This window comes from Thalia democratica, chromosome 4, assembly GCF_965202585.1.
Source record: "Thalia democratica chromosome 4, ktThaDemo2.hap1.1, whole genome shotgun sequence".
NCBI classification, from domain to species: domain Eukaryota; kingdom Metazoa; phylum Chordata; class Thaliacea; order Salpida; family Salpidae; genus Thalia; species Thalia democratica.
The window spans coordinates 73,082,010-73,154,098 of record NC_139168.1 but is presented as its reverse complement, the minus strand read 5'-3'; the positions used below and the strand labels follow the sequence as shown (position 1 = coordinate 73,154,098).

The 72,089-nt window shown below is 26.4% G+C and overlaps 1 protein-coding gene and 1 long non-coding RNA gene across 4 annotated transcripts; one reads left to right on the top strand and one right to left on the bottom strand.

Annotated features, from left to right (window-relative positions):
* Positions 1 to 13,591: 13,591 nt before the first annotated feature.
* LOC145833788 (active breakpoint cluster region-related protein-like) lies at positions 13,592 to 57,991 on the bottom strand. Of its 3 annotated transcripts, none has more exons than XM_082940970.1 (32): positions 57,828 to 57,991; positions 57,472 to 57,617; positions 57,176 to 57,253; positions 56,390 to 56,558; positions 54,238 to 54,395; positions 52,659 to 52,856; positions 51,769 to 51,819; positions 46,277 to 46,348; positions 38,996 to 39,079; positions 37,453 to 37,561; positions 35,316 to 35,388; positions 34,530 to 34,683; positions 34,116 to 34,169; positions 33,505 to 33,648; positions 32,985 to 33,176; positions 32,249 to 32,462; positions 31,777 to 31,883; positions 29,836 to 29,976; positions 28,460 to 28,545; positions 23,079 to 23,164; positions 22,165 to 22,277; positions 21,703 to 21,818; positions 18,761 to 18,932; positions 18,453 to 18,555; positions 17,989 to 18,209; positions 17,219 to 17,468; positions 17,061 to 17,105; positions 16,791 to 16,908; positions 16,199 to 16,324; positions 15,783 to 15,885; positions 15,117 to 15,280; positions 13,592 to 14,746 (listed from the first exon to the last, which is right to left on the bottom strand). In XM_082940970.1, the coding sequence occupies exons 1-32, from the start codon at positions 57,937 to 57,939 to the stop codon at positions 14,668 to 14,670; spliced, it is 4,038 nt and encodes a 1,345-aa protein (XP_082797096.1). In that variant the 5' UTR covers positions 57,940 to 57,991; the 3' UTR covers positions 13,592 to 14,667. The 3 variants fall into 3 exon arrangements, with proteins under 3 accessions (XP_082797096.1, XP_082797097.1, XP_082797098.1); XM_082940971.1 differs by having other exon boundaries at positions 32,249 to 32,456; XM_082940972.1 differs by lacking the exon at positions 34,116 to 34,169.
* Positions 48,213 to 48,613, top strand: LOC145833697 (uncharacterized). Its single transcript, XR_014369758.1, has 3 exons — positions 48,213 to 48,244; positions 48,352 to 48,450; positions 48,585 to 48,613. It is a non-coding gene; the product is annotated as an uncharacterized LOC145833697 (long non-coding RNA).
* Positions 57,992 to 72,089: the final 14,098 nt, after the last annotated feature.

Genomic DNA, 72,089 nt, shown 5'->3' with positions numbered 1-72,089 from the left:
TTAGTGAAATAAACTGGATTGTTAGCTTATACCTTAATTTTATTTTGCTAAATTTATACCAAGTTTTAAATTATAGCAATTACCTTTAAGAATAAATTACTAGACTAAGAATTTTCTAATAAATATATACATATTCGTTAAAGAAAGTTATCATAAAAATATTTTAACAACAACTTTTAAGTGTATAATTGAATTTTTAATAACGTTTTTAAAATAAAAAGTTTTACTTGGTAAGTCATGATAAAAATTCTTAACGTAATTATCAAAAAAAAATTGAAAAGAACTATATGATTTTAAACTACTATTTAGTTAATTAATTTAAAATCTTAAATGATTGTTTTAGTAACTTAATGCACTTAGCTCAATTCTACTAAAAAATAAGTTAGTTATTTTTAAACTTATCTCTTAATTTTTAACTTGTAGCCACTTACTTAAAATTGTAATCTATACCGTTGTAAACTTAAAGGTTATTTTCACAACGACATTTATTAAACAACATAAGTTTTATTTAGGTCAGAAGCTCGTCAGGCGAAATGTTTGGAAATGTTTTATAGTCATAAAAGTTCAAACCAATATCCTTTTGTAAAAACCTTGTTAATTAAATAGAAAATACTGTTGCATGTTTTATCAGTGAACTTAATTGCATTTCTAAAAAGTTGCAACAGTTGCAAATGAATATCAAAAGCATATTGAGGCTGAAGAAGTTGATGTTTAATAATGTTTTAGTTTTGGTTTTTTTGTTTAGTTTTGTTTTCATTGAGTTTGGTTTTTGTAAACAGTTTTTTCATTATAAAAACTTGAAAGTTTAGTTTGGATTTGAACAATAAATACTGTGTTATATTAATTTTTTCTGATTTTATTTCATTAAGTACTGTAACAAAAAACTGAAACTTAAAATATTATGGATATTTAAAAAAAAAAAAATTTTTTATTAAATTAAAATGTGATTTCTTTTAGATTGTAAAATATAATAAAACCACAAAAATTTTAGATTTATTACAAGTTTAAAAAGTATTGATATTCAAGACAATCTCAGCATGTAAAAATATATTTTTTAAATAAAAAAAAACTCGTTTCTAATTCATATATTGTTGAAATTTTTAAATTTTTAACTTTTAATGTTTGGCACAGTGATATTCATGACTAAATAAACAAATAAAATTCGAAAAAATTTAATTTCATGTAAATGACTATTTTTGTTGCCTATTGTACAATCAACAATATTTCTTAATATTTTCATCTTATAATTCATTGCTTCTGAAATGGGGTTCCGCAACGCTTCTCAGGGGTTCCACAAAGCCTTTCAAAATTTAAAAAATAAATTTTAAAAATAGAAAAACATAAATCATACAACTCCAAAAAAAAAGGAACACATAAATTGGAAAACATATATAATTATAGCATTCATTGATCTGCTTAGTGTGTATCTAGCGGTAGAACTTTTAATAGGTATTCATTATAATAGGTGTCTGGTTGCGCAAATTTTTGAAAAATTTTTGAATTTATACTTTTTGTGAAGTCATGAAAATACTGGTATTATCACTAAAGCAAACAATGTAGGAGCAATCAAAACAAATTCTAAATGTTTACAAAGAAAAATTAAATAAAAAATCTTTATCAGAAACTTATTTTTGGTACATTATATTATTTCAAGTGCTGTAAAAAAATTTAAAAAAAACGTCTATTAGCTTGATTTAAAATATAACATTTAAACATTTTATGTAAAATTAAATTATGAAGTTCCGCGAAAAAGTTAATTTTTGAAAAAGGGTTCCGCCATTAAAAAAAAGGTTCAGAAGCACTGTTATAACTAATACACTTTTATAGTACTGTACTATATCTTCAGTATGTTATTACATGTCATCTAAGTTATAAGCAAAAGTTTATAAAAACCTCAATAAATAAAATATATAAAATGAAATTAGTTAAGTAAAACAACGTTATAAGCTCATTACATATTTTGTAAAATTTGCACACCAAACAACTTACTTAGCTGATCGACACAAATGAAAAATATGTAGAAATTGTGTACTATACACTTTTATGCTATAATCTCTAGGTGTAAAGTATTTAAACTGATTTTTATACTTTTTAAATGAATTTATTTTACTTCTAACCATAGTTTCCTAGTAATCAGTTAGAAGCACTACACTACAATAAAGGTTCGGCGATAAATCTAATAGTCAATTTTTAAATCTAATAGTCAATAGCAATTTAACAGTTTCTCTAATAACCGTATAAAAAATCTCTGCAAACTAAACATACAAAAAAAATAAATCATAATCGAAAACATTTATAAAAGAATTGTATTTTTACTAACTGGGTTTCAGTTTTCTGTTTTCAAAACAAATATGCATTAATGTTTAATTTAGGACAATGCAATCAATCTTTTGCTTTATAAAATTTGAAATTATAAATTATTGAAAACTATGTCAAAAACCATTTATTTATTAAAATTTTTAGCGAGTAGATAAATATTCAAAATCTATAGACTATAAACAGTGGTTTATATGGAGATAAAAAACTTCATTCTACTATTTGACAAAAAAAATTAAATTCTACATTTTTTATAATTAGTCATTCAACTACAGCTTTTTTGATAAATAAAAGTTCTTAAAATGGGTTATATTAATATTTTTAAATGTATTGACTTATTTTTAAAAAAGTAAGGTTTGAAAAATAAAATGTGAAGTTTTTATTTTGATGACAGTTTTTATAGTGGCCTCCGACACGAAAATGAAGGCGTGTGCCGATTTTACTGCTGCCGACTTACTGTTGTCGGTTATTTTATTGAACAAACATGTTAAACAAGTTAAATTTACAATTTAATGTCAATTGTAACCGTCGAATTCCAGTCAAGTTCAACTGATTATTTTTAATTTTAAAAGTTTATTTATTTTTGATTTTTAAGTATAATTTAAGTTTTTATGTCAACTAATTTTAAACTCACTTGTCTTATCAAGTTAAAGTTCAGTTCAAGGAAAAAGTTGCTTTCAGCCAAAAACTAAGCCCTGCTATATTTTTGCTTATGTGTACCTTATAAAGTTTTTTGTGTAAGTACTGAAAACTGGGTAAATATAATTATAAAAGCTTGAAGTTTGTGTTAGTCATAAACTAAAATTAAAGTAACACAAGCAAAATATACTATATTAACTATTCGAATTATTAAATTTTACTTAAACATTAAAGAAATTTTTGCTTTTCATTTTGTAAAATTTACCAGTTTTATATGTTAGTATTTTAAAAGTGTAAAGCTATTAGCAGAATAATTCCCGACTCAAGTTCACAAAACTTTGTAAACTATGTGTCTATTAATAACATTTCAATGAAACTTTTTCGTTGTACAAATTGTTATATCAAATGTTACAACTAGTTAGATATACGCATAATACTGAACTGTTATTTAAAACGTAAAAGATGTATCATTCAAATAGCGATCAGTATGTTTAACTATAACTTCAATTAAAACTAAAACTGCTTGAGTTTTTATGGTGTTTTTTGTTGTATATAGATTAGTTTAAATAATTCCATATTTTTAAACAAAACTGATATTGTATAAGTTTATTTGATTTTTGTAAAATAAAGATATTTAAAGTCGTTTTTAATAAACTTTAGAACTCTAAGACAGTTTACAATAGAATCACAGAAAGGTTCTGCAATTTAGTTTAAATTAATATATGAAACTTAAAAAAAATGTACAGCAGTTAAAACTCTACATAACTTTACGATATATGAAATAAAACGTTTTGTCAGAAGCCTTTTTGTATTCTTGAAATATCATCATCTATGTGTGAACAAAACATAAACTCGTGGCTAAAGCTAAAACTTTGTGGGTAAATGCACATTATTTATACAACTTGGCAAACGGTCCGATGAAACCTTGAACTGAATAAAGTTTGTTAAGCTTTAAAATAATATATTGAGTATTAAGGTATTGAGCGTTTTTAATGAACAAAACAAAGTGTTAGTTTAGTGAATTGTTAAATAAAAAAGTTTTTAAAAACATCTTTAAAAGCTTTTAGGTATTTATATATTAGTATTTAAATTATTAAAATAAATGTCTGATCAAAAGAAAATGCATCAATTAGAAAAATAAGATAGTATACTAAAAATTGTTATAATTAAATGGTGAAGTTTCTGTCTAGGGCCACTAAAATACTAAAACTAATCTTTTGTACTGGTAATTAATTTTTTTTTTCTTTTCTTTAAACAATATATTTTTAATAGTTTTTCAAACAAGTGTCTAGTTTTTTTATGCACTAAATGGTTTCATAACGAAGAGCTTTAATAAATAACTTACTCAACTAAATTTAAACGTATATCTAGTAAACTCACGATATGTTGTACTCTTTTATTATATGATATTTTATAGTTATAAGTAAAACTACAACTGTAACTAGATGCTGAAAAAACTAAAGCTGTAACTGTGACTAAAACTAAAACTGCGGTAAATTTTATTTTTCGTTTTCGACTACAAAATAGCCGCCAAAAATTTACACCAAAATCGCACAAAACATACTACTACTTACCATTTCAGTGAAGTTTTGATCAAAAATAAAATAAAAGATTCTTTAACGTTGTATGATATTTATTATTTAATAACAAAACTCTAAATTTTTTCAATTTTTTAGAAAAAAAGTTTTTCTTTTAAAAATCACAAACTTTATATATATTAAGTTTCTTTAAAATTATTTTCAAATGAAGTTTAACACTTTTTTAACTATTATGTTGAGTTTCACAACCAGTCAGACAAATGTATAATACTCATTGTTAACTTAGGTTATAACATTACCCTAAAATATTGAAAAACAAGACTACCAATGTATGCCAACCATTCTTTAGACTTATCTTAAAAAGTTCTGATGGTAATGAAATCATACTTTTTTGCAGTTTTTTTTTTCCTTAAGATTTTATGTACACAAGAAAATACTAATATTATAAAAACTAAATATATTTTCGTTTTATATTTTTCTGTGAAAAACGGGTACATGACAATGTAAATTTCTATATTTGAAACTATTATGAGTCTTAATTGTCGCTTAAAAACTACTGTGACTAAATTTATTAAGCATTCTTTTACTATCGAGTATTTAATAATCGGACCTAAAAAAAGCATTTATGTTTTTTATACTAGAGACTTTTTGAGACTTTGTTTTTTTTCTTAATAGAAGCTAATAAAACAAAAGAATTCTTTTTACTGTCACAATATTGTAATATATACCCAGGTCTTCTTTTTTAATTAAATTCAAATTACTTTTGATATGTGCGCCCTTTTAGAAATTGTTAATATATCGAATTGTCAATACTTTATTTGCTTTGTAACCATGGACAACTGTCTACTAAAAAATTATAGTTTTAAAAATTACTCTCAGTTAAAAACAATTAAAACTGTTTAATTTTTATGAAACAATACTTGTAAAAAACTTCTTGTTATTATGTTTAATGGTATATGTAATAGTTATTTAAAACTAACTTCTAAAAAAGTTCTAAAGAAATATACATATGTAAACTAGCACAACTTGAAAATTTTGTTTTAAAGTACCATACGGAATTCTATTAGAAAATATTTAAAAAAAAAAGTATAGTTGATTTCTCTCAAAAAAGGCTAAGTGAGCTAAAAATATTAAAACTAATTTATGTAAAAAAAATATATTAAACATAAAGATAAGGATTTTAAAAGTTAATTTTTGTTTTAATAAACAATTTAAAACTAAACGTATTTATGTGTTTTATTTATAAAATTTCAATTAGCAGACTACTTGTTTAAATTACTTATAAAAGTGTACAAAACATACATCAAAATGTTTGTTAAAGTTTGAGTTCTTCAGAATTTTTTCGTAGTTAGGTAAGCTTCAAAATCTTAATAATTTATCTATTAAAAGATTTTTTTTTGATGTGTCAGTAGCTTTTTTAACGTTAGACAAGAAATTGTAAAGGTATAAATTACTTTAAAGCTTCATGTTACAGGTGAGTAGTTTATAAAACTTTTATAATGATAAAACTCAAATTTTGTTTTGATGTCAGCTTTACCAATATTGTTCTTGGTGTAGCTGGTATATCTGTTACAGTTTGTGCATTTCAGTATTTCCTTTTAAAGAAAAGCAAGCTAAAAGGCTTTTTAAATAACGATGTTGTACAAAATAAAACAAACTCAGAGAAAGAGAGTAAAGTGTCAAACCTAGTTTCTGCAAAACCAACTATTGTGTCAAAACGTAGTAAAAACAAATCAGCTACAGATGACTTCAAAAACAACAAACCTGAAAATGACAAAGATAAGTTTTCAAATAGAAATAAAGGTTATATCAGTCCTAGTAACGAAATCTTTAGAAAGACATCAGATTGTAAAGGTGAATATAATTTAAACTTTGAAAAATCAATCTCAAAATATGATTTAAACTGTAAAGGACCAATTTCTGAAAATGAATCATGCAAAGCAAATATTACTGAAGTAAGTTCAGAGCAATTAAAAGATAAAAGCATAAAGGCTCTTGATGAGAGAGCTGGTATTAGAGCTAATCAAACAACTTCTAATGACGGTTTACAAACTGTTGAGAAAAAATCTAAAGTAGAATATAAAAAGGAGTTTCTGAATAAAGGAAGTCCAAACCAATTGAACGATGAAAGGATCGAGGTTCTTGATAAAGAAAATAGTAAAGAAGCTGGTATAAGTACTTCTATTGACGATTTGCAAAATGTTGAGGAAAAATCTAAAGTAGGTATTGAAAAGGAGCCTGTAAATGAAGGTAGTCCAGAACAATTGAATGATGAAAGAACTAAGGTTATTGACATGAAAATTAGTTCAGAAGCTGATACAAGTACTACAAGTAGTTCTAATGACGATTTGCAAAATGTTAAGGTAAAGTATAAAGTACATATTAAAAAGAAGCCTGTAAATAAAAAAAGTCCAGACCATTTGAAAGATGAAAATATAAAAGTTCTTGGCAAAGATGCTAGATTAAAAGGTAATGCAAGTACTACAAATGACGGTTTGCAAGTTGTTAAGGAGAAATCTAAAAAAAACAATCAAAAAATGTCTAAAAACAAAATTAGTAAACTTCGTAAAGATCTACTTCAGCAGCAAATTGTTTTTGAGGAGACTCTTAAATTAATAAAAGTTGAAGAAAATGAACTTTACCTAAACCTTGACCAGCTGAAAAAAGGGACATCAGCAATTTCTTTGTATGATAAAGCATACAAACGTCAAATTAAAATCCGTGAGAAGAAGACCGATAAAAATTACAATGAAAATATGAAAGCTTATTTTCTGGATCTTTGCGATTTAAATGAAAAAGTATTGAAAGAAGCGGGAAAAAAACCAATATATGCCACTACTAACTTATCAAACAAAAAACAGAAGAATCTCAAGGAAAAGTTTGAATGTATACAAAATGTGTTAGAAAAATGTGGGGGCTTAGTTGATATTGTTTTAAGAAGAATTAGATTTATGCTTGAATATTTGGAAGTAGATGAATCTAAAACAAAACTTTTCTTCGAAGTTTCTGATGATTTGTATAATGAACATATTAAATATCAAAAGGAAACTAATTTAATGTTCAGCGAATTTTTAGATAAATTCGAGAATGATGTGATATGGGAAGATTTATTTGCTATGCGGGATAATTTTAGTTGTTTGTTTCGCAAGTTTTACTGTATTCATGGAACAAGTTATGAAACTTTAGTTGAAGATGAGTATCAAAGGTTTAAAGAAAAATTAGAAGTCAATGTTTAGAAAACATTTTGTTTTGAAAATTTGTTTTTGTTTTTGTTGGTCTTGTTTTTAGTTAAGTCTGGTATTTATGTATCAATTTAAAAAAAATATTTAGTTTTAATTTCTTATGTGGAGATTAAATAGAACTATCTAAAACATCAAGAATCTTAATTTCATGTAACTTTTTTAAATACAGTTGTTCTACATCTATTAACTGAATCATATTGATTTTTATTTTTTCTAACTAAGGCATTCACTCTACCTACTTAAAAAAATTAAATGAGTAAAAAAAAAATCAAAACGAATTGTATTATAAAACAAAAAACTTAAACAAAAGTAAACTCAGGGGTCAGCAGGTAATTGTAACTCGTAGGCAAAATTTAAAGTTTCAAAATCTTCGCTGGCCTCAGTTTTATTTATAGTCACATTTTAATAATGTTTAGGTTTTAATTTTAGTTATACGAAATAGAACATTGTTTTAGTTTTGTTCAAGGCTTATTAATATTTACTTAATTAATTTAAATGACTTTTAACTATACACTGAAGACTTTTACATACTCATTAAACTAAGTTTTACTTTGACTAACATACCATAAGTCTTAATAATCTATTTCCTATTTGAAAACTTTATGGATTTAATATTAATTATCATTATAAATATTACTGAAATAAAAATAAAACAGCCTGAATCTCTCAAAAAACTTCAAACTAGTAAAGGCTAGTCTGATTATTAATAAATTAAACACAGGTCTAAGAATTATTAATATAGCAAAACTGAAAACTATCATTAAATACTAAATCTTTTAAACATTTAAACTAAATAAAATTAATGTTTACATAATGAAATAGAAAAAACTAAGAAATAATTACTAGTCTTAAAAATTGTGTTAGTTTTAATCACAAATATTACATTAAAATTTAGTGTAGCTGGTATATCTGCAACAGTTTGTGTATTTCACTGTTTCACTTCAAAGTAATATAAACTAAAAAGCTTTTCAAATGTTTATTTTACACAAAATGAAACAAATTTAGAGGAAGACAATCAACTACGAGTTTTTTTTCTACAAAACCTAACGTTGAACCCAAAATCAATGGAGAGATATCAGCCAAAAACGAGCTAAAGAACAAAAAAACTGATAACTATTTAGAATACTAGCTTACAAAAGTAAAGACGCCAGTTCAATTGAAAATGAAGAAGTCCTCAAAAAGGCATCAGTTAACAAGAGTAAGCCCATATCAAATTGTGAAGGGTAAGTATTTAAAATTGGACCTTATTTTGAAAAGTCAACCTTTAAAACTTATTTAGACATAGATGAGGCAAACCACAAAAATCAACTCAGAGTGTGAAAAGTCAATCTCAAAATCGACTTAGAGAGTGAAAAGTCAATCTTAAGATCGACTCAGAGTGTGAAAAGTCAATCTCTAAATCGACTCAAAATGTGAAATAATAATCTCAAAAATCGACTTAAACTGTTGAAAGTCAAATTGTTGGAAGTGTAATGCACACAATGAAAATATCAATGAAGGTAGTCCAGAACCATTGAAAGAAAGTATAGAAATTTTCGCAAAGGAAGTTAATTTAAGGTTACTGTCAGTAAATTTTGATTTAATTATCTTTCCTATTAACAATCCAGTTGAAGTGTGTTGATTCGTTGACACACAGAAACATATGTTGGTAGAATAAAGGAAGATTACTGTATAGTTTGTTTATATATATATATATATATATATATTTAAAACTAAAATACAAAAAGTAAAGGTTTTCTTTGGACAGCTGTTACTGCGTTTAATACGCGTCTTCAGCCAAGTTTTTATATGTGTGTTTATTAAAATCGAAAACTATAGTTTATTGTAGATTAATAATATTTATAATGCATAATGTTAATTCTTTCTGCTATATTACTGTATCACATCTATAATTTGTATTAAACAAAAAAACTAAAAAACGTTGAAACAACTGCAAAAAAGTTTAACTTTATCCAATAGGTATATATTTTGTTAATTTAAATTCAAGTACATATAAAATTGTGCATTCTTTTAAAAACTTCACTTATAATCATGATTGATGAAAATGTTTACTTTTAGGTCGGTAATAAAATAAACTAGGTATTTAAGTTTAGTTAACTTACACTTTAACTCAGAACTTATTAATTTTATAGTTTATTAGATTTTTTCTTAAAACCCTTTTTAGCTTAAGTTTATTTTTGATAGGTTTTGTGTATAAACAGTTAAAAATTTGTATTTTTTACAGATAGTTACAAAAACAAAGCTGATTAAAATATGATAAGTTTTACTTTAAATACCTTAATTAGTTACCCAAACAAACAAAAACATACTTTGAAAAATAACTTTTATATTAAGCATGAGTTAATAAAATTTTTAAATGTATTTTATACTTAAAAAATGTATTATGTTTTGCTAAATACGTTTCCAACTAAAATTTTATAAGAAAAAAGAAAATATTAAATAACATTTATTTAAGCACTGACGAGGTCTTTGACCAAAACTTGGTTTGTCTTAAAAGTATTATAATAAAGTCTTAAAGAAATAAATTCATTATTTCTTCTATAGTAGTTGAGATCTGTTTATTTGGTGTCTAAAAATCAAAACATATAATAAGAAAAAAGAATTACAAAAACATTTATAACTAAATAGAAGCTAGCTTGCCTCTTTTGGCTAAAAGTTTTGAAAAACTTAATCGTTTATTATTGTTAAGTTTTATTAAAAACAATTTGTTGATACTTTTACTTACAGGTGAGTGTTTTGTAAAACTGGTAAAATGATAAAACTCAGATTAAGTTTTGATGTCAGTTTAAGCAAAGTTATTCTGGGTGTAGCTGGTATATCTGCTACAGTTTGTGCATTTCGGTATTTCATTTAAAAGTAAAATAAACTAAACGGATTGTTAGAGAATGATTTTGTACAAAATAAAAATGTTTTGAAGAAAGGCATTAATATTTCAAAACTCTTTTCTACAAAACCTACAGTTGTGTCGAAACTTAGTAAAGATAAATTAGCTAAACATGAATTCAAAAACAGCAAATCTGAAAACGGTTTATGTTTGTTTACAAATAAAAGTAAAAGTGATGCCGCTCCAATTGTAAGTAAGGAAGTAATCCGAAAGATATCGGTAAGTAACCGTGAACTCAGTTCAAACAGTGATAAGTCTATCTCGAAAACCGATTCACACTGTGTAAAGCCAACCTCAAAAAACGACTCAAATTATGATAAGTCAATCTCAAAAATCGATTCAAATTTTGAAAAGTCAACCTCAAAAATCTACTCAAACTCTGAAAATTTAACCTCAAAAATCGACTCAAATAATGAGAAGTCAACCTCTAAAATTGACTCAAATAATGAAAAGTCAACCTCTAAAATTGACTCAAATTATGGAAAGTCAACCTCAACAATCGACTCAAACTCTGAAAAGTCAAGCTCAAAATTTGATTTAAACTGTAAAAAATCAATTCCAAAATTTGATTCAAGCTGTAAAGGGTCAAACTCCAAAAATTATTCAGACATGGCAAATACTAATGAGAAAAATCCAGACCAGTTGACAGATCAAAGTCAAGAAGTTAGTTTAGGGGTTTGTTCAGAACCAACTTCAAAAAGTACAAGCCATAATAATAAGGAAACTCAAGAACAAACGAAGGTCAAAAGTGTAGAAGCTTTTGATAACGAAGTAATTTTAGGAGCCTGTCCTTCAAATAATAAGTTACAGAGTGTTGAGAAAAAACGTAAAAAGAAAACGAGACCAAACTCTGAGAAAAAGGTTCTAAAACTTCGTAACGATTTACTTCAGCAGCAAAATGTTTTTGAGGAGACTCTCAGACTAATAAAAGTTGAAGAAAATGAACTTCAGAAAAACCTCGATCAGTTAGCAAAAGGTACATCAGCAGCAAAATTGTATGGTAAAATTTGCCCTCGACTTAATAATATACGTGAAAAGGAGACAAACCAAAAGTATAATAACTACATGCAAAATTTTTTTAAACTTGTTTGCAATCTAAAGGAAAAAATTTGGAAAGAGGCGGGAATTAAGTTAAAATATACCTCTATGAAACTATCAGACGGAAAACAAAAAGTTCTAAAGGATAAGTTTGACTGTATACAAAATATGTTGGAAAATTGTGGGGGCTTAGTTGAGTTTGTTTTGAGAAAAGTCAAATTTATGCTTGAACATATTGACGTTGATGCATCTAAAACATATATTTTCCTCGATGAATTAAAAAAGTTTAACGACGAATATACTGACAGTAAGTTGAATATTAACAGTATGTTTGTGAACTATTATTGGAACATATTCAAATATGACGACATAGGCACTGATTTTCAATTTATAGAAATAAGATTTAATAAGTTGTCAAAAGAGTTTGAAGATATTTGTGAAAATAGTTACAAAACTTTAGTTGAGGATAAATACCAAAAACTTGCTGAAAAACTTTAAGATGCTGAATAGATAAACATTTGTTTTCGAATTGATAGTAATTCTGTTTACTTTTATTTGTTTCATTGCCTTTACTTTATGTTGTATATAAACATTATTGGGGTTTTTCGTTGTTTACTGCACAATATTTACGACTCACTGTATAAATGCACATTTTTTCATTATAACAATTAAAAAGTTACGATTATCGACAGGTTAGATTTTGAAATAAATATTTTTACGAAATTTAAGATTAAATAATAAAACGCAAACAATAGCTTCTAAAATTTGAAAAGATAATGTAACTTACCTTGAAGAAGATATTGTGCACTGCTAACAGTTTTTGGCTTTTATAAACTAACTTCATTCAATGTTAAATGTATAGAATTAAGAACATGAAACTTATTCTAGCCTTATATAAAATTAGAAAACATATTTTATAAAATTTTCAGAATCAAAATTCAAATAAGGTAAGTTTTAATTATGCAATACCATGTACTGGAATTTCTATATGCCCACCATAAAGAAAACTATTTTTACATGAAAAACATAACCAAAAAAAAGCTGTTACTTGGGTCAAGCTCCGAACTACTTTATCTTAATCGTAGTACAAAATTTGAATTTATCATAATATTATAATTTTCATAAGGTCTATCTATTCCAGCGTTTTCCAAACTTTTTTTTTAATTGCTCTCTTTAAAAAATTAATAAGGCTGTTGCCCCTCCAACAAGGCTACCATTTAAAACACAAAATACCTTTTTTTATGTTTTTCATCTGCAAATCAAGAATATCTAGTGTAAGTTCGAAAATTTTAATTCGTCCAAATTTTAAAATTCCCCCCGTAGCCCCTTTACTAATTATTTCCCCCAAACTTACTAAAATCTTCCCCAAAGCGGTGGTACCGCCCATTTTGAGAAACCCTGGTCTACTCTGTATAATTTTGGTAAGTACTTATACTAAAACAAAACATTCAAGAGAGTCCAAAAGTTTCTTATTGATAAAGTAAGCTATCAGTAACTTATCGTTAAATAGTAAACTAGTTTTAATTCAAGTCTTAAATCATAATTTTTCAAACAAAAAACCTTAGACTTTTCACATTAGATAATTACATTGTTAAAACATAAAAGTAAAACTATTACTTTACCTTATATTTAAAGTTAGTTATTTTCTACTTATAGCTTATCAAAACAAAGTTTCTTTAAACATAACAGTTTATGAAACTCACTTTCACATAATAATTTACTTTATTGCTAAAACCGTTTATTGATTAATATTGAGTTTACTTTTTTATATTTTTCTTCTAAAATAAACACAATTAAATTAGTATTTAGTTTATGAACAAAAAAATCGCAGAAGTTAAAAAAATTTATTAAAGCGAAAAGCAACATGATAACAGCTTAAAAATTTTATTCTAAGCAGTTAATTAAAGTTAGAAAAAACGTAGAGTTTTGGCTTTATTTCCTCAAATAATAATTTGATTTTAAGCAAAATAAAACGTTTTTGTTGATACGAAAAAAAAGCATAAAAAGTATTAGGCTTTCAAACTTTGCATCCAAAAACTTGAATATGCAAAAGTGACGCCATAAAATAATAAAAAACAGCTTAAAAAAAAGAATCTTTTGTAAACACATTATTATGAGAACTGTCAACAATAGCTTAGAACTGCACTTGAATTAAATAAGAACAAGATTTAACTGCAAGAATAAATTAAACGTACTATAGTATGGAGTAAGAGAATGTAAAATCAAGTGTTAAGTTTTGATTAAAGAATGATTAACTAGAAAGCACTTATAAGAAATTTGTAAGGAATTTTTTAAAGGTGGTTTTTACCAAAACTATAGTAGTTCATCACTTAGTAGTGTACAACTTTGTACTAAACTCGAGTAAAAAGAAAATAGTTAAAATGCATATTTCTTTTAATAACAAGGAAATTCAAACACACAAGGTCACAATACTTTCATTAAATTTTATATGAAACCTCAATACACCATAAAAGCTTGGACAGCTTCAAAGGATAATCGAAAAGTAAGTTTGGTCAAAAAGAAAAAAAAAAGTTTTCTAATAAGTGAGACTAAAATTTTAAAAGAACTATCAACTTATCAACAAAGAAAATCGACAAAACTATAGTTTTATCAAAAACAAAAACTTATGTAACAATATGTCACATCTGTATATGACGTCATTATTATGTATGACGTCTACGTTAAGCAGTGATGACGTCATGAATGCGATTCTACTTGGAACAACATTGATGAGCTCAAAACAGCTTTAGGCTTTCTAATAAACAACCAATAAAAGAAGTTTTAAATACTTAATTATTCAACAACATGTCACTAGAAAATTACTTGGTATTTGTAAAATAAAATAGCTTAAAACTTTTTATGAAGCTAGTGATGGAACAAGAACACTCTCACACACCAAAAAGAGCTCAAAAGACGCTCACTAGCAAATCAGCAGTAGAATTAAGATTATGACGTATCACAATCTCTTTACGTCACTTTACGTATTACTGAGCATATTTTTGATGATGATTTACAAGTACTCATTGAATTTGCTCGCTGACGTCGAAGGCTCCTGGATCAGCGGCCGAATGGTTTCGTAGTCATGGCTTCTGCGAATAGTTTGTAAACTTTATCCAAATTTCGTATATATGTGTACAGTACTTATACTATTATATATTTTTAGTTTAAACAGCTCTACCGTCTTAATCAAACTTTATCAGCAAGGTTTTAAATCAATTGAAGAAAAAAAATTACAAAACTAAAATTAACAAAAAAATATTGTTACATAATAATATCAATTCTCATTTTGCCAAACAAATATTAAATAAATTTATTCTTATGAAAATGTTTATACCTCTTTTTTTTGGTTGATGACTCTTACTTAAACGATTTTCTATTTGTTCAAATTTTAAAACATAAAGCTGTACAGTTATGCATATCTATTAATTTTGTTTTGTAAAAACTCATTTATTTAAAAACCTTCTAGGATAAGGCTTCTGCAGATCCAAGTTGGGAGGCCTGACTTCTGTGGAAGATGAAACATTCTTCTGTTCCACCGAAGATATCAGCTCGTTCCTATTCTTGGACCAATCTATCTTCTCAAAGATAAACGCCAGACTCTCCTGGCAGTTTGGTAGGTTGATCTATGATGAAGATTTAAAATAAGTTATTTGATTGTTATTTTCAGCACTTTTACTTTGGCAAGTTAAACCATATTATTAATGTATTAAGTTTGAACAAACTTTTTAGTATTTTTAATTTAAAGACTGCCTGTCTGAGTATTAGTTTTTGCTTCTGTTTAATTTGAAAGTTTATACTGTGCAATATATTTGCTCAGATTGTAGAACTTTTTAAATAACAAACTTAATTTTTAGCAACTTAACAATTAAGTAGATCCGTTCTAACTTGAGATCGAGTACTTACTTGAGTGTTAAATTAGCATAAGCAACTTTTTGGGTTAGTATTATATATTTACTCGTTTAAAAAATAAAATAAAAAAATTCTAATAATTTTTCTAATAAACTCCCTAGACAATGAAATAAGGACTTAAAATTAGTTTATCATCAGATAGCACACTATAAGTAATGTATCTAGATACATCGTACAAGTTTACAGTTTGTTATTTTTCAACTTGTAAATACTAACAGTAGGGTTGAGCAGTTGTTTGGGGTCATACAGGAGAGTTGGAGCGAATACTGTGCTCAGATTCTCCATGTTCATTTTGTTGGTGTGCTGATGCTTCGACACCCTAATTGAATAAAAAACATTTTAAGTTTGAATGTAACTGTTTGTTTTGTTATACTAAAATGTGTTTGAATGATAGAAAGTATATTTTTAAATTAGCATACTTTTAATGCTAACAATCTTTTAGCAATGAACTCATCAAATACTTGTATGTCAATGCTTTTAAATGTTTATAGTAAACCACAAGTTAAAATTCAGATTAAAACTTTAGTTTTTTAAAGTATCGTTATCAATAGTTACTGTAATAGCTTTAATTTTGATATTTTTTTAACTTATAATGACACAAACAACCCAAAATAATATCAACAAAATCAAACCTAACAAGATGAAGGCTGAGAATTCTCAAAGTGCGGAAGTTTATTCGAGGAAGAGCAAATAGCAACCTCGTGTAAACATCAATCTTCTGCTCCTCATTAGTCAGCTGGCTCGCGTTCACCCACTCCCTATAAAACATTAAACATTAAATTAACTCTTATAAAAATATATATCCACAATTAATTAACTTGTAAATATTTATTGTTTTAAAATATAGCTCTTATTTAAAAAATCTATTGTATCAAAATTTAAAAGTGCTCATACAAAACAATCATATCATTTTTTACGTCACAACTATTTTATCAGTGTTTCACCCACTCCCTATAAAACATGAAATATTAAATTAACTATTTCTCTTGTAAGAATATAACTAAAACTAACTAACTTTTAAATACTTATTGTTTTAAAAAATAGTTCTTATGTTAAAAACTCTAAGTCTATAAAACTTATTAAGTTGAAACAAAATATTCAACTATCATCTTCTAAAGTCCTTCTTTTGAAAATTTACTGTATCAAAATTCAAAAGTGCTCATACAAAACAATCATTTCATTTATTACGTCACAACTATTTTATCAGTATTTCTAACAACTCACTGGTAGAACTTGGAGCAGATGAGAGGATCAGGCAGTTGACTAAAGTAATTCTTCAGGAGTGAGCACAAGGTATACAAATCGGTATCAACTATGGCTTGTTGCAATGCTTCACTACCCTCTGTTTGTTTATCAGGATTAAAAATATTTACATGAATTATAACTTTGAATTATCTTGCTTTCTGTTTAAAACTATTTAATCAGTTTATACACTTTAAAAATTCAAATAATTACAAATAATAGTTAAATCATAATTATTAAAAAATAACTTACCAGTTTTTACCAGCTCCATAAGATCTAAGACTTCCTTGTGTTGACCTGTTTAAATAGTTAAAAGCTTTATTCTTCTTCCTTTATTATAAAAATTTACATCGTGTTTGATGTTGTATGTGTGTTATGTTACTTTGTATTAACAACTAATTTTTACTCACCATTAACCCTGTAGATACCCTTCTGTGATATGTCTCGTTCTTCAATTTTATCAATCAGTATTTTCACAATGAGGGGAATACCCATTTCAACACTCCTCTCCGCAAACTCGATGTCGACCCCGAACGTGACGTAGCTGTTCTCCACTCTCCTCCTGCCACGCTCGAACGACAAGCTGACGTCACATTGCAGGTTGGACGCGCTGAAGTGGAACGTGGTGCGACGCCAAGTGTTGAAATCACCGAAAAGTTCCTGTGAGAATGTTTGTTATAAATAAAATTTTCTATCAAATTTTAGTATGACTAATAAATTTCAAAAAAAGTTTATAACGTTTAAAAAACTCCTGTGCTACGCCAGGTTTAGTAATCGCCGAGATGTTTCTGTGTTTATTATAAACTTTAAACTTGGTCACAGTAAAAATTGAATAAGCTTTCATTTATGTTTTAATTTAGCCATAAATCTACAATTTCTACATGATAAATTGAAATGATAAATTCCCTTAAAACTCGCGCATGGCTTAATTTTTTGAACTATTACGAACTTAAAACTTAAACTTATTATGTTACTCTGGTTACAAATTATTTTATATTAGCTGTTAATATAATTTTAATCTTTGTTTTGTTTTTTTTTTTGTCTTTTCTACGTAGCTGTCTAGTTAGAAAAAGATTAATTATAGAATCATTGTTCATATAGACGTGTTCCTCTTTTCAAGTATAAGTTACTAGTCTAAATAACAACTTGTTTATCTAAATAATAATACAACAAAACAAACGTTGGTCAAGTTGATCTGCTTCCTGGCAATCAACACCTCTTCCCCCTGCTCACTCATGTGGAACATAAGCAGGTTCATCTTGCTGCATCCTTCCACCATCAGTGACGTCACTCTATCCTGCCACGTCACCACGTCGTTTCGTGACGTCATCATCCTTGGTTCAGTTGCCGCGATCTGCTGGAACTCGCCGAACGAATCGGCTTCAACTTTCACGAACGGAGCTGTTTGGAAGAAACGTTTCATTTACGTGTTAAGAAATTTACGTGTTTAGCATTAAGGTTTGAATAATTTCTACAAAATTTGCTGTCAGAGTTTGAATGCTTTGACTGTGGTATTATAGTGGTATATTTTAAAGAGTTATGTATGTTTCTACAACAAATTCAAATATCATTTGATTATGTTGATTAAAATTTCTACACTTTTTAACTGGTAGTTTTGATAACAGTAAACAAACAAATACTTACCACAAACAGCATCAAATCCAGATGCAGAATGAACAGTTACATCGAGTTCTCCCGTTAGGATCTCAGGGTTCTCACATTCAGACAGCATATTTGCAGCAAGTGACTGAAGAAAAAAACATTTACTTTAACGTTTGCCTGAATTGAAAACTAGTTGTAAGGTTGTAAACACGGTTATAAATGTAATTAAAACCTTAATCTTTTATATTATTTAGTATACAATAAATACTATAAAATGCAGTTTGAGCCAATATACAATGAACTTTATTAGAAAATTTAACCAAAATACAATAAACAATTTCGATACTAACGTTATGTCTTATTTTGCTGGCCTGTTCGTTGAGAAACGACACAATTTCCTCCTTGGTGAGTTGCTTCTTGTTCCAGCAGGATACGTGCTGCATTGCAAGTTTCTCCTTCCAATCTGCTACTTGCATCTCGCTGGATAGCAGGAAAAGCATGGGTTTTGCACCTATGTACAGCCTGTTAGAAGAAAAAAAATACTGATAATTGTAATATTTGTTGTTTTGATATTGTCGTTACTGTTTATTTCTAAGATTACAATAAAGTATTATTTTTGATCATGTTGAATTTATTCAAGAATGTAAGTTTTATGGCTAATAGAACTAAATTACAATTACTGTATATAAATGTATCAATGATTAGTATAAAGTTAATTGTGTATTAAAACTTGGCCAGTTTTGTATTTTGAGTTTTATCTATATTGTTTTTATGAGTTTATAACTTTAAACCAATACTTTTACTTGATAACTTAACCAACCTTGGTTATATATTACAAGATAGTCTGTAACAAAAAATGTTATAACTTCAAAGCTAATGTACTTCCTACAAAAACTTAAACGTTATTTAAACCTTACAACATGTAAACAACAGTTTATAATCATACTCTATTTTCTCATCAATAGTTTGAAGTCTTTATTTAGTAGTTCGTTTGATATTTTTTTTATATAACTAGGCAGTACGACTTACAATAACAAACTAATACTTTTAAAAGAAAAACTTTAATGACCTATTTATTCGTTACGTCATTGTACACAGGAAAAGTACACAGATATAAAATTCTAAATTTAATACAAAAATAATTTGAAAAGTCTTTAGCTTTGATTTTTTTTTGCATATTTTAAGTAATGTTAACTATATTTATGGAAATTTTAAAAGATATTTTTAGGATAAGTTTTCAATTAGGTTTGCGAGAGCTTTTGAAAATATATAACTGTTTTAATATATAACAGTTCTTAAGCATAACCTAAAACATAACTCACATTTTCAGCGTATTATTATTACTCTTTTTATTTACTACTTTACATTATATTACTTAACCAATTACACATTTAAAACATTAAAACTATTTGTACGATTTATTCAAACTAAAAAAACTGTAAGTTAGTTAGAAAAACTTAGACACTATAAATATTAATAAACTGCTTAGTGCTAAGAGAATGATAAAACAAAGTTTTCAATGATACGTAAGCTCAATAGACATATTATTTCAAAGTAGTTTTTCAGTTTAAAAGTTAAATGTGCTATATTCAAACTATCTCATGAATCAAAATAACTAGAGCCATTCGTACCAAGCTACTTAACTTTTTGCACATACGCTCTCAGTATATTTAACTCGTGTCAATCTGAAACCATTCAATATTTGTGTGGTCTCTTTTCAAACTGTCACTGCAGTCTAGTGGTAGCTACTTGTTGACGCCAGTTCACTTGTAGTATATATATATATAAACCAACGAGACATGTTGAGTTGATATTAGCAGACGGCTTAAGCACTTGAAAATGTGACCGCAAGAATTTTTGCTAATGTTTAAAACGAATAAACAATGAGAGTGTGATTAATCACATTTTAAGCGAATGTTGTGTCTGTGTCAGAAAAAACTTGTAAATATTCTGTCTTGAGCTGATGTACCAGACAGGTTAAATACCTTTGAAAACCGCAAAGCTACTTCGAGTTCTAAAACTAGTGAACGAAAATAGTTTGATGAATTAAATTTTAATTATACTTGTAAGTTTTTTTTTTTATAATTTTTTTTTTGTTTGTGGATTTAAAAAATGTTTTGAATTCTTAACTTATACTTAAAGTAAGTTTTAGAACCAACTTAGACACAACGTATACGTGTAAATTTATGCTTTGTCTGATTGAAAATAAACAGAAAGACTTTTATAAATTAGAAACAAAAATGTTATTTGTCTTTGTTAAAGTCACTTTACCAGCAGACCAAACTTGTAAAAAAGTTTTGGTGAAATCAATCATAATTGAGTTTGTGTAGAACATGGTAGCATCTACTAGCATTAGTACGTGACTAATACAATTTTAATTTTAAATGAACTTATTGCACTCAGGTGAACTAAGTTAAAAGATTGTTTGTTAAACATGCCCGGCACAAAAGTTCCATTATTAAAATAATAATTTTAAATAACTCTTTTCCCTTTTGGCTACATTATAGTAAATAAAAAAATAAAACCTGTTGATCAACAAACTTTCATTAGATACAAAAATCTACAGTGATTTTTCAAATATCTTCAATGTAATTTATCAATACCAAAATACTTTAGAAATAATTGTTGCTTTAATGCGTTTTTAACTGCAAATGTTTTGTATTTCTTGGGTATAATTATGTATATTCCGTATAATCAATCAGAAGTTCCATGGTTTTGACAGAATTTTACTTCAAAAGTAGTTAAGCTTTTTGTACATGCAATTTTTTTCTTAACAGCTAAACAACTTCGTTAATTATTTATAGTTGCAATTTGTACTTAACATTAATATTTAATTTAAGCAACATCCAAAAGCTAGATTAAAAAATTGCTTTTTACCTACAATTATCTTTTCTTTAGAATGCACAGTTTCGTTTTTAACTTTAAACTTAAACTAGTACTACATGTACAAAAATAACTTGCGTTTTACTGTTAATAACTTTCTTTATAATTTTCAGCGTTTTGTTTTTTAAGTAATACTTTGGGTAACTAGTTGTAGCTTATTTTGTTTTTGATTTATCAAACCAAAGTAAATACAATTAATTCAAATCATAATAACTAGTTAATATACAAGAAAAAAGTTTGTTAACTAGTTTGACTAGTTTAAGTAAATTTTAGTATAAATTAACTTTTACAACTTAGTAAATAACCATTTTATTGTTATTTTTTTTAAGCCAACAGTGTTTGTAATAAATATTTTTATATTTAATACGTTACCTTAGCGCATAAGTTTTAACTTATAAAACCAACAAACCTGAAAGGAAGGCTGCACCTTTTTTCACTATATTTCTGTGTCTCAGCATCCAATAACCTCCTTAGCTTTTTCTCCCTCGTTGACTGGGGTTCTTGGGTAAACTTAATTAGCGAATTCTGTAAATCAAAGCTGAGTATTAAACGAGTGTAAATGTATATGCTTCATTACTAAGTTATAATAAACTTTGTTGAGTTTAAAAATCTTAAATAAACTTTGAGAATAGAAGCAATTATTAATTGACTTTTTTTAATCAATCTTGTTCATAACATAAACTTTAGAACTAGAGATTTTTTACAAAGTTTAAGTCAAAAACAAAACTTTAAATATGATGAAATATTAAAACATAAAAATCCCCACAAAACAAATGTTAGAAACAAATTCAACTAAATTAAATAATGTATTAGCGTTTTAAACTGAAATAATCAAGAAGAATATCAAAGCAACTAGAAAAACTTTATTCACCTTGTTCTTTTTCTTCTGCATATGTTTCACCAACTCCTCTTCAATTTCGGATCTGTATTGCTGAATCATTCTCCACGTCATGCCAATGTCTGCGTCCTGAGGAGGTATCTCGACTGAAATATTTGAAAGTATTAGATATTTGTGTATGTTGTACTGTATAGGTTTTGATGGAGTTTTCTTTAAAACCTATACATTAACTTTGTTATACAATCTACCTCAAATCTAACGAGAGAAGACACAATTATTTTTCAACTAAAGTTTTTGTGAGTATTTAAGAAAAATTTTTATATTTTATCATTATTAAATGTCACTTTCATCAATATCTGTGCATCAAACACGTAATATAACAGTTCTATGCTAATATTAGCGAATAGTGTTTTAAGAATATAATAATATATTTATCAACTACAGAGTTGTTAATAATTTTATGTTTAACTTATGTTTCATTATTTATTTTTCGGTTCAAACAGTCTAAAAAGTAAAATACTTTAGAAAACTAAAAAAAATTAAAAGTCTGTTTTGTTTCTCAACAAACAAAAGAAGCAGGTGATGTATTAAAAAAAGCTTTGAACAATGAATAAAAAGTTCAACGTGGCCAAACTGTCACGAGATCTTTATGCATCTGTATATCCTTATAAGGATATAAGTTTGACAAACTGGTTTATGCAATTTGTTTATAGAATTTAAAGCCTAATTTTTTTAAGTTTGTTGTACGTATAGCAAGTAACATAGTAAACAGTATATTTAAACGTAATACCATTACATTAATTAAATAGCTTGTACAACACATCTTTTTACCAGGTAAATAACAACTTTTAATATTAAAATTTTAAATAATAACGTTTTTCAAGTTATTTCAAAGTGCATATAGATAATTGTTTTTTAACTAAATAAAAACGAAAGTATAAACTTACGGTCTTCTGAAACCGGCTGAAACGTAACATCGGAGAGCTGCACAAAGTTTTTCAATTCATATTGTGCCCTCACGTTCTTGTATACTCTGTTTGTAAAATAATTTATTATTAATTGTGCTAATTAGAAAGTTAAATAAGTGTAAACTAAATTTAGCTATTAATTGTTATAAACTTAAATAAACATATTTTTTATTGAATTAAAAGTTATGTTTTAGTTCACAAAATTTCACGTTGAATACCCAAACTTAAATTGTAACATGTTTGCAATATTAATATATAACTTCAAATTTCAATAAAGTAGACAGACTAGTTTGTAAAAATACAGACGACAAAGTAAAGAGAATATAATCAAGAAAACAAAAACAAAACAATTTTTTTTAACTACGTCACTTACATACAGTTAATGCCGTTTTTCTAAAAATAAACATATCCTGTAACTTAAAATAGTTTTTGAAAAATACTCACAAAATGCTATATGGAAAACAACATTTAAAATAGTTACAATGCAAACTACCACTGGTGCTTATTAAAGGGCAAACAACGACAAATCTTTTATCGTTTTTATGTCAAATAACAATCGATAATTGCTAAACGTTTTTGTCTAAGTAAACAGGTCGATAAATTCTTGGACGAAATTGTTCGCGTAAATTCATTATCGTTTGTTTGCTTAAATTTTACAACAAGGTGTGTTTGTAATCTAATTCTCATTTTAACTAATAGAATAGTTTGTTATGTAGGTAATTTAAGTTTCTAAGTATCAATAACAAAAAATTACTTTTATTTCAAACGATAGATTGTTATCAAACAAAAGGATATCAAGTTTATTTAAAAAAAATATTATATGCATTCATACCTAAATCAAAAAGGATTTCATATACACCTCGGTTTTAGGGATAAAAGAATAGTTTTACAATTTATGTTAAGCTCATAAGAAACTTTTATTTATATCAAGCTTATGACATAATAGCTGATTCAATCTTATATAATTTGTAAAGACTTTACTCTTACCATGATTTTAGGGCTAATAGTCTACAAATTTTACTTTTGTCCTGTGTAAAAGGGATGCTTCATAATTTATAATTATTCCATGGTTACAAGCATGACAGGGGATTAAAACGGCATGTTAACATATTAGTTCCCACACTTTTACATGTTTAATTTAAAATTGTCAGTTTAATGCTTACTTATTGTCTGTTACCGGTCATGCGTCATAGTACAACCCTTTTGAATGACGTCATAATGAATTTACCACCCAGGAACTGAATTGTAGGTTCTATTTTTAGCGGACAGGAAGTAACAACAATAAATTGCAATTTGTTTTCATTTGCGTCAACATAATTTAAAATTACATAAGTTCTTAAATAATTGAACGTTTTTGCGAATTTTTTAAACTAATTACCTATTAATAATAGCTTATTCAGTTAAATTAACAATCTATTAAAAACTTTTGACAATTGTAAACAACATTTATTTGCTCATAGCATTCGTCATTAACATAAGTAAAAAAAATTATTTATTAAATTTCTAATTAATGCATATTATTTATTTCAATGTCGAAACTTTAATTAAGAAGGAAATTCTTGTTATGAAAACAACTTTAATCATTTTATAACAGCAAATTAAATTCTTATTTTTCAAACAGTTTTATTACACTGTTATTTTTAGACTAGTTATATAAGAAATAAAATTCTTTAAAAACGTTATGCTACATTTAACACGCGTAATTGAATAATGAGAAGATGAAAGTATTTTTATTACTGAGTAGGTGTAAACTAAATTTAAACAGGAAGTAACATAATTATCGGTACAGAAATATTTTAATATAATTAGTTTAACATCAGTACTTCATCATTAACTAATTTAAATGCTAATCTTATCGATTTTACTAAACCGCTGTTTTAAGATTTAGCATTTTTTAGATTTGTCAGACATTATTTTTTAGCAAAATGTTAGACTTCTTATACGAAAGACTTTGTGAAAATTAGATAAAAATAATTTAAACTTTTTTACTTTACAGTTTGAAAAATTATATAACTGTCCATATTCAAAAACAAGAACTTTATTAAATATTAGTTTGATCAAGTAAATATGCAGGCCATTATGTTAAAATATTTTCAAAATAGTTTTCATTTGTTTTACAAAACAGCATTATGACGCATACATTCAAACATAACATTGACCGGAAATTGTATTAATTTTAACTAAACAAATGAAATACAATTCGGCCACTCAATCTTAATTTATTATCACAAGTTTTTATTGATATGCTTGTTTGAAGTTTTTTTTTTCATTTGACTCTACGGTTACTTTTTCTCAAAACAAAGTTTTGATGTTTAAACTAAGGGAGTTTTGCCAAGTTATAAAGATAATCACTATTTTAAAATTTTATTAAAATAAACACTGTTGTTTTTTTTTGTTTTTATTAATCTTACAAAATTAAAGTTTGAGGAAGTATTTTTGTAACAAAATGCATTTCACAAGTTGTTCCTGTTTTATTATTAAGCGGAAATAGTAATACTATGATTAAACGGTAAGTATTTAAACACATAAGCCAAAACTAAAAGTATAGGGAATAAATAGTTACAGGAAAAATATCATTTTGATAAAAGTATGATAAAGCATTCTAAACAGCTAAAATTCGCAATTGAAGAAAATTTAAAGTCTAGTCGTACCGTACAACCAATAAACTTAATGGCTAATCATCATTAAAATTGTAGACTAATTAATTAATCACAAAGCTTATTCAACCACTGTTTACTACTTTATCAACGATGTTTACTGTGGTTAAAAATCAGTAAAACGTATGTCAAAAAACAGATTAAAAAAATTAATAAAGTTAAAATATTGGTTGAGTAAACTTTATGATTAAATATAATCATAGAAAGTTTTTCGAGGTTATATAAAATAAAATAAAAAAGAAAAAAAAAAGAAAAAAAAAAGATACTACAGAAAAGTGAACAAAATTAACCATTTAGCCGAGTATGCTTTTAATTAACTTTGAATGAAAACCATAGAAACGTAAATTAAACGTTATTAATTAATAAAAAACTTGAAAACGTGAACGGCCACAAAAACTATTAATCAGAAGTCAAACCACAAACACTGATAAACATACATGAAACAAATTAGTTAATGATTAAGTGAAGTTCAACAACATCTATGTAATTTACTACACAACTTTGTCATAGTATGTACATACATTGTATCATAGTAAACACATTTACATTACTACGTTTTACTTGTTTGCACAAGAGTTTACATGTAATTTCTCATGTTTTTTATTTAAGTTCGGATGTATTTCGAAACGCAATAAAGTTACACCAAATAAACTTGTTTTGAGATTTATCATGCTTAAAAAAGATTATTTACGTTAAAGTTTGTTTAATTTTAGGGGATACTTTTTTTAACCTTTATCGGAAAATCTTTATATTTTTTCTTCTTACTAGTACTTTTGGTATTAACAAAGCGGTTTTGAAAGCTTTACTTGTCTGAAAAAAACATAAAATCTGAAGTTTTTCACTTAATCTCGTAAAGGTAATTTGCAAACCCAATGCTAAGCTGAAAAAAATTGCAAGATTAAATCTAACTTCCTCTTATTTAAAGCCAATTACTTCTCAGTATTTCAGTTTTACTAGCAAAATTCCTACCACTTGAGCGGTATTGAGCTACTTTTTATTATTAATTGATTACTTCCAAAAAATAATTACAACAATGCCAAATTATTCTTCCCCTTTTTAAAGCGCTGCCAAGCTTATTTTAAAAATAATTTTCATTCTAAAAGGGCAAAGTTTATTTTTGTTTCAATTTAATTACGACTTTTAATCCAATTTTGGTGTGTTTTGCCAAAAATGTATTTTGATCACATTTTCCCTAAAATGTCAACATATTTTGTTACCTTGCTTATACAATACTTAAGTTTTGAAATGAATAATTAATTTTACTTTTTTTTAAGAAAACAAGTTGCACTTGCTTATAGTTCAAAACTTGTTTCTTTTTTTAATATTTTCCTAGTTGTTTTAAGGCTTATTAACTTGTTATTCTTAAAAGGGCAACCTAAAAAGTTTTGCTGCTACTAAGCAAACTGTTTACATTGAATATTTAAACACAGGTTTTGTAATAATAACTTTCAATTGAAATTTTTTTGTGACTAATATGCTTTTAACAATTTAAAATGCTTTTTTCAAAGTTAAAAATAGCTTTCAAGTCGCTGTAAAAGTTTGACATTCAGCTTTGAAAACTAAAAAATAGTCACAAAAACCAAAAAGAAACTAGAAAAATTTGGTATTGTTTAAACAGTTGAGTGAAATTAATTTAAGTTCTTGGCAAAATATTTACTTTTTTCAAAGTTAGCAAAATTTTAAACAGGCCTGGACGTGTAAGGAAATTTCAAGTAGCTTACAAAATCTTATAATCAGCTTTCAAAATGTAAGTTTGTTTCTGTACAATGAAAGTAAGGTAAGCAAAAATATTAAACAGCATTTTTTTATCGTTATTTTACTTGTACTAGTTTACTTTTGATAGTATTTTTAACAAATTATTATTTAGGTATGTACTGTACAATAATAGGTAAAAATTTAATAAAAGCTTCTTCTTAGTTATTTCACTTTAAAGTATAAAGTTATATTACACTTAAATACTGAGAACATTTTAATGTCAAGTATGTAAACAAGTAGCTATGAAATCAATATAACCAGATTAAACACTTAAACGTGAACTTTTATATGAAAATTCTGTGTACACAAGCCTTATTACAATATACTTGAAAAGTTTATTGAGCATTGTCAAATCTGCATAACAAAAACCACAAGATTTTTGCAGTAAACGTTATTTTCCGTCATGAGCTTAAACTAATGATTCAAGTCACATGGTAGGGCGTTGTTATTAAATGTAAAAACATGTTTGTTTTTTTCCTTGGCTGTTTTTAATTTGTTAGGACGTGACTAAAACTTTATTTGAGTTGAAAGTTTTTTAAGGCTAAAAAATGATGTTTTTCATTTTCTGTATTTAGGTCACAAAGAAGACAAAAATGTAGTTATGTATGTTTTTTGTTACCAAAAAAAATTTATCGTCTACATCCGTTTTTTTTTGTCAAAACAAAAGATAATAAAACATTAAAGTTTAACTGATTTTAGTTTTAACAGTACTAAAAATTTAAACTGGTTAATACTCAACACTCTTCTTTCTTTTATTTTTTTATTTTTTTTAAATGATGTTTATAAATTTGGGTACCTTTTTACTTATCTTTCAAATACTAAATTACACAATCAAAATTAGATTTAAAGAACTTTGGTTGGCAAAAACACAAGGTGCTTTTTTATTATAAAAAGCCACAAATAACAACAATTTATGTATTTTAAACATAAAATTTGTTAACAACTAACCCAGGAGGTGTCTTCTGCTTTGTGATGATGAATTCTGTCTTTGTCAGGAAGCAGTACCTCAACTTTTTGCTGCCATCAGGAAACACCTGTTTGTTTTATATTTTAATTTATTTTTTCACTTGCATTTTCTACTAAGACAAACTTGAAGCTACTTTATCGTCAGGAAAGACCTGGTTGTTTCATTCCTTGTTTTATATTTGTAATTTTGTTTTACTTAAATTTTTATACTAATGTAAATTGCCATTACTGAACTAAATATTTACAATATTATCAGTTTAATTCGTGTACATATTCGTGAAAACATGTAACAAGTGTATTAGGCTTAGTAAGCATAATAAAATTAGTGTGGCAGTTAAATTTCTTTCAGACAATAAAATTTTGGTAAAAAGTTTGAATTAATTAAAGCGATTATAAAATTCTCACTACTGTCATTCAATTGAAACTTCTTTAGCACTTATAATGAATGTTATCGATTGAGTGTAATTACCGAAACTACCTAATTACATTTCCGATATTAAAGCTTAATACGTCACTTAACTGTGGAGTATTGCTTGTTATTATTTCAATTGCTTTGCTTTATATGGTTAATTAAACAACAATTATCAAAGTTTTGGAGCTTTATTAGTACCGGCAAACTATAACTCTTTTAATAAATACGAAAACCTAACAAAATAGCACAAAAACGTTTTTGTTATATGAAAGATATTAAGTTTAATATTTAAAGTTTGAAAAAAATACTTTTTTTTACATAAATTTATTTCAATTTAAATCGATTCATGATGACTTTAATCTATTTGTTCAGTTGCTTAAGTATTTCAGCATGAAAGAACTAAAAAGTACTTGAATTTTAAAACAGATGTGAACAATGTATACTTAAAACCATATGGTCTACATCAAAACGGAGAATTTATTAATGATTTAGATAATGTATTTTACTGATAAGAATTTCACACAAATTTTATTTAATATAGTCAATTTAATTTTATTTTTTTTCAGTAGAATAAACGCATACAGTATGTTTATTACTAGTACTTTCAATTTTGTTTATTACTTTGTTTTGTTAGATTTTATTTTATCTATTAAGTTTCTTTGCTATTTAAAATACTTAGATAGCTGAGAGAGATATTTAAGTAGCAATAATTGTTCTAAAGGTATCTTAATGTTTGTTCAAACGTGGTTTGTTGTTTACTAAAACAAGAGCTTATTTAATTTTTTTAAGACTTTTTCCAACAACTATTAAAGTATCATTAAAAAAGCCCAGACTAAAATACTTAACAAACTTATCATTTATAAATCGTGATAAACACATGTCTATTAAACTTGTATAAATAAAATATTTTTAACGTTTTTTGTTTATATTAACTCAAAATAAATACCTCGACCATGGGGCCGTGTTTTACGTTTTTCCTATTTGCGTTCCTCCTCTTAGCAGCCAGTGATGAAGGAACCTTCATTCCTTTATAATGGGACATTTTAAAGTCCATTACATTAAGAACCTCATTGAAAGAATTTAGGCACTGTTGAGAAAGTTACAATAAGGATGTTTTGTAAACTTCCAAGGTTTTTTTAAAGCTTTAAATTAAAAAATAGTGGTATACAGCTTATAGTAATAGTCAAATCTCTCTCAAATTAGTTTAATAATTTTTAGCTTAAAGTAAATATTTATGAAAATTAACGTCATTGATTAACAGTGCCATAATTAAAAAACTTTCTTTTTAAGTAAATAAGTTATTTTAAGATAAATATAATAAATACATTAAACTTTATGAGTAAAGCTGGTTGAGAAGTTAAAACTAGTTTATTCTTTAGTTGATGGCTAGTTTTTTATTTATGTAGGTTTGAAACTGTAACACTTTTCTAAGTAGATATTATTGAGATGAATCTACAAAATACAAAATACACTAATAGGAGTATAAGTAGAAAATATTTTGACCATAGCATAACTATTTATTTCTGCGTTGTATAATCGTTTTTGTCAAGTTAAATTAATTATAACAAACTAAAGCACTGGTTTTCACTTAAGTGTGTTTAAGTGCGTTGAAAATGCTTACTAAATGGATTATACAATTGATAAAAATCAATATATAAATCAACAAAGGGTATTTCAAATGAGCTATATACATTTATGTCTGCTGTTTGTAAACAGTTCAACAATACATTTTTTCAGCACTTACTTTCTTAGTCATATAAACATAAATAGTTTAAGTTTATTAAAAATAAATATTTTTAAGGCTAGTTACTGTTATATTTATTCAGTCATCATATTTTATAGTTTATTAGAATATTTTTGTAGATAAAGAATTTATTTTATTTGACAAAAAATTGTGTTTGTACTTATTCATATCAAAGCAATAAAGTTTTAAATGTTAGATTTATCTTAAAGGTATTTACTTTTTATTACAACTAAAAACACATTTGTTTTTCTAAGGTGGAGATATTTGCTTAGTACTTTAGCTGATACTATTTTTATCTTTTGTGGTCAAGTTTTATATCTCATACAACAAGTAAAAAAGAATGACTTCAAACAAACATAAACAATTGATCGTAAAATACAAACAAATATGTTTTTTTTTATACTGGTCTTTTAAAAGTTTTCCGACAATTTTAATTTTACTGACCATTTTTATGAGTTATCAATAAGATGTTTAATTTTTATAAATTAATAAAGTGTTGGTTAAGACTTCATAGCTTCATAGTAAATATTCAGTTTGTTTCTTGATATTTTGTCGTAGCCTTTAAGGTTGTTGAAATTGTTCTGAGTAGTTTTATGTTTAGTTTTTTTTTATCTCCATATGACATAGTGTTTTGCTAAGGTTAGTTTTGTTTGTTCAGTTTTACGTACATTATTTGATTTATTATTTATACTTATATATCAAATAAGTTTTGAATTAGTTTTGACGGTTATAAGTACAGCACTACTTACTGAAATTAATTTGTGAGACAACTTTACCTTAACTTTAGACCACCACTGCTATTACAGTACACTTAAAACTTTTGCTTAGATAAAATTATTATTAGTAATTACAATAACATATAAAATTAATGAATTAGATAAGCATTAATGTAAAATAAACAATCATAATAGTTCATAAAACAGGCTGTAAAATAGTATAAAAAACTTAACTACAATCTTTATATTATAATTGCAAATGTTACAAATAATTAAAACTGAGTATATAAAACTAACAGTTTTTAACGGTGGCTTAACAGCTAATTTTATTACATGCTGAAAATTATTTTATATCATTTTAAAACTTTCAATGTTATAACTTTATCAATAGAAAAAAAGAATTTTTGAAGATACATTAAAAACTAACAGTTCGTAGTAAGGGATAATCAGGGTGTCGAACAGGAGTGACTTGGATGAAGATGCGCAAGACCTCATTCACTCCCAAGAACTTTGTAGATGGCAATTGCAGCGTTTCTGTTGTTTAAAAATATTGTTAGAAATCTTATTACAGATTTAGTTTTAAATAGCTTTATCATACAGTTATTAATAAACAAGAAAGAAAAAGTTGTAAAAGTAGTTGTTTCATTAAAACTGATATCTATCCATAAAATAGTTTCGAAAAAATCTTAAGTCATCTATGACGTCAGTCATCTATGACGTCACAATTTTAAACTATGAACTCACTCTCAAGGTGTTGATAGATTTGGAATAAATACACTAAGCAAAAACATTTTTAATTAATATTTTATACCTATACAACTATCAAAGTTGTTTGGGTAAAAAGTATATCTATAACTCAAGAAATCACTCATATATGACGTAACAAATTAATGACGTACGTTCCAGCGTGTTGGCGGATTTCGGTTTATCACCCTGTTGGACGGCGCTTATGTGCTGGATCTCCCTGTTGGTGACGTCATCGTTGGAGCTCGTGTTGGGGCAGATCTTGCCGAAGAAAGCCTGGAACCTCTTGTTGTTCTCGAGTTTTTTGAAGCACGTCTGACGCTTGTCGTGATTTTCCAGGTACTGGCGGTAGGTGATAAGGCTCTGACTCTGTTTGGTAAGAATGATTAGGTCAAAAAAAATCGTAACTACAGTTCTCAGAATTGTTCTGATAAATTTAAGTATTAAGGCTCTGCGACTGTTGGATACTTTGTTAGTGATTATAAATATTTACAAAATGTTGAACAATTCGAATCTATCAGAAAGCAAACTATTTCTATTTTTTAACGAATTTAAAAGCTCGCAGTTTTAACACATAACTCTTGGGACTACTGGATAATATGAATAACTATTATAAATATCTTACACAATCACAACTTTGACTTCATATTATAGTGACAATTTTAATTAGGCAAAAAATTTTAAAACTTGCAGTTTTGCATTAAGAAACTAAATTGCAAGACTTTTCAGTCAGTAAAGAAAAAGTTTAACCTATCCCAAGCAGGTGAAAACATTAAATTACAAATTTTAAGTAGATAGCCGAACTATGGAGCCGATCACCATTGTGATCCCGCCACAATATAATACAAGTATAAAATAGTATTTTTTAACAAAACCGATTCAAGCACTCACGAATTTGAGATAAATGGCGCCGATCTCCATGGAGCCCGTGGTCTTGTGTTCCCGCCAAATCCTCTCCATCCCCTGCTGGAACTCGCGCTGGGCCTCCATCAGCTCGACCACCTTGTAGAAGAGGATATTGAACTCAGCCTCCGAAATCACAGGTCGCGACGTCTGCATGGATTGCTTGAGGGAGCGTATGAACTGTTGAAGATTTATTTTCTAGTTAATCTTTTTTTTTCTTCAAGTTATTTGATTTTTGTGTTGCGTGATCAATTTTTCGATACTTGCTTGTAAATAGCTGAAAGCTATAACAAATATTTTTTTCAAACTTTATTTTTTTTTATAGCTGAGTATAACTTGAGAAGTTTATGTACACTTTAAATAAACTAATTAGTATTAAATACACTTTAATGTTTTCACTAAATTTTTTTAATAAGGTTTATAACATTTTTTTCTTAACTCATTTTGTCTAGCAGACCTCTTAAATCAACAAACATTACAAATGTTTTGAAAAGATACAACAACTAACAATGTTGACGCGCTCCAGCTGGTTCAAGTACTTGAGATCGTTCTTGGCCACGGCAAAGATCATTATGAACCTTTTCTTGAGATCGTCAGCTTCCTTTTCATTCCTAACATAGTTATAATCCACAGCAATCTGATTCACGTCCATCTGGAAGAAATTTTTGTTCAGTTGAAGAAACAATGAGACGCCGAAGTTCGTCTTGGCTGCATTTTAGATTTGCATTATGAGGTTCGATGTCGTTTGGTCAAACCATTAGAAACTTGTTATTTATTTCAATTACTTTAGTTAAACTGACTTTATTGCCTCCTTATTTCAAAACTGATAATTAAATTTTCAAAAAAGTAACATAAAAATTATACAAACAAGATTAATAATCAAGTAAGTAGTAGAGAATTGAATTAGCAACAGTAACATTATGACAAACAGCTAACAAATAAAATACTAAATATGACACTTTATATTTTAACTAAAATTATTAAAAAAAACAACTGAGCTGAGTTCGACTCTATCCTCAGGAAGGTCACACAAGTAGGTATTAACAAAGAATAAGTTTAATAATAAACTATATATGTTAAGTAAGTTATAAATGATGAAAAAACTAAACCAAAACCAACCGAACTGAAATCACATTCGTCTTCTGGACTATTGAAGGTCATCTCACGAAGGTACTAAGCAAGTAATTAGGTTTAAGATAAACTAGTTAGTTTATTATATTTATGCCTTATAAATTTATAAGTTAAATTGTAATATCAAAAAAAGCATACGAAAACCCAACCGAACAGATGAACAACTTTAACGTTTTTAAACATAAAAAAGTTGTACCAAAACATATTGTATATACAATCAAACAATCACAAAATATTCAAAGTATTATTGTAATATCTAGTGCGAACATGAAGCAACTGAATAACAGATGCCAAATGTAAAGTGATTAGAAACAGTTTAGTATATCATAAGTAAGATACAAGAATGGTGTTGAAACTTACTAAATAAATAATGATAAAAATAAATAATAAGAAAAAACTAACCGAGCTGAGGTCTCCCCTGTCCTGAGGGCTCAGAAAAGTCATGGTGCTGTTGAGATCGAACATCAACCTCTCCTTCTTCTCCTCTGACGTCATTTCGTTCCTCGCTATGACGTCATTGGAATCGTTGGAGCGCGTCGTCGCGTCAGAAGCAAACCTGTGGCATCATAATTGGTTTGATGCTTATAATTTACTTCGACTGAAAACAAACTACATAAATATCAAATATTCAAGTTTAGATTTTTTAATTTTAAGTTTAGTATTAACTTTCTTAATTAAATAATATAACTGTAATAAAAATAGCTACTAAAAATAGATATATAAATATAAAAACTTTTATTTGTACTAAATTTTGCTAAAAAATATTTAAAAATATAAACTTTAGAAACTTTATTTATGAATAAACTAGCTTTAATTTCATTCACCTTATTTACTCACTTTGATAGTGAAAGCTATTGTCCTAATAAAACATTATTTATGTAAGCAACTACAATAGTGAATTTAAAATCAAAAAGCCAAGATACTTGTTTATTTTACAAAAAATCTCATAAACTCTGCTTTGCTCATACATACAAACTAACCAATTCTATTCTATTACTTCACAAAACCATTAATAATATCCTCTATGATGGTATAAGTTTTAAATGTTTAAAGATATATGTTTAACTATTTTCTTAATTTGACTACTAGGATTAAATTGAAAAGCTTATGACTTCATGTCACAGGTAAGAGTATTACTATTTTTTTATTTTTAATCAGTAAGTTTCCTTTTATATAAATGATTTTAACCTCTTAATTTGAGGAGAATTCCTCTGGGAAGACGCATTACTGCCACTTCTCAATGAAGTTCTTCCGAGCAAATCTGCAAATAAATAACTTTTATAAAATAAACTGCAATTTTAGTATCATAAAATTAAAACTAGTGAAAATTGTAAAGCAATTTACTATTGAAAACACAGTACCTTGTGATTCAGTTGAATTTAACAAATTAACAAATAAATTTATATCTTGCAAATATGTTAGCAAAAAATTAAAAAAAAATCTAACTGTTCTTAAAAGTGAAAATATTAGATACAAAAACCAGTAAAATATAGATGAACATGGGTATGGGAAATACTTTCAATTTTTATTGATGTGAGTAAATTGACACCTTTTTTATTTAGAAAATTTTTAGCTTATTTATATGAAACACTGATGGCCTGGCCCATACTAATATAATCACACGCTCTAATGATCACAAAAACAAAATTTCTTTCTAATATGCCTTTTTAATATTTATTTCTAAAGTTAAACAGTTTTACTTTTATTAAATAAAATGTTCAAAGTTTTTGGGAACTGTAAGTAAAAATCAAGTGTTGTTATTAAATGCTTTTGTATAAAAGTTTTACTGTATACTTAATAATTAAAAACTTTTATCCATACTCTTACCTTTAACCCACCTTACTTAAAAAAAATTTAAAAATACTTAACTTTAAGTTGAAAGTTTTACTTTATTGTAAGTATTGTGAACATATAGTTAAAGTAATTCAAATATCAATACTTTAATAATTAAACTTCATATGATTTTTTTATGTTTAGTAAATCAAAAAAAAACATAATGTTGCAAGGTTTTAAGTAGCAGGATGTAGCTTGAATAAGTTTGCAAAATATTTATTTTAATAATTTTTTTGAACTTTTTCAAGTTTGTAAGTCAAGAAAAACTATGATGTTAAATCTTCTAAATATTATAAAATGTGCAATTACTAATTTTAATGAATTTAGTATAATATTAGCTATAATTTAAAATAAGGTTTATGAGAACTACTAGAACTAAATATTCATTTAATTCTTATAGTTCTCATAAACCCTATTTGAAATTATAGCTAAATTTAAACTAAATGGTTTTTTATTTGATGTTCTTAGTTGCTAAAAAATGGAATTATTCTGTTTTTCTGTTTATTTAAATACAATTTTACAGGTAATTTCGAACTATAGTTTTTAATAATGAGGCCAAATTTAAACTAGTTTCAATCTCATCTTGAATTTCAGCCAATACTGCCCAAAAATATTGAGCTTTAAATTTAAATTTTATTTGTCAACTTTTATTTTCAAGACAAAATCCAAGTTATAAATCTAGTTTAACTAACCAAAGATAATAGTTCTAAACATTTTTTTTGCTATGAACAACGTTTGGGACAACTGCTTTAACCAAATGAAAAGCACTTTACAAATAAAGTAAAATCACAGCATTTTTTTCTTTAACAGGCATAAAAAACAAACAAAATCTAACCTCAGTAAAACTTCTATTTTTTTGTGAAAAATAAACATTTCTAAGAAAAATTTTAATTTCTTTGTACTTTGTAAAAATTTACTTCAAACAATAAACGAAAATTTTCATATGACATAAGAGTTTTCATCAAGTAATGCTTTGCATGAAATTGAAAACCATTCAAGCGTGAATAAAAGTTATCTGTTTCTAAGCAACACAGCTTATGCTTCTTACTAAAAGCTAAGCAGGGACAAAAAATGTTGGTCAATAATTAAAGTTAATAGGAAACTAAAGATTGTTGTTTCAGCTTAGGTTAAAAGCATTTATTTAATTTTAATTGTTATATATGTGCTATTAATTTTTAACTTTTGTTGTTTTTGTTAGTCTAAAAAAAGTTTACCATTTAATTAATTAACTTTATTTTTCCATTTTTTTACTAAAGTAAGTTACTGTATTGTAACATAGTTTTTTAATCTCATCTAATTAGCTTTTATTATATAAACGTATTTTTAGTTGTATTTTTTAATAAGACATACATTTTTATAAAATTTTATAAAATTTGTTTTCGATCAACCTTACTCGCTGAAATAATTTAAATTTTAATTAATAATTATCATCTGTAATATACATTGCACATAAAATGTATAATTTTATTGAACTAGCAAATTTATTACCAACCTTCCTCACTAGAAGTAGTCAGTTTGTTATCAATAAAACTTGGTGGATCAGGCAAATCAGCACTAAGGTCTTCATTGTTCGGCTCCGCATAAGAATCTGAAGAAGACCCCTTGAAAAACAGAAGTACTTTAAAAAACAGTTTTTTCAAGTATAAAAACTATATAAATTTACAGTATTGTTTAACAACATCTTATGATAATTATTAGTATACTTCTGCTTGATTTATAATTCAATGTGGACGTGCAACACAAGTAATTTTGTTTTACCATCCACCGAGCTTTCTACATGCAGTAAAACAAGTTACTTGCACAGCGCGTAGGTAAGCCCGAACATGTGAGAATGCGTGTGTTGAGCCGTCAGTAACAGCTAAAAATTAAACATTGTCTAACATCCCCATCTGCAACTTGCAGTAGTACGGGACGGCAACCGTACCATACCGCTGAAGCTTGCGGTGGTTTTTAAAGGTTCGTGACGTCATTAAACTAGTAATTCTGTTTATGAAAAAATTTGAGAGATTTCTTCTACGGGTTGTGTTTGAGAGTATATTGGTAAATTTTTTACAAAGTGTCTGTGCAGGTAATGTTAAGTAGCCGTTTTGCCTAATATTCAGTAGTATTAGATCATTTTGAAGTCAATTTAAAAACAACACGTAGACATACTAGAAAGGGTCAGTATGAATGTTAAAGTAAACACTAATTTAAATGGATAACTTTTTAAACAAAATTAAATGGGTACAAAAACGATAAATAAAACATTTACTACCAATGGTACTTTCACTGACAAAAAATCAGCTACACATTGTTAAAGTTTCATGTTAGTGCCACTGATGAGTAAATAGTCAAATAATCCTCATTGTAACTTGTTAGATTTTAATTCATTGTACGATGAATTTAAAATCGAATAAAAACAGTTACATTTAAATAGCATCACGTAAATATATTTAAAACTATTACTTTTTAAAAACTCACATGTTGTAACATGCTATTTACAACAAACATAATAGTATAATTTTGTTAACTAAAAAGTAAACTACGACGACTTAATTTTTAAGAGTATACATTTTAACAGTATACTGTTAATTGTACTACACCCTTTCTTAAATCAATTAACATAATAGTATAATTTTGTTAACTAAAAAATTAAATTACGACGACTTAATTTTTAATAGTATACATTTAAACAGTATACTGTTAATTGTACTACACCCTTTCTTAAATCAATTAACATAATAGTATAATTTTGCTAACTAAAAAATTAAATTACGACGACTTAATTTTTAAGAGTATACATTTAAACAGTATACTGTTAATTGTCCTACACCTTTTCTTAAAACAATAAACAAAATTCATACATGAGTGTTCATTTCGCGGCTACCGAAGCTGATTCCATCTACCGAAACCTAATTTATTAACTGTTATTGTTTTAATATTTTTCACAAATAACTAACAGGAGTGTTCATATCGCGACTACTGTAGCTGATTCCATCTACCGAAACCTAATTAATTAATTGTTATTGTTTTAATATTTTTCACAAATAACTAACAGGAGTGTTCATATCGCGACTACTGTAGCTGATTCCGTCAACGGAATCCTGGCTGACGTCATCATTTTCTTCATTGTTCGCTGGCTGTTAGAATAAATAATAATAATTAATTTAAATATGACTAAAATTTTTTACTATGATAACAAAAAGAGTAAAACAAGTGTCGTCATAATATGGCAGCTATGAAATAATTTACATTTTTTCCCTCATTTTAGTTATAATACATAAAAAAAAGTTATTTAAACACAAATACTAATTCAAAAAACTTAAAATTAAGACAACAATTTAGTAAAATCAAAAAATAAATTGAATATTTTAAGAACCAGAATTTTTAAGTTTTGTATGTTATCTTCACACATTTAAAAAAGCTTTGCCCAAACCAGTTTAGTTATTCACGGATGAACAATGATTTTTTTCTAAACTATATATTGTTAGCAAAACGTAAGTAGCTTAACTTGTTATACACAAAAATAAAAATAAACCTTATCAATTTCATAAAAACCGGTTGAACTGAATGAAAACAATCTTCTTATTTTTTGGGAATTCATATTAAACAGTAATATTTTAATAAAATCTACTGTAAATTTGAAACTATGCTCAATCAAATATAGTGAGACAAAAATAAACATTTTCATAACTATGTACAAACATACTGTTATTAAAAACGTTTATAAAATAAATACTAGCCTTTTCTTAAAATAACACTTTAAATTTAATTTACAAAAAACTTTACAAAATACAAACTGAGTTAAATTTAAATACTATGCTACTTGACTGAAGTGTTAATACGAATGAGCTGTATGTTTTGAAATATATGGCAAAAATATTATGTGAGATAAGCCTTATCAGCTTAACATATGTTTTTTGTATCATAAAAATGTGATAACAAATTTCACTATAAAACTCTTTTATTTACACATGATTTGTATGACAGTCATTGACAGTTCGATAAAAGTTTTTTTTTATTCTACTATATGCTATAACAATTTTTTGTATAAAAAAATTATCGTTTATAACAAAGTTAAGACAGAACTTACAAAATGTTACACTCTGTATGAACATTAAGCATGTGTACAATTTTTAAAAATAGTAAAGTGCTTTTCTGTGAATAAAGGACAATCAAAATGTGTTTAATGTAACGACATCTTTAAAAAAAATCTAGGCTTAATTTTATACTCTGATGTAAATGGTTGTATGTTTTTTTAAAATATTTTAATGTATTATCTTTAACTTAAACTTTATTATAAGCAGCTTTGTGCACATTGATAAAAACTTAAAGTACAATACTTTGTTTAATATTCTACAGATGATCTGATTGCTACCTTAAGGAGTATCCTACTTTTATTTTAAATAGCTTTAAAAAAACTATAATTGTATTAGTACTAGAAAATCATACTGAAGTTACTAAATTTAGTAATTGTTTACTTTTAATTGTTTTCTCAATATAAATTAAAGAAAATATAATGCCTTTTTAAAACATTTACAAGTAAATAGGTGTTGTCATTTGCAAACATAAACTTCATGTCATTGTTTTCTGCTTTAGTTACTATCAACAAATCTCTACTTTTTCACTAAAACTGTTACTTTAACTCAAACAAGTACTTTTAGCACGTAAATAACTTAAATATATTTACAAAAATCATAAGTTAATAAACTATGCTGCTTTTAAACCAAAAAATCTAACTTGTTGTAACTTTATATTGAATTTTTGTTTGCAAAAAAACAATTAAAGTTTACTTATCAACAATTTAAAAAATTACAATAATTAGCTCAGAACTTAGAATAAACTTTGGACTCTAAATAAATTTAAAAAACATACGACAAAAATGAACAAAAATACTTTAAAATAAAACCTTAATAGAAGATATGAAAATAAATATCAACTTTTACTCTTTGGCATGCAAATCTAGAACTCAACTTTTAAAGTTTTTAAAAAAAAAGAAAAATTAAAATGTTGTATTTTATAAAAACATGCTTTCCTGACCACTACAAACGCTAATTGAAGCAAAATAAAAAACTGGCACACTACAACAAATTAAATCCTTTATGACGTCACACATGGGAATAATGGCCACTCGACCAGCTACGTTGGTGACGTCATAATGAAACTGTGTGAACTTGGGGCGAGGGACTCGGCATTGATGGAAAAACAAATAAAAAACTTGGTAAAAACATAAGCTCCTTGCAAAATCGATTTATTTTTATTATATTCAAGTGTTTAGGATTAATGATGTTGAAATAAAAATCGCTTTCTGAAAAAGGAGCAAGTCTGAAATAAATTAATTAGCTATTCTGTTTTAATATTCTTTGTAACTAAAAATAAACAACCTTTTTCTTTATCCTAAAAAGTTTATTTGTTCAATGTAAGCTCCTGGTATAATCTGTTTTAGTTTTTGTTAAAACTTTATACTTGGACATAAAAACTAAGTACAACTAACAAACAAAGTAAAAACAAGTAATAAGCTAAACTTGAACTAGATAAAAGATATAAACTTAAATTTGATTAAAAGAAATTCTGATTTTTTCTTTATATGCTTATACTGGTATTTTGCTTCAATTTTCTAACTTAGTATAAAAAAACCCTCGTACGTATGTATGTTCGCAGGGTATTAAAGTAGAAGTTTAAAATAAAAATTTGCTAACTGTACCAAGTAAAGAGGTAAGTTATTATTTTCTTATCAATAACAGTACTACTGTGTACTCGATATTTTTGATAAGATGTTTGATACCCCGATACGATAAACTTTTATACGCAGCCCGATTTTTTTACTCTTGTCTCATTTTGAGTTATAATTAGGTATTCTGACACGTTGTTAAGAATTTCACTAACTGCCACGAATGCTTAATTAACTATTTTGTTGTTGAAACCAGTTTTATTGAACTCTAATTTATTTCAGGTACTTAATAAACGTAGCTACTTATACCATATTAGGTAATCAAATAGTCGCATCTCATTAGACCATTGTTTCATGACCTTTCATAAATAAATAGAACAATTCTTTTTAATGAAGCAGACGTTTTGTAAATGCAGATTCAGTATAACAATACCACTTAAAAATTGTTTTTAAAATTATGATAACAAAAGAACCTTAAAAATATTTTATCTATTGTTTGTATGTGAAAATTTTGAATTCAAAAGTATATTTCTTTTATTTTATTGCAGACATAACAATTTTAAAAATAAAATTGATTTGGTCGCATACCTTTAAAACAATGCAAACAATAGTTTTATTTGCTAATAAAAATATTAAAAACAGGTGTTTGAGTATATGCCACGTTTATTATAGAAAATCAAAGTTTTAAAATATTAATACTTTAACTTTAATTTGTTTATAGCTTATAAATTTTTTAAAGAGTTGTTTACTCGTTAAAATGCTTATAGAAAAACAATAAGGGATAGTTGTAATAACAGGGAATAAATTATATTCAGACTACGTTTATAATTAACAAATAATTTATTCTCAATTTTTACCTTTGGTAAGAGACTTTAATTAGCCATTCTAACTTTTATTTTTTTCAAGTGTTTTAGTTATTTTTAAAATGATTCACAAAAGATAACTTTATTTCCGAACCGTTTTAAAATATATACAGTTAATATCTTTGTTCTTTTAACTGTTAAAATTTGTGATTTAGTATTACAAAATTTTCATATCGAACAAATATGAAAATTACAAAAAAAACATAAAGGTTTTTTTTTTTGTGTGTAAGTAATGTTTTTTGCATTTTAAAATGCACTGTTTTAAAATTAAAACTTGTTACAAACAACAAGCCACACGGTAGCGTCATGAGCGTTCAATTCTAGAATACACCAAAATGTTATACAACTTCCCATAAATGCAAAAACTTTGTTCAACATAAAAAATTGTTATGTTTTTAGATGTTCTCAGTTTATTCAAGCTGTTTTATTTGTTTACTATGTATTATAGGAGTATTTTTAGATTCACATAGAACAGATTTTAATGTTGGGTAATTATTATTTATTGCCATTAAAGATTTAAGTTTACATATTAAAATTCCAGACATTACAGAATACAGATAGTTTTTTGTTAAATTATTACTTTTACTAGGATAAGAATATAAATATTCTGCACAAATTTACTTTTGTGTGTTTATTTTTGAACCTTTTGTTAGATTGTCTGTGTTTTAAGTCATGTTATAATAATGTATTATACAATGTTATACTATAATGATTTTTTTTTTTAAAACATATCTTTCAACATAAAGGCATCATTTAAAAACATTTGGTTTTCTAATACTGTGTTTAGGCTGTTGACTCTTGTATTTGTCTCATGTATATTAATTTTGTAATATTATTTTAGTAAAAGTTAAACATGTGTAATGGCCTACACATGCTTGACTTACATTATAATTCACATAATTGCAGGTATAGTTTGCTAAATATTTGTATAATATGTTGATATTGTTAAAAAAAAAACTAATATTGAAAATGTTTGTGGCCCACATGTATAAATTAAATGATAAATCTTTTAACTTTAAAAAAGACTTTATAAACATTAATACATTTTATAAATTTTAAGGAAAATCACTAATACTGAAAGTTTTTATAAGCCACATATTTTAATTACATGATAATTCACATAACTTTTCATAAAAGCAAACAACAGGTACAGATAATTGCAAACTTTATTTGGGTGAGTAAAGCTAGTTCAAGACCATTATTTGTAGATAAGAAACTTGCTTAACTTTTATCTATTGACATAGTGGCTTGAAAAAATATTTAAAGGAATAAACTTATAATGCATAAGAGTTATATAAAGTTAATGGTATGAACTAATTATAAAAATTGTTGTTTTACAACCATAATTGTATATCATTTAAAATTTTAAATCTATTTCATAAAATGCTTAAATATCTTCAGCTTAAATAATTATTATTGCAGTAATTATAATAGTTATACATTTATTAATAATATAGTAGTTTCATAAGTTTTACAAAAAGCAAAAACTTTTAACAGTTTTATTGATATACTTTTATTAAGTAAAAAAGTATAATGATTGGAACAACAATTAAAATTGAGTTGTAGTTACGGCATCATAAAATTTTACGTGGCTATATTTTTGAGATCTGACTATCTGAAATTTTCCGCCAAAATTTGATTTACGTTGAAATAATAACGGTTTTAGGCGGTAATGATTTTTCTAGAATTATGCAAATTATCAAGTTTTTCGCGCTTACAGTATCATGCGATCATGCGATGTAATTCACGCTCCAATGATTTCATTGCAATATACACTCTTAACACTTCTCTCTCGTTTTTCAGTTCTCTCGTTTTATCTGCGACGCTGTCTAGCCAACAGTGATTGTGTTTTCGCGAGTTTTTTTTTTCTGGTTAAAAACTGTCTACACAATTTAATTTGGTGCTCAGTATTTAACTTATTTGACCGCCCACTTAATGCTACGTCTCAAATGCTAAGGTTTTTAACTATACTTTTTATACATTTACCTCAACATTTATTTGATTGCATTTACACTTTATATATATATATATATTTACATAATAAACATGTATGTATGTGAGTATATATACTTTATATATCTAGTATCTAAATAAGTTGCCATATGCATAAGTATAATATTTTCTTTCAAACATTTTTTTAATAAAAGTTAATGGTGTTTAGTTTTAATTAACACGTTTATTAAAATTTTAATGAATTACATAATTAAAATACTGGGTAAAACATCTAATAGGTAACATAAGTTCAACTAAAATATACAGTAGTAATATCAAACTATCTACTTTAGGTGTGCTTTTAAAAGTTTGAGTTTCATTTAAATTAATAGTTGATAGTTTTAAAGGACATTTATTCTGTCTTACCTTAAAATAGTTTCATTCTTATTGTCAATGATAAGTTTTAGTGTAGTGTAAAAGACCATATAAATTTAAAAATCAAACGTAGCTTTTAGGTAAACACATTGTTACTTATTTTAGCAGGCATAAGAACTTTATTTAATTTGTGTATTGCTGAACTAATGCACCAAAGTAGTGTTAATAAAAGCATAGTTAGTTTTAAAATAAGTGTAATTCTTAGCGTTTGTTTGTCAGGTTGTTTTGTTTTTAGATATATTTATGTTTAATATACTTTTGAAATAGTCAAGTTAAAAGTTATTAGCTTAACATAATTTCTATTTGATACTTGCATACTATATATATTATTTTATAAAGCAGTTTAGTTGGGTTTATTTCAAAATTTATAATTTACGATTTTTTTCTTTATATAAGCATACACAACTTAATACAGTAAACATAGTTTGTATTTGATTTTATTTTTTTCTTTTAGTGCCCTAGAATGTCTTTACACTTTTTAAATTAATCATATACTAATTCGGAAATATGTATTTTATAGATTGTACGAAACTAAACATAAGAGTTTGGCGTTTCCACGTATAACTTTGCTTTTTTTTATCTGGGATATAATTCAAACACATATAGTCGAGAGGCGCGAATCGGCGTATGAATATTTACAAAATATTGCATCAGGTGTCAGCGGAAAAAACCCAAAAATCGCAGTTGATCGCGCGCAAAAACATCACTGTTGATAAGAGAGAAAGTAGAGAGAATCAGTGAGAGCGTTTTTAAGTGCGAAAAAGTGAGAGTGAGATGTGCTCGTTGAAATTTCCGCCGCTTCGTAGGCAGCTTTTAATGTAATTGAATGTAATTTTACTGCCGCTGTTAAACTGACAAAATTTATTAGACGTTTACTTGCGTGTTTAAATTAAACTGTGCAACTACTTGTATTTAATTCTTAATATGCCAATAAGTTTAACGTTAAGCTTATTTCAAATAAGATTTAATTTAGCCTAAAGTTAATGTTGAATTGGAACAATAATTTTGATAGTCAGTTTCAAAATTATTGAGATCACAATTTATCATTTACTAATAATATCACTTAACTAAACAGCGTTGAAATAACAAGTAAAAATTGGCTTGCAATAGTTGTTTTTCTTATAATAATTCAAGCAGATTAAGGAAGAAAAAACTATCTATTTAAATCATAACGTTACATTTGTTAACCACAATTTACACTGTTAAAACATGACTAATCGCAAGCAGGCTCAAAGATTTTCAGATCATTTTAAACTAGGTATTTTTTATTAAAGTCTACTGCTTCTTATAATTTATATTTTTGCTAATAACTGAATCTAGAGCAGTTTATTTTTTTCTGCACCCTTTATCTGCATGGTCCTCAATGCCTAAACTTTTTTATCATTTTACTTAATAATCTGTGTCTATAAATATTCACAATACATGAAGTTACTAACCTCACTCCATTTCTGGAAGTTACTGTTTGCCGCCTCAGAAGACTTCCTATCATAAGGTGTAGGACTTCCGGCCTGTGAAAATGGTTTACGTCAAAATTTTTAAATTAACTTTGATGCTATTTTGTTTGAGTTTAGGTGGATTAAGCTGAAACCGTATACTTTTATTATGGCCATTTTAGAAGCTTACTGTTTGCACTTTTAGATTTTAGGTTTTAGCAGTGCTGCTTTTATAAAGTTGATTTCTAAGTACATGTTAGTTGACTGCGGTAAATAATATTTATTATACAGTATAGGTACTAATAAATACTTTTAACAAAAGCTGTAGCAAAAGTTTTAGAAAGAAATTAAACCAATAAAAGTAGAATTCTTTGTATCTATTTAAACTTATTATTTTCTCATAGAGATGCATGTAGTAAGCTGTTTCTTTACTGAATAAAAATATTTCAGAGTGTTAGTTGTTAACTTGTATCAGCAAAAGATGTCTGACCACATTGACCTCAGCAAGCAGAGAGCTCCGCTCACTCAAGACAGTGCTGACGTCATTCTTTTCCCGGAGATGATGGACGGCGGGGCGCCCGAGCAAGACTCAAGCTTGATTCAGCGGTTCCTCGATGACGTCGCGTTGGCACCGGCGCTGGCAGAAAGCCATCATGACGTCATAGAACCTTTGCCAGCGCTTGTGGAGATACCGAGCGGCTCAGACGCGCCCCCGCCTTCAGTGGCGAGTGACGTCAGCGACTTTCGTTCCTTTTCCTTCGTGTGCGAGGAGGAAAGTGCGGAAAGAAGGAACGACGAGGAAGCGGAAAGAGAACAAGAGACGCGGCAGGCATTGGCAAGTTTGCAAAGGGTGCCGCAAGCCGTGGCTGATTTAGTCAAAAACTTGGAAGAAGTCTATAACAGGACTTCGCACACCGCGGGTGACATTGAGAAAGAAGATCCAGAAGAACAAGAGGTGCGACAAGCAGTGGCGAAACTGCAAAGGTTTCCGCAAGTCATGGCTAGGATGATGAATAACGTCAAAGAAATCTTTGACAAAATTCTGAATCCCGCGAGTGACGTCAGGGAGGAAAATACAGAAGAAGAGGTCGGGCAGACTCTAGAGAGAATGATTACTTTAGTTGAAAATCAAGAGATGGTTGACGCACTCAAAACTGTGACTAAAAACATGAACAAGCTCGACGAGCGGTCGGCAGCCGTGAATCACGTTTCAGAAGGAGGAAGCGCAGAAGGTGATGAATGGGAGGAGCTCACTCTCTCGAGCGGCGGGAGCAGCTTTTTTGGAGGAACACGCAACAATTTCGAGTTTACCATCGAGGCGGGGAGCGAGCGCAGGTCTGATGACGACGACAGGTACGCGCGCATGGATGCCATTTTGGAAGGATGGAGCGCGGAAGATGATGAGCTCACTCTCTCGAGCGGCGGAACAAGCGATTTCAGCTGCATCGATTTAACCACGATCGAGGCGGGGTGCGAGTGCATGGCTGGTGACGGCGACGGGCGCAACCCGTTTGCGTGGCAGGACGTCGATTCCAGACAGGTTAATTAAAGTAACACGACGTAGTATTTTTTTGAACAGTTATCCAGTTCTTTTTTATAGTATAGCACAACTAATAATTTTTATCAGAGTGGTCAAATGAGCAATGACCACTTAATTATTTGCTTTGATATCTAATATTTTGTTAGATATCTAAAAATTTTTTAAATTCTGTGAAAAAAAAAAACATAATATAAAATTATCTTATTTTTTATTGAAACTTTTATAAGAAAAACCTAAAAGAAAATTCTAATATTTATTTTTCAAAAAGCTTTAAGACAAAAAGTAATTTAAAATAAATTTTCAGAATGGTCAAACTTGCCAATGTCGTATTGTCCCGTGCGTGCAAAACCAAAGGTATGAAGCCATTGGGGCAAGATCAAGTGCAGGATCAACTGGACAAGCAGGACCAAGCAGCAGCAGAATTTGGACAGGTATGCATTAATAACTTTTTTGGTTAGACACTTACAAGTATAATTTTTAAAATCCTTTTTTTTTTAATTGTTTTTTCAAAAACTTATCTTGGATGCTCATTCAACAGACCCTTTTGTGCAACGTGGAAACGTAAGCCATGAACCCACTGGAGTGCTTGCTGTGCTTGGACCCACTATGCCAAGCAACAACGGAAGATTTTGGACAGGTTCTTTTTTTAGTAAGAGGACTTTCATAAGTAAATTTTTTTAAGAAACTTTTCTTTTTATGATTTTATAATGGTAATCAAATTCTCTTTAGTTATTGTTTTTCAACAACTTATCTTGGTTGATCTTTTACCAGACCCTTTTGTGCAACGTGGAAACATAAGCCATGAACCAACTGGAGCGCTTGCTGCGCTTGGACCAAATATGCCAAGCAGCAACAGCAGAATTCGAACAGGTTGATGTTTAAAAAAAAACTCTTTCATTGCCACTGTAGTTTGCAGCACACAGCTTAAGTTTGCAAAACATTTTTTGTTTTACTGTAAAATATTTTATTGTATAGACCGGAACATGAGAAGACAAATAGAAAGAAATAGAGCAGTTGAGGAAGGAGCAATCAGCAATAGTGCCAGCAACAGACCAGCAAGAGCAGGTGGGTCCAGCGGTACTAGTGGAAGCAGCAATAGAAGCAACAACAGCGGCAACAACAGCAGCAACAACGGAAGCAACAACGGTAGCAGCAACAAGGCAAGCAACAACGGTAGCAGCAGTGGTGAGCCACGTGGAGTCAAGAGGAGACACAACGGACGCAGAGGGATATAGCTACTCGGCGAGACGCTGATCAAGGAAGAAGCATTATGACGTCACGACAGCATTATGACGTCGACAATCGGTATTGCTTTTTGGGTTTTGTTGGTTGTAATTGATTTATTTTAGAAGTTGTATCTAAACTCGTTACAATTTATTGGGGTAATTCAAGGTAATTCAAGGGTAAAACCTTAATACTATTTTTAACGGGTTGATTAAACTTAATGGTTAGAATTTCCTTGTTTTGCTTTTTAACGTCATAACTTGGTCTTACATCACTATTTTTGCTGTTTTTTATCACTTAACAGCTAATTTGTTCCTTTTTTCTGATTAAAGGGGTCACTTAAATTGCAGGGTGTTCTCTTAATTTACTCTTTTTAGAGTAACCTTTATGAGTTAATTCTGGTGTCTTCGAGTTAAGAGTTGCTACATTAGATTATTTTGTTACTTGACCTATGTGACATTGGCAGGGAATATTTTGATGCTCTTCAATACGTTTTTATGTTGAATGGTGTCATATATTAGGTCGAGCTAGATATTTTTTGGGGGTGCAGCTACATGATGTAGCATTAATAATTATTACTTCAGAAACTCGGTGTCACGCGCATTTTGTTGGCTGAAGCTGGCTTATTGTTTTATTACAAATGTTTCAGGAGTACTACCTACACCTTTTTCCTTTTATATGCGCTTAATGGGGTAAATTTCAACCAAAGTTTACTTCTTTATTACTTTATTACTAAACTATCTTGAGTAATTTTTTAAATAGGAAATAATGAAATCTTTTCTTTTGAGAGCTGCTGCCTTAAGTACTTAAAAACAGGGTAAACTATATTTTAGTCAGCTGGGAAAATAAGTTTCATATGTTTTAGATTTAGACTTTTTCTTATGCGTTCTATGACGTCATAGAGACTTTTATGAGTTTTTGCTTGTTTATGTCACTACAACCAACTGATTGAACTTTTTCAACAGTCAGAAATTGTATTTTCTTTCTTTTTTGTTTAAGTTGGTCACAAAGATTCTATTCTTAGTTATATACTTTACAGGGTTACGTCTTTAAATGTTTTAACATACTAACGTTATGAGCTGCTGCATTAGATTATTTTGCTACATGACCTATGTGACATTGGCAGGGAACATTGGCATGGCTCTTTTCCATACGTGTTTATATTAATGTTGCGATATGTTAAGTGGTGCTAAGTACATTGATGTACATTTAATTCCATTATTACTAAAACTAATACGTATGGTTAAATGTTGCTAGGTACATAAGTTACAATCTATTCCATATTTACTTATACGTATTATTCCGACATATTCTAACTGCAGTGTGGTTTGCTAACAGCATATAAGTTTTGTTAGGTCATAATACAATATATTAAGTAGAGCTAGGTATATTGTTTCACTTTGTATTCCATAGTTACTAAAACTAATACGTATGAAGGTTACTCTAACTGCAGAGTAACTTTACTTATGGCATTAAAATGTTGTTAGATAATAAGTTAAGAATTAGAAACTTATGTAATTTTTTAATCAATGTGTCTGATTTCAACCTTATAAAAAGAAGATGTTAAAGTTTAAACAAAAATTTCATAGTCTTTATTACACTCTGTTCTTTATTCTAATCAGTTGAAAGTTATTATTTTATAAAATAATCTTCTTATTCATCATAATCATAATCAACTTTATTAGGTTTTTAAAATAAAGATATCATTAAGGTTAAAAATTATGGTAGTTATTCACAACAAGTAAAAATTGTTCACCTTAGTTAATAGCACACCAAAATTACAAGCATTTGTAAATTGACTTTGTTTTGATCATTTTACTTAAGTTATTATACTTAGCTTGATTTTTTTGTGGGTTTGGAACATTTTTAACATTTTTATTATACTTTAATACTTTTAACTTGAAATAAAGTGGTATGAGTGCCATAATAAAAACTAATATCAGAAAATTAAATCATTAGTTTATACAATACTGTAACACTATGAAAATTTTCGTATGTTTTTCACCTTTTGTATGTCTGTATTAAACAAGGTTTAAGTGTTTTACTTTTAAATGTTTGAAGGAAAATTGTCATAAGCTTTTTTAACAGAGATTCTCCACTTGTTACAAGTACCTTACGCTACAAGCTTTCAGTTTGTGACATGTATATTTTGTAAATATTTTCTTGATTTTTGTAAATATTTGGTTGTTTTTTATGTAGTGATCTAGAACATTTGTTTTTAATGTTAATAAAACTAAGTTGTATAAATAATTGTTTTATTTAATTATAAGTTTGTTTTTTGTATTTCTGTAGTAGCATTTTAGCTGTTTTACTTAATAGCAAAAAGACTGCAAATATCAAAAAAAAAAGAATAATAAAAATATAGATTGATAGAGAATGTAAAAAAAATTTTATAGTTTTAAAAAATCAGTTATTATAACTTAAACTAAATTAACAATCCAAAAACAAAATTTGTTTTCATATATAAATTAATTAGTATAAACTTATACGTTTTAATGGTTTTATTTTAATTTGTAAAGAAATAACAAAATTTATAATACATAACTCTTTAAACTTAAGACTATTCTCGTAGGCTAGATATAAATAAATAGGCTAAAGTCAAGAATTTTATACCATATATTACTTGATCTATTATTCAAATACATTCATTTATTTGTTTGATATTTAAGATAATGAATTATTTTAACAATGTTAAGTTTTAAAGTTTTAACTAAATTTGTTTTGCACTGACCTCATTACTCTGATCTAAGGATTTTCTCCCTTGCTTTTCATCAAGAAATACCTGTGAAAATATTAAGTTAAAGTAAAAGTTTATGATACCTATAATCTGAACTATAAACTTAATTTATAATACATTCAGTAGTTTTTGTTTATAAATTATTGAAGTTACTTTAAATATAGTTAAATCCTTGATAAGAAAGTTTTATTCATCCTTTACAAAAAAATATTGACATTTGTTGTTATTGTATGTAAACTTTAAAACAATTTTTTATCAACTGTGTTAGTTGCAAGTATGTAAAATTTCATGTATTTTATCTTTGAACGGAGCAAGGTTTTGAATAATTAATGAAAGTCATACTGAAGTTTCAAAGGCTTTGTTCAATTTCCAAAGAAAATTAGCTTATTTCCAAATTTTAAAATCCTTTTAAAATTTTAAAAACTTTAAGCAACACGTCTGGAAGTTTAATGCTTTAAGTTTATGCTTTGTGTAAAATTTTTTAGATGAAATACTTCACTTAAGTTATTTGATTAAAAACTTATGCCTTTTACAAAAAGATAATATGGTTAAACTGGTATCTCGGATATTCTTTTAAGTTTTAGTTTAGTCTAAATTAGGAATTAATCTATAAGAATTTACTTAATTACTACTAAAATTTAAGCTTTAAAATTAACGGATATCTCATTAATGAACTATTTTTCCAGTAAGTTTATTTTTAAGCAATGTAAGTAGTTTCTTTTACTCATGAAGCCAGCAAAAATAACTTTGAAAGTAAACATTTTTCTGCAGTTAAAGCTATATTAAGCTTAAGTCCTCATAAAAAAACAAACACTTTAACATACAAGACAACTTTTACCACAAAACCGAAGATAACATTGCCACGTCATAGTTACGTCACAAACCTTTCCGTTGCCGCAGGTCCACACTGGCACGTAATCGTCCTTGTGCCTGTACGCCGGCCTCTGCCTGCCCGCCGCCACTGGGGGGCGCCTTTTCACGTTCGGCGAGTGTGACGTCACATTGGGTTGCTGTGACGTCATGGCGCTGTCCTCTGATGACGTGGAAGACTTGCTCTCGGCGCTCACTCCGGTCTTCCAAACCTGGTGTGACATCACAAATATGAACTTAAATAAAAATATTTAAAGATAAAGTACTATAATGAAAAAAAACATTTCTCATACATTTTGTGCTGTGTTAATAACAATTTGAAACTATTACTAAAACTTGCATAAACTAGTAAAAGTTTGTCAAACGTTTACTTTTGTTACTAAATTAAAATTTGTCATCTTGTTTAATTACTTGTATAATATACTTGTACAGTAAGGTTAAAATATAAATAAGTTAAAAACTCACTTACCTTATTATCTAAAGCTTAAAACAAAAGTTAGTTCTTCTCTCATAGAAAAGTGCTTAAAATTAGTACCACAATGCCATACTAGCAAACTGCATTGATTTTTTGTTTCAATAAAACGTTTTTTTTTGTCAAACATTAACAAAACTAAAACTTGTTTGCTGAACTTTTAGTTAAAAACAAACATTTTGTTTGATGATTTAAAGATAAAGTAAATAGAGGTAAACTTTTATTTGTCAACTAAAGTAATTGTGATAAGTTTCTAAAAAAGACTTAACTTTAAAAATGTAATAAAAACTATTTGTTTTTGTTTCATCCAGCAAACTGATAACTAAACTATCTTTAGTTTTAAGAAAGTTTTCTTTTATAGTTACAGCTTTCAATAAAAATTTAAAACCGTTCTTTAAAAATAAACACCTGTGTAGATCTGTTAAGAAAATACCAATAAATAACAACTGTTTTTAAAACAAAAATACTTAATTATTAACATTTGAAGGAAATTTTTCGAGACATATGCTTAAAATATATGAGTCATTGCAAAACGGAAATAGTATACTTTTTTTACTCTAGTCATTCTATATATAATTCAAAAAATTCTTATATATGGTAACGTCTACTTTTTTCTAGTTGAACAAAGTATACAAGTTGTTGGAAATTTTGTTTTATTTCAAGTTCAGTTAAAACAGCATGTTTATTTCTAATGCTCTCATTTTTTACAAGTACACTTTTATATACTTCAATAAAAGAAATTCTGATCTTAATTTGTGTATTCTCAACTTAAATTAACAACTGTATTAATATAAGTAATTCTTTTGAAATCTATTTCGCAAACCTATCATTGTAGAACATGATTATTTTTTACATACTTTCATATACCATTTTCTTTAGCTATATAAATTTTAATTACTTGAGCTAAGACGCTTATATTAATAAACTATTGCTAGTTGCTAAAAATCACTATATTATTTAGAATAGGATATTCTAAATAGGACACAGAAGTAATTTCCTAGACAATCTGAACAGTTTTACAAAAACGGCAAATTTGTGAACTTTAGAACAATATGCAGCAACAAATTAATTACATATTAATCATTAGCACTATTTAAAATGAATTATGCATTTTCAATTACCTTTTCATACGATTTCCTGCCGTCCTTTTCAGTAGAAGTAGTCAATGAAGTCCTCTTGGTTGACAATCTGATCGCTGGTTTTGGCCTCTCGGGTTTGTTGCTTTCAAACATGCTTTTGATCTGCAGCACTGTAGACATTCTCTTGCTACTTTCATCATCTGAAATCGATAAGATTGTTGTTAGAAATTGTTTGCTTACTAGTTAAAACTAACTAATCGTACTAACCATTTATAAAGTTTTTAAGTTATTTTTTTATATAAATAATACAGTTCGTAACTTTTAATTGCCCTTGTCATATACATTAAACTAAAGCTTGGAAATACTCGTATGTACTTATAAAGTTTTCTTATTAAACGTTAAAATTAAAAGACTTATAGTGTTACTTAAAATAAATACTGAAAATCTAAACAAAACGAGCTTTACTATTGTTACTGCTTGAAGCAATTTCTTTTTTTGTAAAAAAAATTGTTTTATGTAAAACTCTGGTTTACTTTTTTATCGAGTGATTTTATATAGTAATGATTTATATTTAAAAAATTCATGACCTAAATTGACCATTTAAATACTAGTATATACTATCAAAAATAATATTTTGTACTACAAAGAGGTATTGTATTACTAGTTTTAAAATTTTTTATTATTAAAATATGTAAAAGAATATAACAGCTTAATGGATTTACCAGCATGAGTAATATTTAACATTAAAAGTTATTAAAACTTTAATAAAACTTTATAAAAGCTTTTGTATTATATATACTTACATAGTTTGAAATATGTTTTATTTTTAGTTGTTCTGAAGCCATAAATACTGCTTTCTTAAACTAATTTTATATAGACTTTACAAAATATTTAAGTTATTATTTAGTTTAGTTGTATTTATCTCCTATATTTAAAAATAAAGTGTTTTGACATTTAAGTTATGTTTGAGTTATTTTGTTATACTACTTTTTTTTGTCACAAAGACACGTAGACAAAAAATGAAAAACTAGAAAACAGTTGTACAATGAATAGTGTATTGTTTTCTATAATCCTACAATGCTTTGTTTTTTGTAAAAGTAATTTTGAATTCTTTATCTAATACATTTGTGTTAGACATATATACTTTTTGAATAACTTACTATGTGCTAAAATTGAAATGGTTTGAGCATATGTTGTGATTATTAAAGCTATTTCAAAAAGCTTAGAATTCGACCAATGTACACGTATAGTGAACACATATTAACTATAAAACAGTTTTATTTAAATTTGCTTTATATAACTTGATTTTTACATCAATATACTAAGTAAATAATGTATAAAAAATAGTTTCAAGAATACAATACTTCTATAATTATTTAGATATTTATATAGCTAATAAGTTACTTTTATCTACATTGTGAATCATACGAAAAATGTAAACACTTAAAAATCTTAATTTGTTTTTATTTATGGTAAGTAAAATTTTAGTATATTTTTTAGTGAAGCATTAACTGTAACTCATGAATAACTTCTGTCAGAAGTAAAAAATTGTAGCTATATGATTTTTAACTTTAAACTAGAGATTCAAATATTTGAAAGTCTGACATAAGCCTTAGTATGTGGCACATACATATTTCATAAGTCATTAATAATTCAGTTTTGAAATTTCGCATGACTTTGAAAAGAATGAAGTTTTTCTGGAACATAACTTGTTTGGTTATTACAAAAACTTCAAAGCTACTTAAGAATTTTTTATATAACTGAAATAGTCTGTAGATTTTTTAATTTTGTTTATATATTTGACTACTTTTAGGATGAGCTTGGTCAGTTTTATAGATATTTTGTAACTAATTGTTTTTCTAAGTAATATTTAAGCATACAAAGTTTTTTACTCTGTATAAAATTGTTAGACTATAAGTTTTATATATATTACAACTTTTTTATAAAACGAAAGGTTATTTAGCCAATTAAACTTTTTGAGCTTTTGGTGCATATATTTTTGAAGCATATAGTTGAGTAATGTCTACAAAAATTGTATCGGACTTTTATTTGTTTGTATAAACAAAAATATAAAACTTTTTAACAAATTAAAAAAAGGCAGTTAAGTTCTAAAACAGATACAAATTTTTAATAAAGTATTCTGGTGCTATATTTAATAAAAATACCTTTGTAACTAGTAAATGAAAAAACCAACCAGCAAAAACTTCACCATGGTGGCTGGGTGATTGGGGTGAAGGGGCCCCGAAATTCACCGTCTTCACATCCTGGGATCCCCTGAACCCTGAAGGTTCCTGAGCAACAGAGCTAGCACTTCTTTCTCTGAACGGGAGAACAGGCTTCACCTTTGGCTTGCTTTCCTTTTCCTAAAAAACAACGACTTTAAATAGTGTTTTTGGTAGAATTTTGAAAATTGCAATATTTATTTCAAGAACTACTAATATAGAATAATTCACAGCTTATTTAAGTTTGGGATGTTAGAACGTTAGAAATATTTTTTCGCAATTATTTATCAAATTCAAAATAAAGAATCAACAGGCCATTTCTTACTGTCTTCATAGAAAGCAAACGTCTTAGTGTAATTTATTTAAGTACTTTAAACAAAAAAAAACTATTTTTTAAAGGTGAAAAGGTTAAAATTACCAAACAAAATAAGAAAAATTAAAAAACTCATAACTTAAAGAAGGGGTACCCCATTGTGACGTCAAAAATCATTGTGACGTCATAGGTAACAGGGAATATTGCTAAATTTAAATTACATTGGAGGTGGTTGTATAATTAAGAGAAATATGCAGTTATGTCAAACTTACAGAAAAAAATCAACTAAAATTATGAAATATGTTTAAAGTAGTTCCTATTATTCCCTTTTGCTTTTAAAGCACTGCTATTGGTTTAATGCAAAAAAAACTATGAAAACCATATAAAAACTATATATTTGAATCTTAAAACTACACTTTAGCTTTTATCGTTATCGAAAAATTACCTTCAACGAGTTCTTCCACAGCAGTACCTGGTACTTCAACTCATTCCTCTGCAACTCCTCAGTCTTCTTGCGTTTCATCTGTTAACATATATGTTTCTTGTTAACTTTTATTAATGAATTAACTACAAGAATGACCAAATCTAAAATAAAACAAAATTAAGCTACTAATATTAATTTACAATTATAGTAAAAACTTATACAACTTGATAACTTAATACATGAACATATACAGTTATTTATTTCGTATAATTAAGATTTTATCATAAGATCTTTAGATAGATTTTTATGTAACATACCTTCTCCTCCTCATCGATCTCCATCTTCATCCTCATCAGCTTCTCCTCCATCTTCTTCATCTCCTGAATCTTCTTCGACGACTCCTCGTTGATGTTCTGCAGCTCCGAGCGGGTCTGGGACACCTTTGACAGGATAGAGTCCATGTCTGTGGGAGAACTTGGTAATAATTTTAGTTCATAGTAAGTAAATTTAGTAAGTTTAGTAGATAGGCACTTATATTGCTTATTTGCCATGAAGTAATTAGTTGTTAAAAATTTTTCGAAACCATTTGTTTTATCTTTTAATATCGTTCCCCATCTAAGTAAAATATCCTTATTTTGTTAAATTAATATTTTAATATATATTTCAAACAAACCGCTGTTGGGATCCTGATCGACTTCTCTGATGACTTCAAGGATTTGATCTTCGGAAAACAAAGCGAACTGGTCTTTGAACTTTTGCACGTCCGCTCCGCTTATAGATTCCATTTGATTTTATATTAACTAATAATTGCACGTAACTTAATAAGATTACTTAAAACAAACCTGCAAAGTTTTTATTAGTCAGATACTTGATACAAAAATTTTAACTTTAATTTGGTAGTAACTTATAAATGCGATTAACTTTATAAGGATATTATTGAGATAAGAGTAAGATGATAAGATTACTTTGCACGTAATTTAGTAGAATTATATACTAACAATCTGTAAAAACTGATTACTAGTTATAAACTTAATCTAATTAAATGTTTACAAAATATAACTCTTTTTTTTTTGACTTTTAACTTAGGTCACTGATTATTTATGGTAGATGTATATATATATGTATATATTGTTTGTTGAATGATAAAAAAAGCGCTCAAAAATTTTTGTCCAAGAACCTAGTGTACAAAGGAACCTTTTGGTTATAAAGTCGTATACCATACTTGTTATATAACTTGTTTGATAAAAGTTAGTCTGTAAAAAAATAAAAAATTACAATTTTTATCTAAAAACACTTTTGTACACATTTTCAATTATATCTATACATGATTCTGACAAAAATAATTTTAAATCTCCAAGTACTTTTTCTCACTATTGCTTTTAAGTAGCAGAAATTTCTAACAACATGTTCTTTATACTCATATTGATACAACAAAAACCAATTTATACCTCATAAGCTTCCGTTTGTAAGTCAACTTTTTTATGATGTTTCTATTAAATATAGATTTTGGATAAAGTACAAAGTTTATATTCAGATATTCTTGCACACTATACACTTACAAACAGCTAATTTTTGTATCTAATTTGTATTAAGTTAAAAGTATTTTACAAGCAGAGGTTTTGAAATTTGTAATCCTAAAGTACTTACTGGTAAAATATTTTTGACCCTGACAATCAAACAGTTATTTTTACTTTTATACAAAAAATGTAAGTACCTTAAGCTTTTATCAGCTTGTCTAAGCAGATAGCCTAAAAAACTTTTTATCTAGCTCAAGTCAATTACAAACCACTGTACTAAAATAAAGTTTGTTACAAAAGTATAATGTTTTTTAACTTAGTCAATGCACTGTTTGATTGGTTTTAAGAAAACACAAACTTAACTTTTTTTAAACTTGTACTTTTAAATCAACTGAAATATCTTGATTAACCTTAAGTAAAAACATTAAAAAAATTAACATTTTTATATTATTGAAAATATTTGTTTTTTCAAATACAGTTTTTTTTTTGCTGACTCTATTTTTTTGCATGAAATTAAAAAGTTGATCAATTGTAGATTATATTACAAATATAAATTGTTTTTACCTAATCAAAAGTAATTTTTGATGATGAGTTAAAGTTGAACAAACTCATACAAAGGAAACAACTGAAGAATATTTTTTTACTAGAATTCTTGAAAAAAAAATCAATAAACTGTTTATTAGCATAAATGACTAAAACCTGACATAGCTTTTTCTTATCTTAGTGTAAAATATATATTTAATTACATTTTTTTATTTAGTTATTGATTTTTTCATTTAATACACCATACTGTCAGTTTGAGTAAATCAAAAATGTTAGAACTTTTTTAATGCAAAACACAACTACAAGTTCTGAGTTATACAGGCAACAGCATAACAAAACATAAATATGTCTAAAAGTTGTATAATTACATTATACATTTATTTTCAAAAGTATTCACATAAATTTATTAGTGCTAATTTAATAGTCAAACAAATAGTTAATAAACTAAAAAGATAAATGTAACTAATTTCATTAGAAACAGTATATCAAGTTAAAGTGGTTCTACAAATTAAGTTATAAGTTTTTGGTATTTTACAAATTTTCATCAAGCCAACAGCTGTTTATAATTATTATTATTATTAAATTTATTAGTTCTAATACAGAGTTTCCCAAACTTTTTTGCAAATGGCCCCCTTTCAAAAATTTGAAAAAGCAATGGCCCCCTTCAACATATAGGTTACTCAAAAACTATTCACATAAGACCTTTTTTTTTTTGTTGCTCTTCATCTGCAACTCAAGAATATCTAGTGTAAGTTTCAAGTCATGGCCTCATGGCCCCCCCTATGGCTCCTTTGCTGCTCATGGCCCCCTAGGGGGCCTTTTGGCCCACTTTGGGAAACCCTGCTCTAAAAAAACTTATATTAATTTTATTGTGCTTTTAACAATTGACACATATAGTAAAAGCATAACTTTAATTCAGAACTTTAAATGTCATATCTAAAGTCTTAAAAACTATTAGTATAATGTTTCCAAATTACTTTCATAAAATACTACTTATTTTGTTTGATTTATTCAATTTAGTTTAAAACAGTTTTCAAAAATTTGTTCTGAACAATAGCTTAGTTTATATACTTCAATTAAAATGTATATAAAAACATAGTTGTGTAATCAACTTTATAACTAATGTATGTATACAATTTAATTTTAATTACAAGCAACATACTTCACAAACAAACAAATAATTAAACCTACACAACTTAAGAGAACTTTTATTTATAGATTTTATTGTAGTACAAATACAATTATATTAAGTATTTTCTTTAATCCTATGCTACCAGCTACTTAAGAAAATACTTGAATGAAATAAATACTACAGTTATTGATATAACTTACAAACTATGTAGATTTTAATTTGCAAAAATAAAATAAAACAAATTATTTTTTGGTCTAGTTGAGTTTTTTTAAGTTTGTATATAAAAATGATGACTTTGTTTTACATTTTTTATTTTTTTTTACATTAAAGTACAAAAGCTACAACTATGAAAAAAAAACAAAAAAAAAGATTTAATTAACTTTACACTATTTGAAAAAATTGTCATTTTAAAATTTAACTGTTTTTATAATAGTTTATTTTTGTACATATGTAGAAGTTTATTTAGTCTGGGTGAAACTTTAAAGTTAAAAATTTTATGATAAAAAACTGGTGGCTTATTAGCTAAGATAAGTAAAAAAGATAGATTTAGAAAATATTTAGGTTTCAAACATATTCATTTTATCTTTAATCAATAAAATCAAACTCTGAAACAAGTAAATATCATAACTTTAAAGTCGTATAAACTGATTAAAAATAAACAAAAAAATATTCGCAATTTAATATGTAAACAGCCTTATGAAAAATTTCTAAGGTTTTTGTTATACAAAAAATTTATAGAGATTAATTGATATAGTTATTTGTCTTAAATAAAACATATTTCCTAATTTACTGTAAAATAAAGAGCTTATTTAAGTAATCTTACTTAAATAAGCTTTTTTATTATTTACTAGTTATTAGTTAAGTATTATAAGCTTATATTTAAATAAGCTTATTTTAAACTATTAATTTATAGATTAATTGAAATAAGATTATTAAATTTGCAAGGGTATAAGTTTTCAATGTCATCAGACATAAAAATAAATATTAATTTATTAGTGGATTTTAATAACACCTTTGTTATAAATTACTCCAACTAAATACTTAATTTAAACGTTATTAAAACTTTAGTTTAGATAGAAAGTTTAGATTAGATAAATGTTTTATTTGATTATCAAAGTTATTAACTTTTTTTAGATTTTATTAATTAAAATTAAGCATAGGAATAAGTTAGTAGTAATAGATTTTTTTTCAGTTTTTATACAGTTTTACGGTTTTTTATACAACATAAGTTGTATGTAAAATAATTCACCTAAAACAATATTAGTAGAAAAAAACTAGTTGCAAATTTTCTTATCTATCTTTTTTTATTTTAGGTGTTTCCAACCTATTAATATAAATTTTACAGACTTTAAATTATAGCTTATTTTTTAGAAACAAAAAACTTAAAATCTACCTATCTAATGATATTAATTGAAGCAGCTAATCAAATACTACACTGTCCTGGACAAGATGTTAAAAGGTACCTGTGTTGTGCGACTTAATAACCGAAAGGTTTTTTACAACACTAGGTCCTGGGACCAAATATTTTGAGCGCCTTTTTTGTGGTTCAATAAACTGTTGTTGTTATAACGTCATAGACGGAAAACAAACTTGTTAAATTACAACAAATTCTTTCAATGTTTTAATTAAAATTATAGACGTATGATTAAGTTTTTAGATGTTAGATTAAATTTAAAAATACCCAAACTAACAGCTAACAGTTATAAATTTATTACATTAAGTAACAATAAATTGGGAAGGGTCAAACATGTACGAAGACATTTTTACGAACAGTCAAATATGCACGAAGGGACACTTTTGCACTAGGGGTCACATTTGCACGAAGGTATAAAAATTAAATATGATAAAAAAAAGCTATAAGAAAACAAGAAAAATATTAAAAAAAAAAAAAAAAAACAATTTACCGATAGAGTGTTAGGGTTAAAAGTAACATTGACAATAAAAATAAAACAATAATTAAACATAACTAATAAAAGTTATTGATAAAAGAAAAATAAAAAAAAAACAAACAAATTGTAAATTAATAAAAAAAACAAAAAAGAAGAAAAACAGTCACCGATCGAGGGTAAGTGTTAGGGGTATTAGTGTTATCAAAAATAAAAATAAGAGAATAAATAACAAAAACTAGTAATAAACAAAAACACGAAAACAAAAAACAAGTAAAAAATCAGTTAATTAAAAAACCAAAAAAAAAGTTATCGACCAAAAGGAAGGGTTACAGTAATAGCAAAAAAATAAAAATAGTAAATTAAAGTTAATTAAAAGCTAAAATTTTTTTTTTTATTTCAAACGGTTCAAAAAAGTCTTCGTGCAACCCACACCAATTTTAATATATCAATAATATATTAATCAAGTTTAAAAGAAATATCTAATTTATTTATAATATCTAATTTATTTATTTATAATCTAATATAATATCTAATTTTATTTTAAAAGACGCAAGTTGAAGGTGTCAAAATTTTCTTAAACAAAAATTTATAAAAAACAAAATAATCAGTTGAATTCAAACAAATACCAGTATAAAATTATATAAAATAATCATAAACTAACTCAAGTTCTGTAAATATTAAAAGTTAACAATGCTTTTAGTACAAATAGTTCAAAAAACAAATAGTCTTTGCATCAAAATTTTAAACTGTGGGCTTAAACTTTACCGGCCACAATATCAAAAGTGCTTAATTGTTTGTGTGTTTAGCTGTAAACAACAAACAAAAACAAAACTTTACAGCTAAAAAAATAAGTTTTTCATTTATAAGTATTCATTTAAAAAATAAATGAAGTATTTTGTCAATAAATGAGAATGATAAATCAATTTTAACCAAATATTTTGAAGTAATTTTATATCAATAAAAATTATTAAAGGCTCTGAAACTAAGTCTTTTATTTATTATTTCAAATGTCTTTATTAACTTCTATGATTTTCAAACTGAATAAAGTTTTTTTTTTTAATATGGTACTGAGTACATTTATTTTTGTTAATTATATAATAGTTTTATATCATATTAAACATATTAATATACAAACATTCTGACACACTTCAATTTCACTGAATATCTTACCAAGTTTTTTTAAATTAGGCAAACAACTATTTAAGCAGAATTTAGATTTTTATTCTACTTAGTTTTTGCAATTTAAAAAAAAATATTGAGGTTTAGTACATCTTGTGTTTTTTAATGTTATATAAAGCCTCTTTAACTTCTTACTAAATTTATGATGCAAACAAATGTCAACTTTGAACAGTAGTGACGTCATAAAAAGTGTTTACGTCATAAATTTGAGGTAATTGACTTCAGTATTTGACATATTAGACATTGGTAATTAGTTTCAAATACTTTTTAATAAAAATGTTTTTGAACTTAAATATTTAAAACATAATCTTCTATGGATAATAAATAAGCTAATGTTTGATGAGTTTCTTAAATTAAATGTGCAAATGGATAAACAATTTAAAAAGTAACTAATGAAGTAAATTGAAGTTTAATAAACTGGAAAACTTCATAAGCTTCAAAATTAACTTAGAAAATTACAATTAAGTTTTTTGTTACAACTTTGGAAAAACTTTGCTAAAACTTTATTTCAACTAAGGAACTAAAAAACTTTAAAAGTTTAACTGTTATGTTTTTGAAATTTTAAATAAAGTTCAAGTTCTTTTATCTGTAAAATAATAATAAAAACACTTCAATTAATCAAAAAGAACAAATTAAATAATTTTGTAACAGTAAGTATTATTTCTATCTTTTCAAGCTTAGCTTTTAACTTATTTAAGTAATTTGAAAAGAAAGCAAAAAGTTATTTACAACAAACTGCAACTTTATTAAATACTTTTTAAGTTTTAAGTGAAATACAATATGATTAAAAATCCCTGTGTATACAAAAATAGCTACAATCTAGCATTTTAAAACATTACATTGTGTCAATATCAAAACATAAACACTCAACTTCATGACAAACTCCCCATACACCACAACAAAAGGTCATCAACCTTGCATTATGACGACATAATCATTGTGGCTCAGTGCCACACGTGACGTCACAATAAACAGTTTTTGAATTTTGAAACTGAAGCCGCTTTTTAAATTAAATTTTACTTAATGGTTGTCAAGTGAAAATAACAGTCTAATTCTAATATTACATTTCATTAAAACAGAAAGGATAATATAGTTCTCTTTTTGAATATTTACTTAATCTATATACCTTGGTATTTATTTTAAAATGTTTGTTTCTGCTTGTTAATAAAGCTACTCTTTTTTGAAGAACAATAAATGATGTCTAATATCTTGTACTTAAAAAAAAAGACTAGAGTTTTTGTTAAAACATTGGAATTAACAATTTTGATGAAGTTTAAGCTAACCATTATCACAATACACAGTTTCTTTATCATTAACAACAAGGTTGTGATTTAAGCCATAACATTGATAAGCAAAGTTTAAGTATTTTAAAATGTTATGAAACTACCTTTAAAAGGTCTTTTATTTCTTAACACTACTATAATTTTTAATACCTACAAAAACATAGTTGAATATATTACAGTGTATCAACCTTGTACAAGTTTAAAGTTATTTCAACAAAATTTTTACAAAAGTTCTCTGAACACCTAACAAACACTTAAAAAATAAAACTTAACATATTATGTACAATTTGCAATTATTACAAACTTATTTCACTATCAACATTAAACAAATGTGTATTAATCATAAGCAATAGTTGAAATTTTTATCATTAATAAGGCTTGCAAACCGCAGAAATGAAATCACTTCCGTTGTGAGCCGTGTAGTGTGCAAACTGTTGGCATTGAATGCCGAACATTTTGCAAAAATTAAATTGAATGCACTTGAAGTTTGAGGTTTGTTTACATAACAGCGCATCAGTGGCATCAGAAACCACGGTGATAAAATTACATGGTTTACTATCATAAGTTGCAACATTTAAACTACTGTAGTAAGACAACTTGTGCCTTAGTACCATAAGTTGAAACATTTGAGTTCACAGTGATAAAAAACTGTGCTTTGACATTAAAAGTTATTACATTTGAAACTATGTGCTTATATTATTTGATTATATAAACCACTTTGCTTATAAGGTGTTGCTTAATATCATAAGTTGCTACATTTAAACCATTTGCCAACATCAGAAACCAGTGTGCTTTGATTTTGTGCCTCAATATTATAACTTGTAACATTGTTACACAAAGTTTGTTTAAGTTCTCTGTTTGCTTTAATGATACTAACTTTTTAGTATGATTTTGTAACTATTGTAAAAATATAAACTATGAACTTTATTTATTATGTAACAGTTTTTATAAACTACTTATACAAAAATTTCTACAAATTTCTAAGATAAACTTTATACTTAGTTAAAAATAAGAAAAAACAAAGTTTTGACAACCAGTTGTGGTGTTTTCCTTGGAGAACAGATGTTGTCGAGAAAGAAGTTGAAGTGAATATAACACAAGCTTAATAATTAATATTTATACATTAGTTCTGTAAATAATTTGCAAAGTTTTACCGTCGCTTGTTAACTAAATTTGTTATGTAAAAATATTTTAAATTTAGTTAAACTGTTTATTTAACAAAGTTGAAAGTTTATTTCAAAATAAAAAGTTAAAATCTTTTCACAAGTTTAATCATAAGTTAATTTTGCTTGCTGCCAGCTGATACAGACACACCCTTCAACATAAAAAACATGTCAAACCGACATCTGTTGTATTGTGTGCTCAATATCTCATTATTATACAAATATATTGCTTTTGTATCAAAAAATTCACTTGTTTGTGATTAATAGAAGTTGTTACAAAAAACATTTAACAAAGTTCTTAAACATATTTTTACTTTATGTGTTTTTGTGAGATTAAAATAAAGTTTACAAAGGTTTTTACATTTATTATTTTAACAAATAAAGCACATAACTTAGTATTGTCGTTAGAACTTATGTTTTTATAAACTTTAAGTAGTTTAAGTACTAAATTTAAAACTTTTAACAGTGTTTTTAATGTATTGGTATGTTGTTTCATTCTAAATTAATGAAACATGAGTTTCAATTGGTAATAAGTAGTCAAACAAAAGTTCAATTATAAACTTACTTACTACCTAAAACATTTTGCACACATTTTAAACTAGATCTGCCTCACTAAACAAAATATTCTAATTGACATTTATTCATGATAATAAAAAGTTTTTAATTAGTTTTTTAATGCATTCATTCAGCTGTTCGGTTCAAAGCTATTTAAGATTTCTTTTTAATAAAAACATACAGAGCTTTTATATCAAAATACTTAATTCACATTACATTAGCTCCTTAACACTTATGTGAAATCTAGTCTGACTTAACAACTTTCTACTGAATAAAGTCTAATAGTGTAACCTCACATAACAACTAAGAAGCCAAGTATATTTGTCTGAACTCAACCAAGCCTACATTTTATTTTCCCTACACAAATTCAAACGGCCAAATTCGTTGAAGCGATTTCAATACAGCTCGTTCTCTCAACGAGACTTTTTTCCATTGTTTGCTTCCCCTTGAACGCTATTTAAATAAAACATTTTTATTTTTATTAATTTCTTTAATATCTAAAATTTATTTAAATTTTGTTTCATGTATGGTAATAAAAACTATAAAGTTTTCTTTTTAAGCGACATAATTTTGCATTTAGACCTTTTTTTAAGCTGCATACTTGATTTTTCTTTCTGTTTGTTTCCCTTCTTTGAACTACAATTTTATTTCTATTTTAATTATACAAAGTCTTATATAATACAGTACAAAATTAGGTTTGAAAATTTAAAAAAAAATTGCACGAGAATAATTTTTCTGCAATATAAGTTACTGAACGGCAAAATAACATATACATACTATAGCTAAAAAACTACCCTAAAAATACTTTTCCTTCTATTTATAATTTACTTTGTTGTTTTTTAAAGTTTTGCTTAGTCTCTTTAAAAATTGTTTTATTTACTGCTTATTATAATATTTGAAATAGAAAATACAAACATTAGGCGATTTATAATTAAAAAAAGGATTTTTTATATTTCTAAGTTTTGAATTAAGGCTTTTCAACATTTTTTTAGTCTTTTTTAAGTCAAGTTTATGTTCTATTTATTAGTTTAAAAAAAATTATTGTTTGTGGGTTAATTTTCTAACTTTAAGCAGTTACTAGTGTAAACAGATTTTTAAATGAGGATTTTTAAATTTAAGCTTAACCGGGTAAAAACATTAAACAATTATTATATTAATACTTTCCTGTAAAATTTATTCTTAACCAAATAGAAGCTATTATTCTTCTATATTTAATTTGAGCTTTTTATATATTTTAAAACCTTACCTAGTTTTCGGTAACTAAGTAATAAAACATTTTTATTTGTAAACTTTATCTTTTAGTGTGTATAAAAAAAGCTATAATTTTTGGTCTACTAGATTGACAAATAACAAACAAGTACCAAAAGTAATACAATATTTTCTGATATTCCTAAAGATTTGTTTACTAATAAAAAGGTTAAAACACTATAAGTTTTTAAATATCATATTATTTTAAAATTTTCGGAAACAAAATTTAAAACTTTAAGTCTAAAATCTAACTAAAATATTTAAAACTTGAAAACTTGGAAAAATGTTTCAACAAAATTCTAATACTTTAGTATTTCAAAAACGCTAACTAATTATCTTTGATAAACACTGTTTTTGTTTTTAAGAACGAAAACAAACGAAAACATTAACGTTTAGTTAAGACGCCAACTAAATAAAGCCAAATGTCTTGAGATATTTTGTATTTGAAAAGTTATTATTCCAAGACTTTTAAATAAATTTGAAATTTCATTTTTTTCGACAACAAGATAAAAAAAAAGTAAAACAACAAACGAAAAATCTTATGATTAATCTTTAAACACTTTGTGGTTTGCTTAAAATTAAGCACTTGATAAACTTTGTAACTTCTCAAACTAAACTTTGTATTTATGTTACTGTACAAATACCAATGACCAACTGTGTTAAAGTTATCACAAACTTGCAAAAAAAATTGAAACTCTTTAAAACAAGCAATATTGTTTTACGTTTATGTATTTTAACAATCAAAAACTTTTACTTCAGAATGTAAAATCATTTTACAACTTTGTGGCATAAAAAATCTCGAAAAATAACTAACCCGTAATTAATTCAAAAACGGTATTTGAAAAACTAAAAGAATGAAAATATTTAAATTTATTGAAAACATGTTTTAGAATTGGAAAAAACTAAATCGAAAAACTCAAAAAAATACGTAAATTAAAAAACAAAATCTTTACTTATATTATATCATTGAAAAATCAAGTTAAATTTAAACTTTAAATATTACAACCTATCTTGAAAAGCTATAAAATATCAAACAATATTTATTTAAATTTATTGATGTTTTAAGGTTATAATAAACGTTTTGAAAATGTTTTATGTGTACTGGAACAGATGCTACAGGGAATTTGAACTTTAAAAAATTGATTGATTAAAAAATATTAATATAATAGATTATACATCTTAAGCAAGAGAAATAAGTGTAAATATAAAATGAAAATAAACTTAAAATTTTTGCAAAGAATTATCAGAGCTGTCGAAAACTTCTACTTTTTTCTCAATCTGCCAACTCCAAAATTCATATGAAAGAGTATTGACATAGTGTAGTTCTGTAAAAAATATTCACAGGGATAACTTTAAGTAAATTGTTTAAAATTTAAGAATTGAGTATGAAAATATTTTTGCTCTGATAAATGTAATTAGCGCTATAAACTTTAATTAAATAATTTAAGGTAATACATATAAACACTTTTAAACTACATTAAGAATAACAGCAGTCACCCACGAAAATTACTTGTTGCATTTTACAAACTTACAATACAAACACAAAAAAATAACCTAAAACCTTTTAAATTTAATTTATAAGCAATGCCGTTATAACTAGCCTTTAATTTTTTATTCCTATTTATACCTTGAATCAATTAAAAATTGTTTTTTAATGAATGTAGACCAACTACAGCTAAAAATAACAGTCGTGTCTTTATTTAGTCTATATTTAAAAAAAAAGACAAGTTAAATAAAAAATATGTATAATAGCTGTTAAAACAATAGTGCTTAATAAAATCGAAAAGTGATAATATGCTAGTATTTTTAAACTAAAGAAAAACGTAACATTAATTTTTTTTTTTTAATTCTTAATACAACTAAGTTTTAATTTTCAAGAATCTCAGTTTCAAACTATAGTTTTAAAAACCCTAGAGTTACAAAGTTAGTAGTACCAGAAAACTTATATAAAACTTATTGCTTATTTCACTATATAAACTTGTATCAAATACATATTAGCTCGTTTTATATTAAAAAAATATTTTCAAACTAAAATTTAAAATTACTGATTGTGAAATTATGTAACTTACTTTTGTATTTTACTGCTTATTTTGATAATGTTTTGTTTCTTTTCAGTTTCTGCAAACAAAGAACCATAAATTTTTATAAATATATTTCCATCAGTCTCATATTTTCAAAATCCTGAAAAATAAATGCGTAGTTATTTGACAGTAACCGGTATAAAAGCAAAACTTTTTATGTAGTAACAAAAAGCTATTTCAAAAACGTTTTGATGTAAATGTATATTTTAAATTTCTATTTAAGATGTAGAGAATAAAGGTGATAATATCTTATATAATGTTTTTTTATTGTACTTTTAAAACTTATACCAAATACATACTAGCTCATTTTATATTCCATCTAGAAAAATTTTATTACTAAAATTGAAAACTATTAGTTAGAAAAATATGATACTTACTTCTGTTTTTTATTATTTATTTTGATAAGTTTCTGTTCCTTTTAAGTTTCTGCTAAAAAACCACCAACTACTTGGAAAATAGGTTTTTATCAATTTCACATTTTCAAATATCTGAAAAATAAATCCATAGTTTTATGACAGATACCGATATGAAAGCACAATTTTCAAGTAGCAACAAAAAACTGTTTCAAAACAGCCTTAATGTAAATAGATTTTTTCTTATTAGAAACTTTACTCTGGTGTTGTGAAATCAGGTTAAAAGTAAAATTGTTTTATCATATGTGCAACTAACAAAACATAAGTCAATATTTTATTAGTTGTTTATTGTTTTTAGAAATATTTGCTAATTTCTTTTTAACAAATTTCTATTATAATAAATTAATTCTAATTGGGTATTTAAAATATTTAGTAGTTTTTTCTGCGTCAATATTACAATTTTACACACTAAAACTGTTTCAACGCATTTTTTTTTCTACAAAAAAAATGCATGAACATTAAAAAGAAACAAATAAATTATCTTTTCGGGTATAAAAAGCTTTTTTACTATGAGTAATAATAAATATCAAGCTTCACCACACGACCAACAACAATAGCATCCGAAATAATCTACGACCGGTTTCGTCCTTTTTAGGACTGATCAGGCAGGCATAATCGCGATAAACCGGTGCTGTGGTCTTAACCAAGCGGGCTTAAGTGAATGTTTATAAAACGACAAAACTAAACATTTAACTTGATTTTAGAGCCAATGAAGACTAAAATAAATCATGCTTTTACCTAATTTTAGACATTTTTGCAGAATACCTTAAGTGTCAACATTTAAACACTTGTATGGAATTCAGTCTTCCAAAAACGTTAGGAAGCAGGGTATGCAAAATTTAAAAAGAAAATAGTATGTAAGTAGTGGCAGATATGAAAAAAACAACACCGCCTATATTTAAATCAAATGGAAAAAAGTGACAAAGTTAGTATCTTCGATTTAAAGTTGTGCAATCTTGTAAAACATCATTAAAAATTTCAAAATTTATACTTCATAAACACTTAAAAGTTTTAATTTTTCTTTTTTGATTTTTAAAATGTTAAGTATCCAGTTATTTTTTAATTAAGTTATATGTTTTAAAATATCTATTTAATGCTGCTTTCTAAAATGTATTCTTTAATATAAACTGAAGTATCACAAGCTTATGCGGGACATGTGTATGAAACAGAATTTTATAAACTAGTTCCATAATTTTGCAGAAATTAAAAGCATAACTATATTACTACTTATTAATTACAAGTTATTTCTAAGCCTTTTTAATAGTTATTATCATATACTATTAAAAACTGCCCAAAATGGAACAGATAGTTGTTTTAACTTACATTGAGTAGTAAATGCAGCTGCAAATCGGAACACTTTTAAAACCAAAATGTATTTCTTCTTTTATTTTCTGCTTTCGTCTGCCTTTGACTTAGTTAAAGCTATGAGTATTTTTCGCTTTTCACTTTATAAAACAGTAAAAAAAAAGATTAAAATTTTAGAACCTCCTGTAAGATTCCAATTAGTAAACAGTATATTTTGCAAACTAAAAAGTAACAAAAGAAAAAGATAAGGTTAAAGATACTAACATTTGAATTACAATTGTTCAAACAACTTTAAACTTTTTTTATAAAATAAGGAAAATATTTATTAAACTTTAGTAGCATAAATTGAAATAAAAAAAACTATTAACTTTTGTTAAACTGAGTTGAGGTGCTTGATGACTGTGTAATTATGATTTATAATTTTTTCTTATTTTTATAGCTTAAGAAAACTAATGTCATTGGTATAAATTAATACTTAGCTAAACCAAATTAATAGGATTTATCTTTAAGTTTTGTAAAATAAAACTTCCAAAAATAAACAAATTTCAAATTGTAACACAAACACTTTAAAAGTAAAAAATAATTAATAATAGAAACTTGTATTTTGTAACCAAAACTTATTAAAAA

What these genes read in the sequence shown, in the direction of transcription:
- LOC145833788 (XM_082940970.1), bottom strand. Translation starts at nt 57,939, where the DNA reads ATGGAATCTATAAGCGGAGCGGACGTGCAAAAGTTCAAAGACCAGTTC. An exon ending in TGTGGAAGAACTCGTTGAAG is followed by an intron (nt 56,559 to 57,175) that starts GTAATTTTTCGA and finishes GTTGTTTTTTAG; the next exon opens with GAAAAGGAAAGCAAGCCAAA. An exon ending in ATCCGCCAACACGCTGGAAC is followed by an intron (nt 31,884 to 32,248) that starts GTACGTCATTAA and finishes TTTAAACAACAG; the next exon opens with AAACGCTGCAATTGCCATCT.